We start from the raw sequence: 60,948 nt of genomic DNA on the forward strand, positions 1-60,948 counted from the left end.
GTTCCTGCTACACTCACAGGCAGCCTTCACCCCAGATCTGCACTTCCTCTATCCATACAAGTGACAGCACCCTCTGAATAAGCAGAGGATGTTAGCTGTCATCCACTGAGGATGTGGCAAAAGCCTATGGACAAGCAATAGTTGAAACATTGCTTAATGTTTTGTCTTATTGCTGCTTAAGATGAAAGATGAACCATGAAAAGGCTGGCAATTTTTAACTACAGTAGAATGACCACAGTGAAACCCAAAACAAAAGGAAAATGAAATAGGAACAGCTACTAAAAATGCCATTGCAAAGGCAACCCAAGGAAATATATAAATGTAGAAAAAAGAATGGTCTTTTCATATACTGCATGCTGCCAGTTTTTGAAAGCATCACGAAACAAGCTGTTGAGCAGTGGCACGGATAAAACCAGGCTCCCAAAACGCAGTTCTGCTGAGCTGCCTGGCCCATTAAATCTCACTGCCAGTGCTGCTGCTGCTGGGCCAGAGGCAGGCTGGGGCATGGCCACCCCAGCTGTGCCCACGTGCTGAGGGGTGGCTGGGCCATGTGCTGGGTGGCACATCATCTGCCACCTGACCAAGCTCCTACCAGGTGAGCTCAGCCTCCCTTCCATGGGCAGGGCTGCTGCTGTCTCTTGCTGCTATCTCTTTCTTCTATGCCCAGCTACCAATTATCAGTAAATTTATCAGACCACCACTGTATTTGAGGCATCTTGGCCAAATTTGATCAAGGTTACCTAGGGATACTGGGGAAGAAAACAGGCAGTCAGGCATTGGGATTATACAAGTCTCTTGCCTTTATGAAATGCAGACTGAAATAAATCCAGAGCTCAGAAGAGCAGCAAATGCCTCTGGCTATTACAGAGTGCCAGAGCCTGAGACAAGCGATGTGCTTTGTGCACAGAGGCACCCAGTACTTTTGCCAAACATGGCACTGAACTGGGCATGCAGCACCAGAGGGGTTGTCCAGCCAGCAAAGGGATGGGCATCCCAGCGCAGATCTTCTGATGGGAATCTGCTGCTGCCCTCTTCTGCTGCTCTCAGCCTGGACTGTGCCTATTGCATGTGAGGTGTGAGGGCCTTCAACAGGCCAGATGTGCCAGTGCTGAGAGCAGGGATGTTCAGGTACTTCAGTGATCTTGAGTGTGAAAGTCTTGAGGAATGTGTACTTGGATTTGGAGAGGCAAAAATGCAAAGCCAAATAACTTTGATCATCACAAGGATCTGACTTACTCATGGATATAGACTGGTTTCTTCTAGTTGGCTAGGGTTTTTTTCCAGGTGTTTTCCTCTGTAAGAACAAGTCAGTTTCATCCAGCTGCACCTTTCAGCTCTGCTGCTGATGTTTTTGTGCTCTCTGCCTGTGGTACATGCTGCATGGGCATGAATAAGCAGGTACAGCATACTGGCAGACTCTCAAGGGATCTGTAGCAAACAGTGAGCACCGTGATCCAAAATCATCTTCCATCTCATGCTGGCAAAGAACAAAGCCCAAGGGCACTGATGCCAGCTAGCATGGCTGGGCAGGGAGGGATGGAGGAGTTCCAACTCCTCCATGTCTTTTCTGACATCACTGCCCCGTGGGGTTCATGCTGGGTGTTGTTCAGCAGTCCCTGTGCTCCCCAGTGTTGCAGCCAGCTTCACCTGGCAGCAGCACAGCTTCCATGGAGTGAAAATAAGGTTAACAACAGCCTCTGCTTCCTGCAATAGGGCCACTGCAGCCAGGTTACTGGTCTTCAAAAACAAGTTGTCACTTGTTCAGCTCTTTTGCATAAAAGCAATTCCCTGTCCATCTTCCTAAGAGCTGGCTGGGCAGCCCAGACTTAACAGCTTCAATTTCTTCCCTGGGCCACAGACAAGATGTTGCCAGATTATTACCCAAAAATTTCTCAAATCCAGGAGGAAGTCTTTGCACTGGGAGTCCTGGTGGACAGCAAGCTGTCCGTGAGCCAGCAGTGCCCTTGAGGCCAAGACAACCAAATTTATCCTGGAGTGCATTAGGATAGGGTGCAAGGAAATTGAGGGAGATGATCCTGTCCCTCTGCTCAGCCCTGGTGAGGCCTCACCTGGAGTGCTGTGTCCAGTTCTGAGATTTCTAGTTCAAGAAAGAAAAGGAAATACTGGAGAGGGCCCAGCAGAGGGTAATGGAGGTGATTCACAGAATCACAGGGTTGGTTAAGGTTAGAAGTTGCCTCTGGAGATCATCTAGTCCAATTGATTAGGGGTTTGGAGCACCTCTGTTTTGAGGAAGGGCTGAGGCAGATAGGCCTGTTTATCCTGGAAAAGGAGAGGCTGAAGGGGACCTCATCAATGTCTGTAAGTACCTGAAGGGAGGGTGTCAAGAGGATGGAGCCAAGCTCTTCCTGGTGGCGCCAAGCAATAGGACAAGAGGCAGCAGGAAGAAACTGGTGCACAGCAAGCTCTGTCTGAACATGAGGAGGAATTCCTTGCTGTGAGGGTGACAAAGCACTGGAATAGGCTGCCCAGAGGGCCTGTGGAATCTCCTTCTGGAATGATTCAAAAGCTACCTGGACACAATCCTGAGTAATGTGCTTTGGAGACCCAGCTTGTGCAGAAGGTGGAACTAGATGATCTCCAGTGGTGCCTTCCAACCTTACCCATTCTGTGATTCTGGGAAGAATCCACAGCTACCCTTGGGCTACAGGAATGTGGAACAGAAAAACAGGGCTGGCTTCCCATGGCTCTGTGTTGTATCGTGCTTTTTGTTTTATCAGTAGGTCTATGGTTTGATTTGTGATTTGGTAGTTTTCCTTGGTGCTGGTTTTTTCTTTTGTCTCCACCCTTTTCCCAGAAGTGTCGTCAGCTAGTTTCTAGTTTCTATTTCTCCAAATTTTACCCATTTCCTAAAACTGTTTTTCTTCCTTGGAAGTTTATTGGTTCGTTGCTGGGATTCAATGGAGCTCCAGGGGGAAAAACTGCTGCCCCCCACTCTCAACATCAGCTAGCCAGGGGAAGAGAAGCGGCAGAGCTCTGCACTCTCACTTCCTGAGTAATTCTGTCATTTTGAGAGTGGAAACAATCCTGTATTCTGCTCCAGAAGGATCAACCCCAGGAAGGCATGAGTGTCCCAAAACAGACCACTCCACAGGAAAATTCTGCTGCTAATTAGCTTTGGCTTTTCTGATTTTCTGTATAATTTTACGTTTGCCCCACCTTCATAGATGAAGCCTTCTGCCACTGTAGACAAATGGTGGCTGTTTGGGACTGGAGCACCAAAATGAAAGACTTTCTTTTCTGTATTTTGTTCTCCTGGAAAGGGATTTGCATCCATGCTTTACCCAATGTCCAATTACTTGTACGTGGTACTCATCTCCACTCTTCAGTTTTCCTGCCTATCCCCTTTCCATCTTTGTTCTTATTGCTGGGTCCACGTGAAAGCCAGTATTTTTAATAGCAGGAATGTACCACTAATTCCCACTGCCAGGGAGCAAACAGGAGTCCTGACATGTATTGCTTGGCTTATCAGAAGCAGGGCTGTATGGTGAGAAACTGTAGCAGCAGGAATACACAATCGCTTATGCAACTCCCTTCCCTGAAGGAAAGAGTTTGCTGTTACCCAAAGAGAGCAAGTCCAAGCAGGCTCCCGTGCTCCTTCCACACTGCTGTCCCCAGCTGTGCCGTGAGGGAAGAAAACAGGGGGAAGGAGATGGCCTGGAAATGCTGAGTCCTGGCTGAGACAACAGGCTGCCAGCACATTGTACAGGCAGGGCACAGATTTGGGCCGTGTCCAAGCACCTCTGAGCAACCTGCAGGAAGTACTTGGTGCCAGCTGAGGAGCCGTGGGGAGGAGTGAACCCAGCTGAACCAGCTGCCTGTGGGTAATCCCCTCCCTGCTCTCACTGCCAGGGCTGCTGCTGGTGGAGAGGCACTCTGCAGCTCCCCTTTCCCCTGCTGCACTGCTCACACCACATACACCTGCAGATTGCTTCTCTTCATCCCTTTTTCCCCCTTTGCAAGATGGTCAGAACAAGAGTCCCATTCAAGAGTTTTCTGTTCTCTAAGTTTTTTTTTTTTTTTTTTTTTTTTTTTTTTTTTTTTTTTTTTTTTTTTTTTTTTTGTTTTTTTTTGTTTTTTTTTTTAATTATTGTGTTGTTTCTCACTCAGCCTCCTGACAGATCCCTAGCTATCTGGACCATTTGAAGCCCCTTGGTTGCTGCCCCACTCTCTGCTGGCACAGAAGTTTGTGGCCAGGTTGTGGTTGCTGAACATCAATCACCATCTCTCAAGAGCCTGGCACAGTTTCACGTGTCCCAGTCCTTCTCCTGCAAGCAGCTACCATACAGGTTGTTTGAAGCCACAGCCTGATTTTTAAGCATTTCCTATTGTTATTGTGGAGATTCTGCAGGATTATTTTCTCAGTCACTGAGGAAATCAGCCTGAAAGACAAACTGGGAGCAGGGGTCCCAGCTTGGTCTTATTTGGTGCAGAATGCCCCATGGCTCATCAAGGTGCTGGAACACATGCTGCCTCCATGTGCTGCTCATGAACTAGATTGTGCTTTGAATCTCTGCCTGGGGATGATTCCCAGACTGAAAACCAGTAGGTGTCACACCTTCCTCCTTATGACCTTCACATAGGTGGTGGAGATGAAGTTTGGCTTGGTTGTGGAGCCAGGAGTGAGTATCTTGACTCAATACAGATCTTAGGCTGGGGACACAGGATTTGAAGCAGTCAAGTTAGCAAGTTAGAATCATAGAATAGGTTGTGTTAGAAGGAACCTCTTATAATCATCTTGTCCACCCCTGCTGCCACAGACAGGAACATCTTCAAATATATGAGATTTCCATATGCTGAGCTGGGCTTGACCCTACACAAGGTAACACATTTCAGATTACCAAAGCTACCAAACTGCTGTCCATCAGCTGAGCCATCAATTGTGACTATTGTGCTCTTCATGCTGCCAGTGAAGTGTGCTAGTCTGAAACCCAAAAAAAAGTGGGACTCACTCAAGAGTACTGGGCTGGGTCTGGATCTGTGTTTGTCCCTTATTATGAGGGTCTTGCAATCAAGTGCTCATGTACATCCATGTCTCTCAACATCTTTGAAAAAATGTGTAAGCCAGCCCACAGAGGCTCTCCTGGCTCCCTTCCTACCATTCTTTAGTCCACTATCATAGTAGTGGCACAGAGGCTTTCTCCCTGCTGTGAACAGGGATGGTCACCCTGAGGCTACATTTATATACCATTATCTCAAGTGTCAGGTCAATCAGTTAAAAACAGTTACTTTCTCCATCTCTTCCTCTGTGCTTTTCAGCTATTGCACCAGGGAAATCGGTGTTTCTCAGGAGACCCTTGTTCTCCACTGCTGTTTTGACCAGGAACAGGTAGGTGTAGCCTGCTGCTGCATCCCCCGTGAGCCTGGGGCCTGCCCTGCCCGAGCAGGGGGCAGAGGGCTGACAGGGATTTTCAGGCTGTGCCCTGCCCTCCATGTCCCTGTCAACCACTGGGAGGCTGAAGGAGGTGGCCAGAGGCACTGGTGCCAGGATGCAACTCCCAGGCACTACCGCTGCTGCTATTTATAATTTCCCCTGGCTGTGCCATGTGGATGAGATAATAGGATAGCAGTTCTGCTAGGCAAGCTTGTTTTTACAAGCAAGTATTTGTTTTTACCACTGATGTATCTTGCTTTGTCATGGTTTCCTTACTTTAATAAGAAGCTAATTTTTTAAAAATTAAATGCCTCATGAATTTCTATAAACAAGGAGGGTGAGGCCCATGTTGGAGAAACTTAAAATGTTTTCAGTGAAATCCAGTGTCAGAGAGCAGAGGTGTAGAGGCTGGAACCTGACCATGACTCGCCACTTCATCCCTCTGAAGGACCATATCCAGAGATGGCAGTATTTGCCACTTGATGGCTCCTCCTTCATGCACTGTTGCTGGACTGATCCAGAGGTTACTGGCTCCTTACACTGACTTCTGTGGGAATGTTTGTGTGCTTTTTTTGTCCCTTTGCTGGACCAAGGTTGGAGTGCTTCATGTGCTATATGGCAGAGCCTGCCATATAGTCTACAGTTATTAGTTTCTCTGACAGCAACAAGATTTGAAACATTTCTCTGAAATCCAGTAACAATCCAGAAGGGAATGAGATCCTATCTGCAAGAGCTGGCCTGGAGAGCTGAATGGAAAATTATAGCCCTATAACACCATTTACAAAAGACTGGAGCAAGACCTTTTTGGCTAATTAACACTCCCTACCTTGTCTTTTGAAAAGCAGAGCTATAATTTACACGGAAGCTTGATCCGGAAGCTGGGATCTCAAAAATTGCATATGTCTCTGTAAATATCTGATTCATGCCCAAAATTTGCTGCTGGTTTCTGCTTCACTGTATCTCAGGACTGAATATGGGAGGATGGGCTCTGCTCCCCCTGAAGTTCAAGCTGTGTGGGTCTGGACACCTCTTTTATTTCACCTGTACAACCATTACTCCAGCTTGAATCCAACCTATGTCTATTTGACAGGCTGAATTCAAGCTGATGGTTGCAAGTATGTATCCTGAGAGGACATTTCTCCCAGCAGTGGCAGAATTCTCCCTGCAGACCTGGGCAGCTTGTCACCCCAAAACAACATGGGGTGGAAAGCCACATTTAGGGTGTGTAACAAAAAAGGGAATTTAGGTAAGCTGCCTCTCCTAACTTGTTGCCCTGTGATGTCTTGCATGCAGGTGACCATAGCAATCCAGAGAGGCTTATTTATTTTTTTAAAAAAGCTGATTACTCCTTTCTTGAGCTCTCCTTCAGCCTCCACTTTTTTCACAGTAGATTGTTATCCCCATTCTGTGAGCAATGAATCAATGGCACACAGATCTCGCTGCCTTTACTGCTCCTCTGGCTTCCTTCCTGTTGCTTCACACCCTTTAGAGGTTTTAGAAAGAAGGTAAAAGCAGAACAGGAAAGGTTGCCTTTAAATGCTGATGTCCTTTTGCTGATCTCCAAATGGCCATGTTCTGCAGCCTTCATGGAGAAAGGAAAATGACACCAGGCTTTTAAACTCACTTCATTTTCCTGGCAGCACTGCCCCTCTGCCCAGGGGAAGCTTACATCTCTTGGGTCTCCTGCCATCTCTTGGGTCTCCTGCCACCCTCTTTCTTGTGGCACAGGGTGGGGGGCTGCTCTTCTTTCTGTGTTAAAATGTGCAAAATTATTACTCTTGAGGACAGCTTCTCCTCTAAACCATGCGGTGCCCTGAAGGAATGTCCAAGATTGCTCCCAGTTGTTTAGGAATAACTGAATCAAAAACCTCAGCCTGCTCCCACCAGCCCATGGTCCCTCCCCTGAGACATGTTCCCCAGGCATGTCCCCAAGGCATGTCCCCAGAGCACAGCCCCTGTCTCTGCAGGCTGGCAGAGCTTGCAGGGCACCCCTGGGCCCGGGCTGGGCTGGGGCGAAGGAGAGGCTGGCATTTCCCCTCCTGTGGTGAGAAAAGCTCAGCACAGGGCTCCTGGCTGGCTGCAGCTGCCCTTCAGAGGCCACCGAGTGCGTGTCCCCTGTACCATCACACTGCTGGGGATGAGAGGGAAGGAGGTGTGTGGGAGCAAAGACAGCCTGTCCTCCAGACACTGTGCTGTGGGTGCTGGGAAATCACCGTGTTCATGCTCATAACTCCACCACCGGCTTGTGGCCAGTGACTGTATAACCCCAGAGTCAATTTTTTACTATTCCAGCACATGAGCTCCTTTTCCAGCGAGATGTGGCCCCTGGGAGGCTCCAGCACTGACGAAGCAGCTGTCTTGCTGGATTTCCCCTCCTGCTGCTGATGAAAACCACTGCTTCCTTCCACAAGCCCCTCCAGCCCGCCCTGCCCTGTTCCCTGGGGTAGCTGCATGCCTGCTCATCTCCCCAGTGCTACCTCCAGCCCCTGGTAGAAACACCAAGTCCCCATACCATTTTTGTGCTCCCAGTCTCTTGCATCCCCAGCTGAAGGACAATGGAAAAAGCTGGTCCAGATGGTAAGTGCTAAATGCACTGGGAGAAGTCTCAGTGTGGCGCGAGGGGAAGAGGGCTCAGGGCTCCTGACAGCACTTGGGCATCACACCCTGAGCAGCACGTGGGCACCTTGCTGTTGGTCCTGCTCCAAGCAGAGGTGCTGGAGTGATGGGCAGGCACGTGGCAACTCTCCATCTCTCTTACATGATGATTTTCATATGCTGGGTAACGTACCTGGCTATGTTCAAAGGGATGCTGGTGGCTTTCTGAAAGCAAACACGTGTGCTCCATCAAGAGTAATGCTGCCTCTCTTCTTCCAAATGTGAGGGGAGGGAGGACAAATCAATCAATTAGCACTGATTAACAAGGAAGGAAAGGAAAGCTGGCTCAGGTAACATATCCATGTGCTCTGAGTACCAGAGCACAGAGTGTGCAGGTCAGGGTGTCCCTCAGTCAGGGCCTCAGACACATGGAGTAAGCTGTTCCTGGCTGCTTCTGAGTAGACAGCAAGCACAAAACCATCAGGGCTGGGCAGGGTTGGCCTTGGGCAGGAAGGAATAGGGCCCAGGTGCAGGGGGCCAGGGTCAGTGAAGCACAGTCACCCCACAGGGCGCTGGCTTACAGGGCTGCCTTGGGAACATACCTTATCTCAGCTCTCCCTGGTTCTCAGACATTTACACTTCATCACTTTGCTTCCTCTTTTTCAGCATTCCAGCCTGCACAGTGGCAAAGGCAGTGCTGCAGCAGCTTCAGGTTTGCTTGGCTGTTTTCAGTGTCGTGTGGCAAACAGACCCCAGGGCTGCTTGGCTGCAGTGCAAAACCATGGGGCTGCTCTAACCTCAGGGGCTCAGCCCAGCCCCCAAAAAGCAGAGTTGCCTCTGCAGGTCTGGCCCTGTCTGTTGAGGTGGTGTCAGATTCACTTTGTTACAGACCCAGGGCTGGGACACACTTCTCTTCAGCTCTTCAGCTCTGCTGTGTTTGGTCCAGTTGAAATTGAAGGCATTGCTGGTGGGAAGTGCTGCCTGCTTGGGTGAATGGGACCTGCATGCACACCTGAAGAGGCTCATCAAGGAATATGGGAAAATCCACTGTCTGCCCAGACTGAGGGTCCTTCACACCCCAAGCTCTGACTGCAGCAGCACTCCCTCAGCTCACAGCTTACACCTGAAGCCTTCAAGTCTTTGGCTAAAGTCATATCTTGCAAGGGAAAGGTAAAGACAGACCTTGTGAAAGTGTCTTTGCTGCAGTGGGGGCATCTTAATGTGAGTTCAGCATTTGTTGAATGAGAATAACCTGGTATCTCTTCCGTGCTGCCTTACAAACAGTGCTGAACTGCTAACTTTTTCATAACACAATATTTTGTCACTTAATTATTAGTGGAGGCAAGACTTAAAACTGCTAGGCTTGTAAGCCCTCCTACCTCCAGGGAAGTTGCCAGTACCTGGCACTTAGGCAGAGGCAGCCTGAGACAGCCCCACACAGCTCTTCCTTCCCCAGCATACCAGGGGTAAGGCTGCTCAGGAAAGCTGGAAAGAACAACCCAGGGTATTTGCTGCAGTACTTTAAGCACAAAGACACACCACACTGTGATTATTTTCCATGTGGATGTGAAGACATGAAACATGGTATAATTTATGGTTATGTTAAAACTGCAGTGTGTGAGCTGCTAAGGTGGCCAATGAGCAGGCATTGAAGTTTGAGGAATGCTCAAGGGCAGATTCCTCTTGATCCCCCAATCTATGTGGCATTTGGTGAGGTCTGCATGGAGATGCATTACTCACCCTCTGCTTTCAGTGGGAGAAATTGCTCTGGGCTTCCCCAGGAATGTCATGGGCAGGAGTGGGTGGGGACTGAGAGCAGGTCACAAGAACAGTCCTTGCAGTGCCATATATCTCTCTGTCGGCCTAATGAAAGCCTAATAATTAGGATTGCCATTCTCTTTATTTTTAATTATGAGGTAGCACATTATTGTAGTGGGCAAAAGTAACTCTGTAATTAGCTTGTATGATTACTCAGTTATTAGCCAGTCTCTGATGCTGCAGACACGCAGGAGAGCCCTTGGCAGGCTGTCACAGGGCTGTGTGGGTTGGATGGGACCTCTGGCAAAACTTCCCCATCCTACTACTGAGACCATGCACAAACCTGGCAGGGATGAGGACATCAGGGGCTCCAAGCACGAGGGGATGACCTCCAGCAGTGAGGAACTGCCATCCAAAAGACTTTAGCTCAGCTTCTCTGGGCTGCAGAGCCCTCGCCATCCTGCATCCCCAGTGCCCCAGTGGGGTTTCTTTCACCTGCACAGGTACAGGCTGGGTCTCCCAGCCCCGAGGCCCCACCACGCTGACAGCCCATGCTGGCTGGGAGCAGGCTCCTGCCAGAGGCCATGGCTTAGCACTGCAGTGCACAGCAATAGCAAACTGCTGAGGGCATGGGCTGAGAAACCAATGCATTTATAAAACAAATTACTTAAGACTGAAGGAATGAAGGAGTGCAGAAGACTGCTGTGACCAGCCCTGTGCTTCTCAGCCATCTGACCCCAGCTTGCACTGGTGCCTGGGGCTGCTCCTCCCCAGGTGGTGGCATCACCTCTGCCCAGGCAGGTTGCAGCCTGCTTACCTTGCTTGGACCTGAAGGACTGAGAAGTTTATGTGGTCACTGCAGTGAGAACCAAAGAATCTTTACTGGGCATGGGGGAGGAGAGTGGTGCACTGGTGCAGGGAGCAGCTGGGCACCGCCCGGGCTGCCCGGTGCTTGCAGGCTCACAGCTGTGCTGAAAACACGCTGGATGGGTTAAGTTTTCCTTCTGCTGGGCAGATGCAAACCCTGTTCTCAGCTTAGCAGCCATTGCTGCCTGCATCCCACACTCTGCTGGGCTTGCGGGGGGTTTCTTGTCCCCTCCTCTCACCCCCGCCAGGTCTGGTTCTTTAGCTGAGCCATTCCGGGGGCCGCCTGGTATTTCAGTCTCTGAAGAAATTAGAAACTGATTTATGTAACATCTCGTGTGACTGACTGCAGGGTCTGCACAGAGAGACAACTGAGAACAAGTATGCTATCAGCAGAATTAGAAAGAGGGGCCCAGAAGATACCCCACAGTGAGCTGTGGAATCACCCTGCAAAGCCAGGTGCCACTCTGCTGTGTGGCACCTGTGCCCGTGTGCCATGGCCGTGTGCTGGCTCACAGGAACAGCTCAGCTCTGCAGTGCGTGTTCATGCCAGCAGCCACATTGCCCTGTTCTTCCCAGAGCTGACCTGGACACCTTGAAAAGGAGTTCCTGGTCTCCTCTGTTTCTCCAGACGTCAGGCCCTGTGCCAGCAGTACAGCTCAGTGCTGTGTCTGCCAGGGCCTGCAGTGCCCCGCGGACACAGGAGCTGCGGGTCAGCAGGGCTGGCTGCTCCAGGCTCTTGCTTCTCCTCCTGGCTCCCTGCTGAGACCTTGTTGTCTGTCTCTCACCTCTGGTCGTCAATGCTCGCGGTGGGGCAGGAGGGGTGGTCATCCACACGTGCATGGGAAAGCCTGGGCAGAACAATTCTGGGACATTGGATCCTGCAGCTCTTGCTGACTCTCTTGGGGCTGAGGCTTTCAGCTTGGATGGTGCAGGGGTTATTCTGAGCATGCACATGTCCCTGGGCCACTGGTGGCAGACCTGACATCCCTGTGCAGGAATGGAAACCCCACTGGTTCAGCAGCGGTGGGCGGGAAGGCTGAGCAACATGCCAGCATCCCTCTCAGCAGCTGTGATTCAGTAGCAAAGGAAATAACAAAGAAATGCTTGCAAAATAAAAATGCTTTTGATGTGAATGGAAATGTTTATAATAATCTGGATTTTTTTTCATGTAAATAAGGCTAAGAAAATGTGTTTTGTTAAAGTGACACACAGCGAGCTGTAGTAGGTGTACCCATCTCAGGATAAAAGGAACAGAAGCCACTCACTTGATGAACCTGAAAGCTTTCTTAGAATTACAAAAGGAATAAATGATCTTAATCATATTAACTCCTGGGTGGTCGCCTGAGTCTTTGTGAGCAGTATTCATCACATCCCAGACACTGTAGTTTTAAACTCTCACAAAAGACAGCTTCAGATGATCTCATGGTCTCTTTTCAGCAGTGTAAATTATTGCTAACACCCCAAAGCCTGGGATTTAACTCCAACATAAGCGTGTCCATTTCAGCAAACCTCAGCCTGGGAAGGCAACTGCTGCTCTCCCGCTGCAGGACGCTCTTGGCAGCTCCCAGGGCCTCCGCATCCAGCGGTGTCTCACAGGGGCTCTGGTGGCTGACAGCTGGAGAGAGGAGCAGAGGGGCTGCAGGAGCTGGGACATTCACTTCTGCCATGCAAACAGCCGGACAGCAGAGTGGCCCCTGCTCGTGCCTCCCACGGGCACCGCTCAGGACAGGGGCTCTTGCCCAGGGTCAGCGGCTCAGCACAGCATTGGCCAAGCAGCTGCAATCCTGACATCAGCTGCTGAAGCTGCTGTGTCATCATGTTTATAAAGCATGAAAAGCAATGTCTGGATTGTACCTTTCCCTCCAGCTGTGTGTTTTCAAAGGCAGTTTCTCAGACTGTCTTGATCTCAGGTGAGAGGTGCCACTAAATTTTTGCCATACTGACATTGATTCAGCAGCCGTTGCCAGTCTTCTTGATCGTGAAATGAAAGTTCTTCACCAAAGGACTAATTCAAATGCAAAATGAATTAGGCTTTTTTTATCTTACTGCACATGTACTTCAGGAATTTAGGAATATTAAGAACCCCTAGAGACTACCTTCTTTTCAGTTACCATGGTTCATCTCGACAAGCAGCAACCCCCTCACTTGCAGGCAATGCCAGAGTTTTGGTTTTTGATGAGGGCAGGTGGGAACAATCCTGTGTTGTTTCTGGAAGAGGTGATGGAGTCTGGCCACCTCAGTGTGGTGGGTGAAGTGTTGCAAAGGGCAATGGAAGTCAAATTAATCCCCCACTCTCCCTTTCCCATCCCCTTTCCTGCAACTGAGCTGGTAGGAGATGGCAAACACTGTAAAATTCAGTTTATCACCCAGGATCCTGGCTATGTGTCGTGGAGACACAATCACGTGAAAATGCACCAAGAGGTGCTGTGCTCAACATTTACTATCTAAACTTGGTCTGAATGTACCTGAATGTACAATATAGAGGTTGCTTCCCTACAAACCTTCCAGGGCTTCTGTCTCCAGCTCATGCTGGTTACTGCAGCATGCCCCCAAAATCATAACCCTGCAGCAAATGTTAAGAGATCTCACCAGCATGTTGTTTTCATTAAGCAACAACACAACATGAGGATGAGATAAACTCTCTTATGAAAATCCTTCAATATATATTTTTTATAAACAGAAAGTTCACCTTCCTCTTTCCTTTTGGGAAAAAATGATGAAGCAAAGTGCTTTTTTATTGCCTAACCTAGTTTCTTTTCAGGAATAGAAATAAACTGTAAACATTTTTAGCCTTGATTTATATCTTACACAGAAGTGGAGTGTGTGCAGGACAGGATCCAGCAGCGAGTGACCTCTGGTTCACACAGGAGTGGCTCATGGATGAATCAGTCTGGCTTAGATCATAAATGCTCACACAAATTACAGCTTTGCTCCACGGGATGGAGCAGCCGAGTACTGCATGTGGCTGATGCAAGTTTGCAGGATCAGGCTCTGCATGCAGGGCTGTGATCACAAAGGGGGTCCCTCAGTCCTGGTGCCGATGCTCTGCCTCATGCCCTCACAATCAGGGACCTCACCATAGAAAATACAGCTTGGATTTCAACTGCATCAGTTTCTGATTGTGAAACCACACAAAGAGATGCAGAGGATAGCGCAGTCCTCCGGGGAAAGGAACAGCAGGACTGAAAATCTTACCCTGCCATGTCAACTACAACTTTTGCCATGATGCTTTTGCTCTCCATTTGCAGCACATGCTTTCTGCCCTGTTGAGCTTCCAATACAGTTTCTCTGAAGGACAACAGCAGGGCCTGTGCTGATTTCAGGAACAGCCAGGGCTCCTTTCCTTCATTTTGCAGGGGAGAGGAGGGGTCAGTGTCCTGGCAAGCACCACTCCATGCAGGTAGCACCAACATGCTGCAGACAGCTTTGAATTAATGAGAAAAATGTGTCCAGGTCCCATTTGCAGGCTTCTGAATGCTTTTTCTGCTTGTATACTTACTCTCAGCAGCATTTGGATTTGCATGTATGACAGGTTGAATCAAAGGTTTATTGTCTGCACAGCTCCTCTGTTTATCTAGAGATTGTGATTTTGGCAAGAAACAGCTTCTTGAGGCCCTGGGGTGTCTGTAGGCACAAGGGTCACTGCAGGCACCAACCCTGTCAAGGGGTGGCTCCGCTGCCCTCCTGCTTCAGCCACAGAAGCACAGAAGTGAAAGAAACCTGAAGCATTTTGCAGGAGTTGCTTTCCTACTGCTTGGAAGCGAGGGAATTTGTTATAGAAACAACAGCGTTAAGAATCTCGCTGCTCCTCGGATGGCTGTCTCCAGCCCCGCAGAGGGTGCCCTTCGGGAGCGCCTCGCGCACACCAGCTCCGGAGCACTGCCCAGCTGCTCCCAGCACCGGGACCTGAATCACGGCGAGCCTGGCACCAGGGGGCAAGGCCAGTGGGCAAGGCTGCACACACAAAACGGAGCAGGCACGAGCAAGATGCAGCGGGGCAGCTCCTCTGACTTCAGCCATCAAAAACATGGCTCCACTTGCCCATCACTCCATCTCCCCTGGAGAGGGAAGGGCATCTCCAGGAGATGCCTGTGCCTGTTACATACAGCCCCATGTAGAGGGATCCATTCTTTTCTGGTGGCTTTAGAGAGGGCCACAGGGATTACCATGACCCTGCAGGTTGAAGCTTGCTCCTGGAGACAGGTGGAGGGGACGCTGCTGCTCTGCCCTCTCCATCTGCAGTACCAAGCCCAAAGGTTAGATGCTTTACAGTTCAGCACCATGGCCTCTTCTATGGTTCGATGCTGAGGAATACTGTCCAGGGGTCTTTGAGCTCAAAACTGCTCCATTAGGCTGGATGTGGAGCCTGACATCTTTCTAGCCCATGACCTGCCACACCAGCCACGTGCTGCCACGAGACAGATAATGATGCTGTCCTATAAGCAAGGCAAAAAGAAAGATTTTGGGTGTTCTGGACAGAAAACATATTGCTGCTCTACCAGAAGAGCTAGAATTCTTTATTGAATACAGAAAATGAAATTGCAGTTTGAACTGCCAACAGTGCTCATTTACAGGCACCAAGGCTTTAGTACTTAAGTCTCTGGACATTTCTCCACTGAGGTTACACAGCAGATGGAGCTGCCAGGCAATAATGGACAGAGAAATGAACCTCAGCACTGTGTTCAGCCTCTGGAGGAATTCTGCAGATGCACTGAACAACAGCTGAGAGCACAAACCCCCAGGGTATGTGTTTGCTATGCCCTGTAGAGCCCAGCACATCATTTGCTACCATTATCAACAGCAGAAACATTTCTTGAGAGGTTTTCCTCTTCTCTCAGATAATTCTGCATCTTCTGAGAATTCTGAGAAACAACACACCCTTTTCTCAGTGCTTCTTCCTCAGCCACAAAATAGTCAGACTTATGCACAGCATCCCCAGGCTCTCCTCAGAGAGGCAGCTGAAGGTGGGTGTCAAATCCTTTCAACAGTAGCTCTTAAGTAACTACAAAAATACTTGGTTTTTTATCAACAACATAAGCAACATTTTCTTTTTTTTGAAGTGTAGATTTTATTTCTTGCTGTAACACACCATAAATTGCATTAGGGAGTCTGATAACTTCTTGATTTGTTATTTTGGTGGTTTTTGTGTTTTATTGTCAGATGCATATGGTCTTATAAGAAGGGGTTTCAGTCTATGACACAACTGGAAGCCTTAGCACATGCCACATGATAGAAAAGAAGAAAAGACATAATTAAAGAGGATCTTGTCACAAAGAAAACCAGTATCAGAGTCAATTCTGCAGGACTTGCAAGTAAAAATAAAATGTATCATCAGAGTGTAATAGACATTTCTTGAATCAAGAGAAGGTCATCTGGCTCATCTCCTGGACATTTCATTTCATCATGAAGGATTCTTAACTGATTCTTTAATTTATTCCAGGAACCTTGTTAGGGAGAGTGTGATGTAGCTTGTGCTCCACATGTGACATGGAGTCTGTTCCAAATTCAGCTTACACACCCTCAAAGGTATCTGTGCTTTTGTAAAAGTTTTAGTTGCATCTTGAAGTTCCTTGTTTGAATAATAAATGCTGTAATTGAACATTTCAATTAAAAAGATCTCTTACATGAGCTTAAGTCAAACTTTGCAGCCCTGCAGACAGAATTCCATTCTTCAGCCAGGGAATAGGAGCAGGAGCAAGGCAGCCACATTGAATTTCTCTGCCAATGTCTCAGTGTGACCTTTAAGGACAGGTTTTAAGGGCAGAGAAGAGTTTAGGCTTCCTCATTATGATTCCAAGAAAATGTAATTTCCTATTATCATCCCAGAAAACAGAGAGCAGCAGTGACTGGGTGTGACTGCAGCACAGAGCTGGCCTTCCGTGGGTGAGCTGTGTCCCCTGCAGTCAGCACGGGAGGCCTGCAGGAAATCCATCCAGCTCCTTGGGCTTTGTCTGGATCCCCAGTGGAGGAGGAACTGAATTCCTGGGGGACCAGTCTGGAATACTGCATCAGTGCTGACAGTGATGGCCCTGCCCTTCTGCTTTCCTGACGGCTCAGGACTGGCTCTCCCCTCCCTGGCTGACTTGCCATTCACACTGTGATGTTCATGTCCCAGCCATTAATGACCACAATGCACTAACTGGCTAAGCTGCACAACTGCCTCAGGCATCCACCGTGCCTCCTGCTGGGGGGGAACTTCATGGCTTTGCTGGAATTTGCTCCGTGTTTCAGGGAAGTGAGGCACAGCTGGGGGTGCAGCCGTGGGGCTCTCCTGTGGTCAGCAGCGGGTGCTCAGCACACACATTGCTCCAGGTGAGAAGCAGCACAACTACTTCAGGAGAAGAACCAAGAGAATGAGCTCTTGAACTTCTTTGGGGAAGAAGATTCCTCATCCTTTTGCAACAAAATACCATATATACAGAATTACCAGTGAACAGGCAATTCAGTAATTTGCCACCTTTCATCCATTTGATGAAAGAGAAAAGAAGAAAAATATTGAATTCCAGAGACAGAAAATTCAGATCTTTTTTAGTCTAAAGTTTTTACAGTAAAGTTCCTTTTAAAGTCAACTACTAGGCTAAAACCAGCCCAGCAAGTTCTTTTTCTCTTCCCTTTGTTATCAATCCCAAGGTGTTATAGGATAAAGGAGAAGTGACTCATGAATCAGTGTTGCTCTTCAGAGGTATGGGGCACAGTCTCGGAGGCTGTGAACTCATCTGACTTCATCTGGGGGATGACTGGAAGCCACCCTTCCCATATACATTTTCTGTCACCACCAAATGGCCATCTAGGTGTCAATTTTGGCTTTTCATTTGACTTCCAGGGGTTTCCCTAATTAAGTGCAGTTTGACTAGAAAGCACCCTGGATCCATCATTTATATTTCCAGGGGTTTAGAACATGAGGTACTATAAAAGTGTTTAATAAGGGACTTTGGAGGTTTTTTCCCCTGCTATTGTTATGCTTATCCCACTGTAGGAACACTGCCCACTGCACCCCAACCATTAGAACTGTTTTCTTCCCCCTCTTAAAAATCCATCACCACCTGCTTTCCTAACCCCTCACCTCTCTCCCAATCTGCTGAACACTGCTGAGAAGCCCCAGGGCTTCCTTAGGCAGTTTGTCTGCCAGGGCAGCTGCTCCTGACAGCAGGAGCCAGGGAAGGCAGCTGGGTGGGCAGCAGGCAGGTAGCTCCACATGATGGCTGGAGATTGTCCTTGGCTTGGGCAGGCTGCAATTGGGAATGTCAAGCCCAATTTTAATTTTCCTTTGCAAGCTTATTCAAAACCTTGGGCCTTGTGTATACAGCAGGTTCCAGAGTAGGGAAGAACTGTTCCTGATATGCATTGTACCACTGAAACACTCGCTGAAGCAGAACTCCCCTAGCTGACCAACCCCTCAGGATAATAATTTTGTGCTCCTGCAGTTACGGAAAAGGAGAAACTGTTGAGTCTGTGATGACATGCCCCAGCACCCACCAGGCACTGGCAGGTTTTTTAGCTAAGAAAACTCAAAATCAATTAGGCACTCCTTTAAAACTCTTATGTGTGCAACACTGGGAATCTTCACTCCAATGATGATGTCATTTTACTGGTTCCTCTAGGACCTTAATTGTGACCTGAATTTCTACTGTGGATAGCAGTACAACCAAAACCAGATTTTCATCAACATCTCATCAGTTTTGCCAGTAACATAGGTCTGATATATGATTAACAGGTAAATTTTTAATTTAGAAAAAGGTGGGGAAAAAAAGGCAGAAATCTAACCGTGCTTTTGAAGGTCACATTTAATCAACCTGATCTCATTTTGCTTTAAGTCTAGATCATTTTTCTAGGTTGCTTTCTGTCTAAAAATTCTCATGTGTCAAGTCTATGTGTGAGCAGCTTGTGAAACACCTGCCAGTCCTACAACATGAAAGTCCCACTGCATGTGCTACTCGAATGGTCCCAGCTCTGAGGGCTGGCTTGGAAGTTGGGTTGTGTAATCTCTTATGTGCTTTGAGGTTGAATTTTTGCTGCCTCACTTCCCTATCTCTCTCAGCACGTCTTCTTACTTCCTTTTGTTTTAGTCTTGCCATCAGCATTTTCTTTGCTCACCTCACCAAAGTGCCTGTTTGCATTCTTTGGAAAATAACTATTTATCTTTCAGAATACTTAACACCACAGACTTACTTCCCACAACTTATAAACTGTTTCTATAGCCCAGCTGTGCAACCTGCTGTTTTGCTGGGGCTACAGCACACAATGAATTTCAAGCACTACAAAAATAGACTGAGTAAAGATGGATAGTCTACAAAATTTGCTATGTAAATGTTAGAATTCTTTCATACTACTGATGGTCAGCAGGAAGTAAAATTCATCCTCTTTCCTTGGCAAGTCAAGCTATGCTGGACCTGCTTCATTTTGGAGAAGGAACTTGCTCATTGCTGATGTTTGCTGCCTTAGACCCTCCTGCACTTCTGTTTCCCTGTTACAGGGCAGGCACCTTGCTTCAGTAATTTTCTGCTCTAGTGCAAGAGCCTGTCACCCCTCCATGGTCACTGCTCCTCCACACCAGGCATGGTGAGCCCCTGGAGGTGAATGGTCTGGAGCCACACTGCAATGCCTGACTTCTCTTGGGTGAGAGCTCAGCCGCAAGCACTGAGGAGTTAACCTTCCTCTACCTGGAACGGAATGTGAAGCCGCATAAAGAAAAATGGCCAGGTCTGAAACCACACAAAGATGCTGCGCTCAAGTTCAGTGTTTCCTTTACAAAGCTTACTGGAATCCCCTTTGGCCACCCCAGGAACATCCCTGGGCCAGAAAAATCTCATTCATGAAATGCCACTTGCTGGCAATCCAGAGACAACCTCACTGACCTAGAAGGGTTCTCCAGTTTGTTTGGCAGTAGGAGTGGAATTAGACGTGCTGATGCTAAATGGCTTAGCATTAGCAGCAAAACAGCTTAAATACCCTGTCCCAGAAGGTTAAGCTGCAACGAGCCTCTTAAAAACTCTCAGTGCATTGGGCAAGCGCTTGGCTCTGTAGCACAAGGTTGGGGATCAGTCTTCCTCTCACTTCCTTCTGTGGCTACACAGCAGCAGAAAGCATCAGAGGAAAACATTTCCAAGTGTTACTTTTGAAACATAAAGAAATAAAACAATCAAATTCAGATATTAAAAAAAAAAAAAAAAAAAAACACCCAAAAAAACCCCCCCTAATGGAATTAAATTGGACGTTAATATAAGAATAAGGATATATTCTACCTTGACTTATGCAATTCTTTCCTTTTTAAGGAACCTAAAAAATTCAGCAGTAGGGACTTCGCTTTGCAAATTTACACACTGGCAAGCTGATGTGTCTGTCCTACAGGTCACTTGGGGTCCACACCAGCCTGTCTGGGATGGCCTGCTGGGATGGCAGCTCAGGTGGATGATATTCACATTTTATGTGCCTGGCACACTCATCTACAGCTAATGGCACCACCAGTGGATGCTTCAGTACAGATACCACTTTACTCACCAAAATATGTTGATTCCTGATGAAATGCTCCAACTTTAAAGCACTACAGTACAGTTTATACAAGGGACCAGGATTAAAAGCAAGGAGAAGAAAGACCATAAAGCAAACAAACAGTAAAGAAGTAATTTCTCCCCTCAAACTGATGTTTCCTGCCAGGCAAGAAGAAATGTCTGGTCAACAGAAATAATTTGCCAAGTTGCTTCAGAGAAGCACATCTGTAGGAAGAAAGAAACCACCATAAAACACACTCAACCCTAAGAAAGAACAAGACAAACAGAAGGTAGTCTGTGATTGAAAATACTATTTTTCAATCCCTCTTCAAGACAAGCCTCAGACATGTAATCCAGGGCATGAGATATTTGAAGTTCTGTCCTTGAAACCTTTTCTTTTTACCCTCTTCCTCCCAGTCAGGAGCTACACAAAGTCATGGGTCTGCAATGAATTATAGCATTCCAGATTTGTATCAGGTAGCTGAGTTAGGGGGAACCTGTTTCAGCCTCCTTCAAGGCTACCTTCAGCCACCACAGTCTGGTAACATCTGGAGGCCTTGCCACGAGGGCAAAACAACCATCTGAGCAGTGACCTTAAAATGTTTCTGGAAAAAATTATTTTTCTCAAAAAAAAAAAAAAAAAAAAAAAAAAAAGTCTGCAGAACAACTCTACCAGAAAGTTCTTCAAAGATATCTAAAACTGCCTTGTTTGCTACAGGAACCTTGGGTGTTCCAGAAATGTGGGTTCCTGAGAGGCCAAGCAAAACTGCATGGGGCTGGCAGAGTGAACCCCCAAAGCCTTTAGGAACTTCTACTTTCCATCCATAACTGTTGCTGTATTTTGCTTGGGACCAGAATCTGAAGGTGTCATTTTCTTCCTAGTTCTAAAAAAGCAATTTGGCATGTGGCATGATTGACTTGGCTCTACTCTTTATTTCACTGCTAATAACTGTTAGCCCACTGGAAAACCAGAGGTGCATCCCTCACCTAAACAGTGGAGATAAGGGATGCCCAGTTAGAGCCTCACTCCAGGATCCAGGAGTCCTCCCACTCCAGCCAGTGCTGATGGGATGGCCCATGCCCCTTGTGTCCCTGCTCACCAATATTTAATAGTCTAGATTTATGTAAGAATATAAATTTGTTGTTTCAAGCATACAGTTAAAGATAGAAGTGCTTTGCATCCACTGAAGCTACACCTCAGCCTCACTGAGGAGAGAAGGTAATTTGACTCTCAACTCCCAAGAACTGGTGATAATGTGAAGTGCTGACTCCAGGAAAATCACACCAACTCTGAGACTAAATCAGGAGAGCTGCCTCAGCTTTCCTGCTTTCAGCTGGAAACTGAATTACACAGGACAGAAAGTCTTCAGAACACCTTTTTGTCACTCATCTCTCAAAAGCAGAGTTTGGAGACAGCAGAGCACAATGTAAAGAACATTGAATTGAGCTTAATTATCTGTATTCATATTGAAGTTGTGTCTTATCATGAATAGTTATGTATTTTTCAAAGATTAAGTAGTTGTTATGGCACTTTGCACTTGGTAGGTTTAAAAAAAGGTTTGTTGTTGTTGCTATTTCAAATCCAGCTACAAGAGGACAAAAAAAAAAAAAAAAAAAAAAAAAGGAGAACAATCCTTAGGACAAATGATTTTGTTACAGAAGAGTAAGCAAATAAACAACCTTTACTGCAGAATTCATAACCCCAAGAGTTGAAAAGCATGCTTGGGTCTCACTCATCCCAACTAGCAGCTCCTACTGCTACATCTAACAGGCAATGCCAGGTTTTCAAAGGGTTGGGTAGGCAAAACATTATTTTCTGTGAAATCCATGGAATTAATGCAAAGTGTCTGAATACAGTGTTGTAAAGGTAACCGTGATTGTTTACAACAGTTCTCCTCACCTGAGTTTTGAGGCACCTTAAAACCATACCAGTAGCAAACACATTCCCCTGGTTAAAGAGTATTTTGAGTAATCATTTTCAGAAAGGCTGAAATTCCCTTCTTTCAACAAATTTTAACTGTACTTTGGAAGAAAATAAAACTACTTACCATTAAAAAAAAATCCCAAGAGTCTTGGGAAAAGTGGTTACATCTTGACTTTCAATAAATTTTCTTGCTCCAAGGGCTGTCTGTCCTTCCTTCCTGCCAGGACCTGGCTGAGCTGTGATTTAGTGGCAATGAGGAGTCCCACCCCCAGTGCTGCCTGCGCACAGCTGCCTCAGCAGAAGGTGCAGCCAGCTGAGTCACCTGCCTTCCCACAAGTGCTGCCTGGGCTGTCAGGGCTGTTTCTGCAGCGCACTGAACTTGCACCTTTAAAGCTTCTGCATGGCCATGCTGTCATCCTGGGAGGTTTCCCCATCAGTGGGGCTGCCAGAGAGCCTTGGCTGCCCCACGTGCAATGGGGGGTTCCATGCAGACACCCCCAATCCCTCCTGGGTTCATGGGTTCAAGCTGTGCTGCCCAGCCCTCGTCTGTCCCTGTGCAGAGCGAGCCCAGAGGAGGGTGTGCAGTGTGTGGTGCCAGTCCTGCACTCAACACTCACAGCATGTCAGGCCCACAGAAGCATTTTCTGCTCAGCAAAGCAGGAGGCAGCACTGCCACACTTCAGGGGCTTCACAGTCAGAACAAAGACTGAAAACACATGAAAACATGTTTGTAGTAAGAGAAGGCTGATCACCCAATACAGGACATTTTCCATCATCACATACTGTAGATCACTTGAGTGGAAGAATGGGGGAAATGAAGACTTCATGTGAACCTTCTGTGGTATTTAAAAGATCAGCATAACTGCTGAGATCAGAGAAAGCTTTCTTAAACAAAACCCACTGCATCATTCAGTGACCTATGTAAAGATACCTTCATATTTTGTGTTCGAAGTCACAAGACTAAAATATTCCTTATGCTGTATTCCACTGGCATGATTATATGTGCTTCTTCATTTTCATGAATACCTTGATTTCTCCAGGCACATGGAATTGCTTCACAGAACCCTATTACTCAAAACTTTCTTACAGTTGGATAAAGGCTAAAAAAAAAAAGCATTTTTCTAGGCACATTGTTGCATCCAGTTTAAGTGTTTACCATGCAAGCTGAAAGCCACATCCTTTCAGTAAGGGAAGCAGGCAACGTCTTCATTAAAGCATCTCTGAGACAGAACTCACATATGCTACAGAGCTGTGCTCCTTTCTAAAAGTGGATCAGACATCCCCACTGGAATTTTTTTAGTCATGGTCTGTCAACTTTTCCCTTGCTTCCAGACTGGAATGTAGCCCTTTGTTTTGTAAATGTATTTGATTACTGCTTTTTCCTTTTGACAAGTGCTTTCATGTATTAAAGAAGTCATTGTTACTTTTTCCCTGGTGACTGAGAGATGCACCAAGCTCTCCTCAGAAAGCCTTGTTAACCTCTGCCCTCCATACACTTCCCTTTCTCCTCTTCTTAATCGGATTCTAATTTTTATTATGTACTGTAACAGATTATCACCTTCCAATTCTTGGAATGGTGACTATGTCCCTAACTACTTTTATAAAGGTGTAAAATTATCCTAACCACCTTTTCTACCCATCTTGATCCTTAAATACCAGAATAAAGGGCTCAGATGCTTCTGGAAATGGAACATCATGATCCAAATGCAGTGATGTAATTTAAAAAAAAACCAGGAATACCTAATTTGTAAAAGTAAGATCTGTAACTTGCTAAAGCCAATTCCATGTGCAAACGGGTAAGGCCGCTGAGTTCATGTTCAGTGAGGTGGTTCAACTGTTTCCTCCAGGTATGAAGATTAACCTGGTAACTTTTCACCACAGTAAAGACTATGTAAACCCAGAAAATACTTACGCTGTGCTTACAGGCGCAGCTCAGTCAAGAAAAAGCCACTTAAGCTTCCCTCATGTTGACTACGTAAGTATAACATTAATATTTGAATACAATTCCATTACTTTCCAAGATCCTCAGTACTTGACAGGGATATGACACTTTGAAAATCAGTCTCAATTTCCCTGTAACTATTTCAGTTTCACACCAAGTATCCACAAATGCTGTAGTTAGTCTGAATACCATGGATGCACACCTCCCTGAGGATGGGGAATACAAGAGCATCATTGCTTCATCACTCTGGGCTTTTCCACAAGCTGAGCTGTAGTGTCTGAGACCTCTGGACAATATGGAGGCTCCTGCTCAGTTCTCCTTTAAAGGCCCAACAGTAGTGAGCAAGGGTTTTCCATATAAATAAAACTATTCCAAAAGGTCAGCTCTTAAAGAAGTTTCTAATGCCTTTTGCTTTAAGTCTGGGGACCATCTATGTTAAGGTACCTCCAGAGTTCCAGTCACAAACAGTCAAAAAGCTCAGGCACCTAAAAGTTCTAAACTAATTAACTAGAGCAATCTTAAAATCAGATATGGGGTATTCAATCTCAACTTCCCTACAATGAACTAAATACCTAAATGTGTATTAAAATTTTCTGTAACAGAAATATACTTTATATTGAATTTCTGTCTAGTACTGCCATTCCTCTTAAAAGGTGTAGGAAGACAGATGACATGAAATCTACACCAAAGGTAGTTGAAAAGTCCATTCATAAAACTTTTATTCCACTTACATCAACTTAATACACATGTTCTGAACAGTTATGCTTGGATTGTTCATGAAAATTTCATAAGACATTAAACAAAGCTAGCCATCATCTCAAGTTATTTCCCTGTTAACTATTTTTACAGCACATGCATGTTAGGCAAGTATCAAAAAAAAATCACAAAAGCAAAAAACCTAAAAAAGTTAAATACATGGGTTTTTGTTTTACTGCTGTGCTCGATATACAGTGTCATTATGAATATCAAGCAATTCATTTTTTACTGCATCTTTACTTGTACATTTGTTCTTAGGTTGCTTAAACCATTTAAATACAAATAAAATGTGTAGCAAAAATAATGAAAGCAACAGCAGGTAACTTTACAAATAATGGAATGTGAACCGTTTCTCTGTCCTTCTCTAGAGAAAGCTGACTGGGTTATCGAACTGTCTTAAGGAACACTTCAGCTGCAATCAAAGATGTACACTTGATTGGAATATTCCACAGATGTCACATGTTCCCCTGACATGCAATATCTATGGGACATCAGTTTATTCACAGCCATGTGTGCTCCACCTTGGATATTCAGACTAACTACACCTGTGGCTGCAACATTGATTATCCCTTTTTTCCATCGTGACAGACCAATATGCAAGCAGTCACCTTTGCCTGACATAGAAAGCTGTTTTAACACTGGCCTTGTGGGAAGCCACAATGTACCAAAAGTACTATGCCAAACATGTAAAACTTGTATAAAAATTTCACAACCCTATATTGGCCACCTCAGATGAAAACAGATAAATTCCCCAAATGTTAACTGGCTCTATTCCCCTAATATTAAACAAAACCACATGGGAAATATAGAAATCCAAATAGAAGTAACATAAACCTGTCAAATCGTAAACAAAAACTATTTGTGGGACAGCATGGATGACAAATGGTCTACTGTTTAAATTTCAGAATGAGGCAGATAGAAGTTGGAAGGCTGGTTAATTCTCCCCTCCTTCTCCTGCTTCGGCTTCATCTCCCTGGGTATCCGATGTCCACAACTGTTGAGGAAAGAAAACAGAGTAACAGGTACATTATTATACATTTATTACTAACAATTAGTAAGTAATTTTTAGAAAGAAGGTCTATGTCTTCATAATAGGAACTTCTAACAGGTCCTACTAAGCACTGTGGAGAAGGAAAAGGCACATAGCAACATGAATCTATTTCTTGGCTATGGCAAGATGGAAATTCAGTTCTAGGCGACCCAACCCTACACTGCATTTAATGAGCAACTTTATGAACAGTCAAAACTCAAGTACCTTACTCACAGGGCTCACTAAAATACGACTAACAAGCAGGCAAGAATCAGACCTACTGAGCAGGTAAGTGAGAATCGGGAACTAACAGCAATTTCTTTCTCCTCCATCAAGTTTTACATGCCTTTCTGAAGGAAAAGCTTCAGTAAAATTATATCTCCACATCCAATGCTACAGCAAATGTTACCTTTTCTTCAGAACAGGCATCTGAAGGTTCTCTCTGTTTTTTTAAACCCCAAAATACTTCATCAAAATCTCTACCCCTTGGCTATGTTCAGTTAATTGTGCTCCCCTTTAGCAACTTTCAGAACACTGAGCTGCCAACTTGGTGAGCAGGGCAAACATGGAAGAAAATCAGGCTAAGCATGCACTATGCATAAAATGTTATTTTCAGCTCCATAGAATCATACTAAGGAACCATATATCAAGATTAAGTACCAGCTAAGGAAACTGAGCATCAGTTCCAGAGCAACAGTCAGTGCCAAGAAATTATTTTGTTAACCAAATATCTCCATGCTGGCTGCTTCCAAACTATCTCCAGCCTAATATGATTTGTCATCTCTCACTTTATGGAGTTAGAGAAGTATTAACCAAATCATTCATGCTCTATAATATAAGGTGGTAAAACATAAAACCAACTAATTCTCTCCACTGACAGTGTTACAGCACTGAAGTCTTACAGAATGCCTTTATTTTTAAAATCCATAATCAGAAACATTTCATGCTTTCAGGAGCAGAAGGTAACAATGACATCTCTACAAGACCAGTAGCCTTGTCCTTGCTCTGAACATAATGCATGGTATCTGCACTTAATCTTCCTTGCTGAAGGCATTAAGCAACAAGTTATTTTACTGAAGATAACAGCACACCAATAGTCTGTTTCTAGACCTGCACCGCAATCTTTAGTACGTTATTGTATTACTACATTCGTCCCAAATTCAGTGCTATTCTTGTAAGGAAAATTAGTAAGAACAATTCTGTCATTTTATCAGAATTCAGAGGTTTCTATCCTAAATCATGACCCCTAGAATACAGTCACAAGAGTAATTTAGGATGGAAAAGACCTTCAAGATCACCAAGTCCAACCATTAACACTGCCAAGTCCACCACGTCCCCAAATACTACATCTACACAAATTAAATTCTTTCAGGGATGGTGACTCAACACTTCCCTGGGCCACCTTCCTTGACAACCCTTTTAGTGATGAAAATTTTCCTCATGTCCAATCTAAAATATGCATTCATTAAGACAAAAGGGCCTGAGTGCTATGAAAGGAGCATTACCAATTTTACCAATTGAGACAATGAGATCAGTTTAACCAATCTACTTGGGGTGGGAGGGAAAAGCTTAGGAAGAAGGACTGCCTTTTATTTAATAAAACAAAATTTCATAGCAGAGCAAAGAAATTATTTAGCAATTCCAGTAAAACAGATTTTGATGATATGTTAAACAGCCCTCTGAACACTTCTCTGCCTTCAGTCCCCACAGAGAATGAACAGACTTCTTCAGCCATACAAGACTCGAGGTAAAACAACCAACAACTGAGGAAAGTGCTACTGCACAGAACTGATCAACATGCTAAATCACTGTCTAAAGCCCACCTACTTCAGACTTCACCACTTGCATAACTAGCAAAACAGACCTTTTTTACACTTATGAAATTCACTGTAGTCTTTGTCAGTCACATACATATCAGAAGTTATTTTCTACCTCAAGAAGTTGTGGATAAACATGGAATCAATGCAATCATACAGATCACACTAAGCATTTATGGCAAGATGCATCACTCATTCAAGAATATGGAATCTTGCATCTGTTTACAGCTTTCTCCCTTGCAATGGAAAGCTCACATCAATTATGAGGCCTACTACCCTAATTCACACGCTATAGTAGCTCAGCCTGACTTTTGTTCTTGTGTGAAACAATTTGCTTTCCAGCTGCTACGACAAGCTTTACATTATTTTTACTGGAAGTCAGCAATTAAAGTCAGCTTCTCTCCTCTGTTTCAAAACTACTCATTCAGAGGGCAGCTCTTGAGCAATCCTACTCAAGGGGACACTACACAGACACTGAGAGCAATGCCAACCCTCTATCTGTCTCCAATACAGAGGTTGAGAAATCACTTCCATTTGTTTTGTAAGCAACAAATGGAACAATAACAAGTAGTTTTTGCAGCAGTGTTGAGTTGCCATTCCCATGGAAAAGGCTCCAAAAGACAAAATAAATGTTAGATGCAAAAGCAGAAAGTATGGCAACTCCAATTTTTCACAACTGCACAATTGTACTTGTAGTTATTTTTAAAGTAGTACAGCTATTTTGCAAAGCTCTCTGATATAAGAAGCAGAAAGTGTTAACAAGGGACTGCATGTGGCAATAAGAAGTGTTTCTTATTTTTTCATTTCTTGCTTACAGCTCTTCCCCCCACAGACCAAGGAGTGAACTAAGCCATCTAATTACACTATTGCATGTTTGCTCACATTTAAGTTTCATTTGCTTTAGATGTTTATCTTTGTCAGTTTTAAAGTTCAAAGTATGATAAAAAGATCCCACACACAAGATGAAGATTTTGATTATTCTGACAACTTACACCACAGCTGTGAGTCCAAGGAGGAAAAAAAAAGTAATTAAGACAGTTATGTTACAACTGCCATGGAAATAGCCTGGCTAGCATCAATTTCCATTTCAGCTTTACCAAAATTAAAGCCAAACAAAAAACCTCTAAACCACAAGTCCTTAAATGGACTTGCTAGCTGCTAGCTTTGTTTCCAGTTTTCATGCAGAATCTCTTCCTTGCAGATACATTAATGCAGAATAAGCTATATGAAATTTGACATAATCTTTAAAGAGGCAAATGCAACAGTATTCTCAAATGCTGCTTAACATTGGGTAGTAGGTTTGATAGTCACAGTTCAGAGTCATCATTTAAACATGCTAGATTCCTTGAATAAAATAACCGGAAAAATGTGGCTAATTTGTCATTTGTCAGAAAATCATGTTAATTAGCATGCAAACAAACAACCCAAAAAAACTAGGCAGGAAAAATATTTAGCTCAGAAGGATGATGTACTATAGACTTGTTTCTGAGTGACAGACACAGCTCCATGGCCAGGAACAAAAAGGACACCTTGACCTGCCAGAAGACCAATCCTGTAATCTATTTGCAAACTTTGATGATACTCACTGTCAAGTTGTCTCTCAGTAACTGCATTATTAGCGTGCTGTCTTTGTATGACTCTTCACTTAATGTATCAAGTTCAGCAATTGCTTCATCAAAAGCCTAGTGTTATAAAAACAAACAACTCCATTAGCCATGTGACAAAAGGTTATGCAAATAATTTAAACGGAATTTCCCTCTCTTTGACTTACCGTTTTCGCAAGGGAACAGGCTTTCTCCGGGGAATTGAGAATCTCGTAATAGAACACAGAGAAGTTCAGAGCCAGGCCTAATCTGATGGGATGTGTTGGTTGCATCTCCTTTTTACTGATTTCAAAAGCTTCTTGATATGCCTGTTGTGATTGCTCCACTATCCCTTTGGGGAAAAAACAAACACAAACAAAACCCACAAAAAGTAAGTCATTCACACACTGTATGCAGACATACAATCAGGACTGTGTGAACGCCTGTGAATGAGCACTTTACTTAACAAGTCACTGTTTAATGAAGATTTTATTAAATTGCATTTTCAAATTATTAAAAAGGAGGGAAGTTGTTACTGACCAAATCACATCTTTGAATCTCTTCCCAACACCCTGTGACTACTTGTATTTACAAATGTTTGCAGCAGTTCTGTAGCACTGAAGATAAAACCCACCATCTACTTGATACAGTACCACAATTTCAATGTCTTTAAACACTGCAGTGCATTAGAGAGCCACATTTTAGTCACAGGAAACATTGATGACCTTTGCCTGTCATGATGAATCCTTACAGTAACAGTCATCTGTGAGTCTCCATTCAAACTGCTCGGCAAAGATATTGTGGCATATCTCAAATCAAATTAAATATATATTTTTAAAGGCTTCCAACATAGTTCTATTTCCAGTGCAGATACGGAAAGCATTTTTTACCTAACTTAGAAGTTCTAGTACCTATAAACTTTGAAGGGAGAAAAATTAATACTTTGTCTCCTTTATTTTAGAGATTGTCACTCTTAATTGGTTCAGTTGTACAAGTTATTAACACTTGGCAAAAACCAGTAACTACAATGTGTATATGAGATTGAAGAGCTTAACAGCTTCCCTTCTCACAGAAGGCACCTGAACTTAGAGCAGGTTCTGCCTGCACAAGTCAGAGATCACGGCCAACACAGCCCACAAGCTGCAGGGGCCAGGGAGGCACTGCATGCTGAGCACAAAGGGGCGCTTGTTCCTCAGCTCTCCACCAGCAGCTGAGAAAAAGGTGGGCAGAAAGTCATCCAATTCAGATGCAAAAAGGATTCCAACCCTAACATTTCTGGATCAAACCAGAAACGCGTCCAGCATGATGTCTGCAAGAGTGCAGTCACATGTGTTCAAAAACAAAGAAAGGAATTTTAAGGTAAAGACTCAAAAATACAGCAGGATTTAAGTAAGGAGTTTTCAGACTCCAAGTCTGAAAACAACTGAATACCAATACTCAGGATGTCTATGCAATCACCATTTGTTCACCTTTAGATAGTCAAAAAATTAAAGCATCATATTGTTCTCTTCCACATGGAAGAGCGAGGACACACACTGCACAGTTCAACAGTGCTCTCTCTGCACTCATCACTAATAACTGAATGCTTCAGACCTGACAGCTGCCTTAATGTCTTGAAAATGACCAGAAGTTAGTACATCACAGTTGAGAAGAACTAGGTTTACTGCAAGTTAAATTTAGAAATAGTGAGAAATGTTTAGCTCCTCTCATAATGGAAAAGCCTTAGAAAATGGTGCTGTTTATGAAAGGCAAAACAAGCAGAATGAAAAACAAGTAACTTCAGGGAATGAAGCTGAGAGTTTATTTTCTAGTGTTTTTTCTTTAACATAATTTCAAAGTGTATTTTTTTCTCCCTATCTGAGAAAACAGTTGCCTTTTGAGCAACAATTCAGAGCACTTAGTGCATACTTTGATGTATTCTGGTAATTTTTACATCAGTCATGCAGTATAAAAAAGTTTTTAACCTTGGATTCTTTAGGAAGTGCAGCTCCAAAGTTAAAAGGATAAAACAGAGTGAGGTACCTGCTTGACATTCCTGTCTGCTAGACTGCCATAAGGAAGCCCTATCCGATAAAATAAACAATGTCCTTTATGAAGATAAAAATCTAATTCCTAGAGTTGGGAGCTTTATATTGTAGCTGTATTTACTGCAAATGGCTGGAAGAATAGTGTCCAACTCAACAGCCATTCTTTCCTACACAGCTTTTATCAACTGCTTTTCTTCAAGGTCACAGACAACATACAGGAAAAACATGTGACATGAAACACTGGAGGAAGGGGATGAATTGAAAAAATGGAAACCCACCAAAAACTACTCAGCCAGGAGACTGAGTTAAATAAAAAAAAGCTTTAAAAGCACTTTAAACAAAGATTTTCACAGTCTAATTTTTAGAGCCTGTTACTTAATCCTCAACAGAAAAAGAAACTTTGGGACTCAAAATATTGTACCTTCTATGCATGCGACCAGAGATCACTAAAATTACCAAAGGAAAACACGGTAACTCTCTATAACAGATCTAAAGTACAGGTAGCACATACAATTCTGCAGCCACCAAGACTGGCTCAGTTTGCATGCAGTAAACATCAGAAATCAAATCCAGCCTTATGAGTCTTAGGATCTTTGTGTAACTCTCTGTTATCCAGCATGCTGGGAAAACTGGGCTTCACTGTGTGATGTGGATGGAACACATGCCAGTAAAGCAGACACATCTATCCCCTTGAAATTATTCCATGTCTGTTTCACATCTATGCCAAGCTCAATCTAGTCTCTGAGGTCCCACAGCCATGGTTCTGTGCCACACTGGGGGTTTAGCCAGGGGCTGCAGGTGCTGCCGAGGGCAGAGCGGGCTCGCGCAGCTCAGCGCCCCACACCCCTGCGGGGTGCCGCATCCCCAATCCCTGCAGGCTCAGGGCAGCCCAAGGAGTCTGACACACCAGGCTGGCTCTGTGCTGGTGTGCTGCTCCTCAGGGCACACTGCCAGCAGCCCTGAAGTGGCTCCAGGAAACAGCCTGGCACTGTTTGCAGCGAGCTGGATCTTGCTAATGCATTGCTCTGAACTGAAGGGGACTCTGCACGGAGGCGGAAATGCTGTTAGGGTGGCTCCCACCACAGCACGTAAGGAACTCAAAATGCTGAGTATCTAATATTAACTTTACAAACTAAAATTAGGTGAGGGCAACTTACCTGCAATTGTGACAAGCTGCTTACATGCAAATATAAGAAATTTGAGGAAATTGAAGACATTTGGACATTAAACTAGCATGGTTACAGAAGAAACTTTCCTAACAGAAATTTTATTAAACCTTTTCTCCTCCAGGTTGTTGTTTCTAGTATCTTTGCTCACTGAACCTATGTGAAGTGTGCAAACTTCACATGTGAAGTGAACTGCACACTTCTTATATTCTGTAGAAATGCAGGAGGAATTGCAAGAATAAGTCTAAGGGGTAAAACCCCTAAGATTCAGCCAGACAGAAATGCATAAACCAGTATCTCCGTGGTAAACTAGACACATGTGTGAGGAAATTGGAGACAATTTCAAGATTTTGAGACTCACTGTCTGTTTTGTGCCTCCATGAGCATTTATGTGGACATTTCTGTAACTCATTTGAAAGCCAACAATCTATGATTTTCCTTCAGAAAACAGGAAGCCTATTACTAAAGAAATTTACATGCAAATCAGAATTACTCTATAATTAGTGTTGTGTCACTACCCCACCAAAAGCAATCTAACTGGACAATATTTATCCACAAGCTGACATACAATACCTTTCTTGTCATCTCCAGCAGCAACCTCAGCCAAGTAACGGTAGTAGTCTCCTTTCATTTTCAAATAGAAAACTTTGCTTTCTGCTTGCGAAGCATTAGGGATCAAGAACTTTTCCAACAGAGACTAAAAGGGAAACAAAGAACACAGTGTTTTGAACATATGCTGAACCAACAATTCAATTATATTTCAATTTATTTCAAAGTCAAGACAGCTTCACTTCTTGCTTATTTTCTTCACATCCTACATAACACAGTCAGCTAGAGAACGTGTTCTGGATTCCAATTCTAGATATAAAAGGAATGCTGCATTGTGTGCCTTGATGGGGAGAAGGAGGCTGTGTCAATTTAACAGATGAGTTTTATATGACTGAATGATGGCTTTCTATACATCACTATACAGAACTCTGGCAGAAATAAGGTAGTCCAAAGACTTTGGGCAGAGGGTATACCATGAAAGAAAGCTTGCATCCACAAAATACAGTAAAAGGATTTGATATCATCAGTCACCAAATCAGATACCTAATTATTTTACATACACAATAAATAAGGCAATAAATAAGCTTCCTTAGCCCAGCTCCCATTAACTTTAATGCTCTAGTGGCATTCCCAGCAAAAAACCACAAGGTGAACCTGTATTCTTGCATTTCTAGACAGCTAACAATCTGACATTCAGCTCTGTAGCACCTCTACCTGACTTTATGTGCTGTCCTAACAGGTATTTCCTTTATCTTCCAAAGCAAAGGTAGCTCTCTGGAGTCACTCCACCGCATCCTCCCCATGGGCTGACATTTAAGATCAGGTTTTTCTAGATTATTCTAACTGCTTGTTAACATAGCAAGTTAACATAGCTGAGGCAGTCATGTAATTTAGCAAGAATTCTATTATGATGAAAAAAAAAAAAGGAAAAAAAATCACTAGCTCCAACACATTCAATCAAATTAAGGTACAAGCTTGTCAAACTTTGTGATACTGAGTGCTTGAAGTCAGACTCTAAAAAGAAAAGCCAGTTATTTAAAAGTCAAAAAAGGTACAGCATGCCTGAATAGTCAGAATTCAATCAGAAGCTTGGTGAAGGCTATGCAGAAAATAATTTTTTAGAAGAGGTTTTAGTACAGATTTTTGGCCATATTTTTCCCATATAAATTAATTACTGACATTGCAGTTTTGCTTCACTTTTTTGGCTTTTACTTCCAAGGATACCAAAAAAACACAAAAACGAATTTAGTTCCAACTTACAGAAATGATTGCTGCTTTACAGCACTTTCCTCTCAAGGCCACCCAGCAGGTTAATGTAAATTAATGTCTTACAGGACATACTCCTGGGACAGGCTACAACTACTGCACTGTGACATGGACACCTGTGGTACCTGCTCTGCCTAGCAGGCCAACTATTAAGCTACACAAAACTGCAATTCACAGAAAGAGCAAGAAGAGCAAGTCTGGTCTTGGTTTTCGTTTTGGTTGCTTTTTTCTTTAAGCAAAGTACTGCTAATTCATTTATATGAATAATGAATATTTATTGGTAGACTCAAACTTGCATGAAATTCCTCAAAATGAAGTGACCCATCACAGCATCTCTTTCATTTCTATTGCAGCAGACAGATAATAAAAAAATCAGGCTGATAGACACGGAAGTCAGACAAGGTTCAGCCATGCCTATGTTACAATGAGATAAAAACCTGGAAGAGGACTTTCTTTAGTGGCTTCAACATAGTGGATTTATTTGTTTATCTTTAATATTAGCCTTTCCAGTACTGTGGGGCTTGGTATATAACTTCATTTTATAACCACACAGGGAGACACTGAAAAATCCTGCATGTCCTCACTTCCCATCCAAATGACAGCAGAGACAATTCTCTGGCAACAGAAGGAACTCAACAGTATTTTTCTGGAGACAGTCAAAAGGGCTGCTGAACTGCCTCATGCCAAAGGCACCGTTCTGAGGGCATCCTACCACACCAGGAGAAGGGTCCAGAGCCAGCTCTGTCCCAGTGAGGTTGGGATGTAGCAGGAGGCCAGCAAGATTACTGGTCACACACCTCAGTTCTCTGTGACTCCTTACACACCCTGTCCTCACCACTAGAGAGCTTCAAGGCTTGCAGCTACAACATTTTCCTGAGTGCCAAGGACCTCCAGTGTCAACTGAAGGTTGCCAGCTACTGAGAACAAGGCTCCTTATCAGTTTTTCTCTGTGAGACTTCAATTAAGCCAGGTGTGTCAGTTTGCACTGATGCTTCTGGCAGTGTGGGGAGTTGCCCTTCTTCTGCATCCCCCGTTCATTGGCCAGACCAAAACAGATTTAGTGATTCCAGACACAGAAATTGTTCTTCATCCCTACAGTAGGTCATTTGATTAAAACATACAGCTCTACTCATTCACACAGCAGCAACCAAGCTCCAAGATTGAAACTTTACTTAGATCACAAATGAAGTGAAGTTGTTTGCAAACTGAATGGGTGAATTGCACCAGGAGACAGATAGGAGGAAAGACTACTAATTATCTTTTTAAACAGACCAGCACCAGCAGGGCAAAAGGAGTTTGAACACTGTAAATCTTGTACTGCAAGAAGTTCGAAAGCCATGTTGAATTTCAAAGACTCATGAACTGAGAAAATCCCTTTGAACAGCTATTCACAGAATACAGCCAATGCAGAGACTCCAACTCAAACTGCACTAGGAGCTTACTCATATTTGGATGAAAGAGTCTATTCTATACAAACAACACGTAGGACTGGTGTGCCACGTATCTCTGAAAGAATTTTATTTATGCCAAATACTTCATAAACAGCAACAATAAAATCTGCAAGATGAATATTTAAAGGTAGCATGTGAAATGATTGAAAGGAGATTCCTACCCTATTATTTATTTATACTTATAAATTCAGTTTCTTCTGTTTGTATTAGTCCATTTATTTCACTATCTATTTTCTTTTACTGGCAGAAGTAGTCACAGACCACTCCTTTAAAGTTATCCTAGAGAGTGACTGTGAAAGCATAACCTGCCTGGACATGGTATGGCTACAGAAAGCGAGACAGGTAAGACCAGTGAAACTACTAACCTTTTAAAGTTCAATTACAGAAGACAGCAGAATCAAAAGCACAACAAATCTAACAATTTGTTATCTGCCAACACATCAGTTTATGGGGAATACTGTTTATCTTGTGCATTTCTCTAACAGCTTTAATTGCAAAGCATTCTGGAGGATATAATTTTTTCCACAAGGAAGAATACATCTTGATATTTAAGTTCTATTGATAGGTTGTTTGTGCATAGCTTAAATAGTACCAGCAATGTCCACCTTCTCTCTCCTTTACCAGTTGATAGGGCAGTGTTTATAGTACAGAGCTGATCACCACACAAGTGGGAGCAGCTAGTCCAAGACTGGATCAGTTAGGTGATGTGTATTTACTAAGCTGATGTGATCTGCATCATGCAATGCATACAGCACCATGACAACTACAGTCCATACAGCCCATGTCTATTATTACATTTTATGTAGTTAAGGTCTCATGCTTGTTCATTATGTTCCTGCTACCATGTGAAACTCCCAACCAGCTTGGATATATCCTAACACATGGGCAGTTAATTACAGCATCTTCATCAGCATCTGGTAGGAACCGTTTTCTGAACAAAACTGAACAGTCAGTCCCTGCCTCTGAAACCCCTCAAGGACACAGCAGTAATTGTCAGAGCTTTTAATTTGACAGCAAGAATCTAACTGCTGTGAAATCATACCATTGCAGTCAACTAGGCAGATGCAGCAGCATTTTAGAGCACTTTTCAGCCCAAACCTGTAACACCTTGCACAAGTGCTTCTAGCACTTTCTGCAAATCTTTTCAGAAAGATTTAATGGGAATTACTTTTTTTAAAAAAGGATGTACTAAATCTGAATATCAACTCTTACTAATATGCTGGCTGTTCAAAGATCAGACTTCAACACTTCACACCTGCAATTCTGGTTATGACTAAGCCAACAGTTTTCTGCCTCTCTGGACTGGCCAATACACATGCTCAAACACAGGAGATGTCAGCTGTGCTCACACACACCATTGGTAGGATTTGGTACATTCCCTCACTCTAAGCAAGTACTAGAGAAAAGTCTTTGTCTCCAAAGACATATCAGAAGTTGTCTGCACACAACTTGAATTATCCTAATGGTGAACTTCAATCCTGGCTTATTTTAAAACACTAAACTGGAGAGAGATTGACTTCCTTCATTCTTACACATATTCTACTGCCTGAACAGCAGACAGTCAACAGGTGTCAACATGAAGCACATCACATTTTGAGCTACTTTGATGAAAGGCTTTTCATCAAGGCTCCCGTAGTTTTGCAAGATCAAGTCAGAAAGGTTAAGAGTTATCAGACTTAGGAATGTGAAAAAAGCCTAATGAGTAGTTACCAATAAACCCCAACAGCCAACCTTCTCCTAAAATTCTGCCTGCTTCTTACTGCAAGTGGACATGCTTCAGTTGTCCAGCTGTGGCGAGGCTGCACTTGAAGACAGGAATCCAACACAAAGACTTGAAGAGTCCTTTCCTGACACTTGAAGCCTAAAACCACTCTTGTTTTAAAAGCATTTGCATCTTTGGCAAATGACGTCTGTGGGCCAGAAATCTATTTCCAAATCCATCATAAGAGCATTAAATTAATTTTATTTTAATGCTCAGTTTTGCCTTGTTGCTTCTAGTTCAGTGCTTACTTCCCTTTATCAAAGGCTTGGTCTCAGTACATGTTATTGCCTAGAAACTTTAGATAATTATTAATGCACTAGAGATGATTGCATCAACAGCTCGATTTTCTATTTATATATTTCCCTCCACACAAGCAGGAAAGTAAGAACAGTCATCAGATTCTAGGAAAATGTAGTAGCAATTAGTGGATAATACACAGTTAAAGTACTGGGAACAAGAAGCCTTACTTTTAAATATGGAAAAATTAATTATTAAGATATCTAATTGAATAAAAACATTAGAACTATAGGAGAAATAAAAAGATATTATTCTTGCACAAAAGAACCAAGGTGCAGAATGCGAAAACTCGAAAGAAAATATACTGATAAACTTTAGGTACTTTAAATACTATCAGTTCTTCTCTGAAATAGCCTGGCTTTTTGTTTAATAAATAAGCAGCCTTTTTGTTTTCATGCAGTATCTAAAGACACCTAACAATAGTTATGATATTTTTTCTAATTTTGAGAATAAGTTACACAAGAGTACTAGCTGAACTTAACTCACTTGCCACCCACCCATGGTATATGACATAGGGATGAAGATGACATGGAAGAACTCTTGTTTTTTAAATTCATGAGAGAAACGCTATCTTTTTTAAGCTCAGCTTGACACTAATTTAATATTTAATGACAACAGCCTGGTATTTTCACTATGTAAGTAGCATCCTTCTCCAAGATGTTGTAACGACACAAGAGGAATCATACTGGCTGACAGGACTCCTCTGTCTGCTAACCTCACTGCAACACTGCCCAAAAGAGGATGCCACTAGAAAAACCACATGAACAAAGCAAGGAAGTCTCATGCTTCTCTTAACCTCCATCAATGCCCCGGGACTTCCTGAGCCAGATGTGGTTTCTCTGGAGGTAATAACCTTTAAAAGGCTTCTTGTCCACATTCCACACATTGTTCAAACTCCCGTTACAACAAAACAACCTTAATACCCACAATGCACCAGAGAAGAAGCTGCAGATACCTGTGTACCTGTATATGAGGGTTAGTTTTGTCTTTAAACTACTTTTTAGTTTCATTTAAAAAGAAAGAAAAGACTCCTATCAATTCCCATTAGAAGCTAGCAAATGATTTTCCATTACTTTTCCACATGAGGATTAAGAAAGCTACGAGCTATAAAACACATGCAATCAGCTGCACTGCACAGACCGGCACACACACTACAGAGGGTTTAATTAAACCATTTGTGGCCAGTCATTTTATTTACACACATCCACCTAAACTGTTGGAGAAAGAGACAAGTACTTGCATTTTTAAGAGGTATATTTTTAGACAATCCCTTCCCAAACCCTGTTTTGACCCAGGCTTACTATGCTGCTCCTGATTACAGCTCTGCCCAGAGTTTGGGATTAAGGGCTCTGCTGCCTCGTGGGTGACCTCCATCCCTCTTGTGAAAACCAAAAGGACTGTTCTCAGCCTTCTACTCCAGCCAAAAGTGAAGCTACAGTTTAAAGTCACCTATAGAATTCTCTCTACTAGTTTGCTCATGAGAACAGGAATACAAGAAAAGCTGTCAATATTAGTGGCTGCTGAGGCGCTGGAGATGTCTGCTGAAACATCTGCTGAAGAAGGAACCCAGCCTGCTGCCTCTTCTCAATACCAGTTATTCCTTCTTCCCATCAAATTGGCTGCCCACAGAAAAAGCAGCAGAAGTTTGAGAAAAGTGACAAGGCTGGCTGGAAGCAATAAAGCGAGAAGCAGGACCCTCAGCAGGGGAGGAATTGGGACAATGGATCTTAAAGGGGAAGGGAAGAATTTGACCGTGGAGTAATTTGCAGTGTTTATGCAACAGGGTGAGATGTGAAATTGCTAAGAGCAGAAGAAAGGTACACTTGATTAGCAGTTTTGCTGTAGTCAATCTGGTGAAGATCTAGAAAGGAAACGAGCAGAGGAAATGAAGTCTGAATAGCAAGATGGTAACTGAAAAAAAGATCTAAAAGGACTAATGGACAGAAGAAAATCCCATATAACAGAAACAATGGCAAGCAATTTTAGTTTATACATAAAAGTACTATTAAACCAGTCTAAATGTGCTCCCTTAGAAAAGAGAACAAAAGCAGCATCACTGTGGGCAGGTGAAGGAAACATAGAAGAAGCAGAACACCCTGAAAAATCATCTTCACGCTGAGACGTATGCTGGGGGAGAGACACAAGTCACTTAGAAGTAGGTGTAAGCACAAAAACGCATACAGGGTACTTGGCATGGACACACCACTGGTTAGCAAAACAAGAAACAGACAGCACCTGAGGCAATGAGGAACAGCATCTCAGTTCACACTGTGACAGCCATACACATAGCGCCCTTTGCAGATCTGCCTTCCTCAACTTAGACTACCATGTCCTTTACTAGTTAGTTCCTTCTACTGTTTTGCTTTCCAATTAGTATTTATGGCAAGGGAGGCAAGTGTGGCTCATATCAGGATACACTCTTGAGATAATTCATAAGCCTCCTCAGGTGTTTCCTGCCAATCACTATTGCTTTCTAACAAAGCATGCACCGAACAAACATGATAGTGAGGGAACCAAATTCTGAAGCACAGGCATAAATACCTCCCCAATTTAGTAACCCAATCTGAGGAAACCCATGTGAAAGGCAGCAGCTGTAAAGACACTTAATAGAAAAACATCAGGATTAAAGTCTTAATATTTCTGAGGCATCACTACAGATCTTAATAAAATTTCCACCGAGGATCAAAAGTCAATATGTAATTTTTACCTGGGCCTTTTTTTCTCAGCATCACCTCTTTAAACTGCTTCTTGAATACTGGGACTTGCATCAAAATCAAATTGTGCCACATGCATCAATCATTAGTCTTTTCACAACGTCCTCTGTGAAACTTGAGATAATAAAAAACTGAAACGAACTGAGCTGGGTGAGAATTTCTGTCCAGGATGTAGGTCTCAGCTACAGCTATTGCAGCTGTACTCCAAACCAGAACATGTCTTAAGATTCTACAGTTTTGGTCTCTAAACAAATACTAATAAAACTCCCCATAAATATGATGCAACACTTTTTATCCTTGCTCAGAAATAGAAGCAGGAGCTTCTATCTTTTAGCAGCTTGCACTCTGAGCAGATTTCAAACCTCCTGAAGCAGAATATGGATTGACTAGGGGCTCACTACAGCACACAGTGTTAATAAAAACATCTTATTGGGAGAAATGCCACTTTAGCAACGTAAACCTAATCTGCACTAGGAGAAAAAGACCAGCTGAAAGATCAGATTACTTTTGTTGAATCTTTTGTAACAATCACAAACGGTAATATCCAGAAAAAAACCCCACCGCCAACAAAAACCAACTGACAACTTTTCTCAGCCTCATGTGAGCTGCCTTAGAGAATCACAGAATCAAGGAGGTTGGAAAAGACCTCTGAGATCAATGAGTCCAACATACTATAACTGATAAAAAAATTTAAGAATTTACTGTTGGTCTCAACAGAACATGACTTCTTACTACTTCCCTTTGAAGAGGCATTGCCAATCTTCTGTCAGATTTCAAGAAAAATAATCCACTGCACAAGAGTTAAGATTCAGTAAAACAAAAAATGAGTTTAAGAAATAATTACAATCTTAATTCTCTTCAATGAACTTTAATAGCACAAACTTTCTCAAGCTATTAAAAAATGGTAGTCAACTACTGCCTGAATGGACAACCAGCTTCAGAGGCAGGAGCTGCTGTCTGCCCACAGCAAAATACAAGTAAAGCATTTGAGAACCTGTTTCAGAAACGCACTTCTGTCACGTGCACGGTAACGAGACAGAAGTTTCCAGATAAAACCAGAGATAGTGCAGAATTTGTTCGTACAGATGTGTAGAGATAACGCACTAACTCTGCTCATATTCTAAATTTTATGTTTCTATCACTTACAGCTTCCACAGTCACAAGAAGCTGATACATTAGCAACGCAATGTTTCTGCTTAGATTTCCAAGCAACCAAACACGAAACAAATACATTTAGCAGCTCCAGAAAACTGCAGGTACATGCAATGAAGTTCTTCCTTCAACAGCACAAAGAAGATGAAGAGTTATCTGTCACAGGTGACTAAACTATCAACTTTATTTTGCTGTTTAGAACTGAGTATCAGCAGCAGGTACGTAAAGTACTTGAACAATGAAGGCTGCTGTCAAATAAAGCAAGTAGTTACTTCGATGCTTTTGAACAGTATAAGCACTCTGTACCTTTTTACTGTAAATCAAACAAACTATTAAACATTAATGCCAAATGAAATTAGTACAGTGAGCTAGTGGTTATAATAAAGGTTTCTCCTACTTGCAATAAATGCAAGAGGATGCAGATACATGTACATATGTGTATATATATGTGCAAGCAGAGTTAATGTAAGAAGTAGCTGCATTTATGCAGAGCACCTTAGCTGATTTTATGACAAATGGGAGCATTAAACATACGTGTCAACATTATGGATGCCCTTTTTGCTACGATTAGAACAGATTAAAAACAACACAAGTAATCTCATATTTAAACTGATCCATGAATTATGATTTAATTATCAAAGATTCAACAGTTTTGCAACAGTCTAGTCGCTTACAGAAGTAAAGGAAATTACTCTAGCTTAGGTACTGCTTTCACTGCAGGCAAACCAAAAAAAAACCCAACAAAAACCAAACCAACAACCCAAACCAAAATAAAAAACCAACAGCCAAAAAAAACCCCAAAGCTGAAAGGGTGTAGCTACAATCAGGGAAGTGAGTGAAATAATGAGGTTCATAGAAATTGCCTCTGCTTCCTACCTTCAATACCTATGAGCAATGATACCAACCAAACCCTTACTGAAAAAGCCAGACTTGGAGAGTTAAACAAAAGCTTAAATTATAACCACCCTTGTAAGTTAGCAAAACCTGACTACATTTTGCTCTGCAATATATAAAAGTTCATTCACAGGAGCATTTGTGAACCAGAGTACTCACATACCTTCACTTACGTCACTAATACATTATCAATTACTATCTTTTAGTGCAAATTTTAACAACTTGAGATGACATCTTGACTTCTATGTCCAGGTTTGAGCTCCACAACACAAGAAAAACACAGATATATGAAGAGACTATGGGGCTGGAGCACATGAGGTACAAGGCAGGGCTGAAAGAAATGGGTTTCTTCAGCCCAGAGAAGACCAGCAGATCTTACTGCTGTGTACAGCTGCCTGGAGACGATGGAACCAGACTCTTCCTTGAGGTCTACAGTGACATCACAGGAGGCAGCAGACAAGTTGGAACTTGAGAAGCTCTGATTACACGCTAGTATTCTTTCCTTAGCAACATGAACAAATATTAAGACAGGCTGTGGAATCGCCACACTTAATAAAAATTAGACTGACAAGGCCTTGAGCAAAGGGATCGAACTAGATCTGTTCTGAGCAGTTGAACACAATGACCTCTCTTCTAACCTCAATTCTTCTGGGCGCCTAACTCCCAGATTTCAACAAATTAATCACCCGCTTCTGCAACTGACATTTTTGCAAACAGAAGGTTCTACAAATGTCTCCCCTTTTTTTCTGAAAAAAAGACACAGATCTCAAAAACAAAGTGCAACAAAAAATAAAAAATTAAGCAAGCCTGAAGGAATCACAGAACTGAAGGTAGTGATTTTCAGTCAGAACACCGAATTTTCTGTTAGTAGAAGATATCATCATAGCAAGAAGGTTGTATGGTACCGTCAGTCTACAGGTTAGCTGTGCACTTTAACCATCAGGAGGACACACTGAGCATACAGTGGCTGAGTTTTAAAAAGACAATTCACACATGTGCATGTCAAAAACCGTATGGCTTCCTGTAGGAGAGAAGACCAAATTTCCTAACCCTGTCATTAAGAATTATAGAATTATTAAACATTTTATAGAACTTAACATACGTTAACTTATTAGATGTTTGCAGGCAACTAGGAAATAGTTCCACAGTAATTTGAGAATGATTGCAATAGGCATTAATTCTGTGGTATGCTCTTTAAAAAGCCATTTAGATGCATTCGGAATGGAATTACACTCCCTTCCCCCAGTGAACTGCAGCCCCATGACAGGTTACTAAGCATTCTACTCTCCCTCTCAAACAATACACATAAAAAAGAAATGTAAACCTAAAGTCACCAATCTGAGATATAAGTGAACCTTCTGCTCTCACAATTACCACTTCTAAAAAATGAAGCATCCATAACAAGTGCAAAGAAATCTCAAGTATGTACACAAGGAGTACATTTTTATGCTTCTGAGGGTGAAATTTGGAAGAAATAATGTAGTGAAGAAAGCAAACAATTCTTCTTACTGGAAGGTCCTAAACAACACCATTAACCTGCTGCTTTTCTGGCAGGAAAGGAGTGGGGGAAAAGCGCTGAGTAGCACCAATGTGTAACAGTAACTCCAGAAAGCTGAAGGGCAGCCAAGGTTTGCAGAAGTTCTCCAGACCTTAACAACTGAAAGAGCAAAGAAATGGTGAAAGGGTGCTTGGGCACTACCAGAGGAGACTTACTTAGGGCATTTCTGCCGTGGAACTTGGAGGGGGAAGCAACATCACCCACAAGACGGGCATCGGGCAACGACGTGGGAAGTGTCACATGCTGTGCACTTGGAGGACATGCAGGGACTGCTGCAGTATGTGCCAGCCCAGAGAAGAGTGCAACTGTCTGGAATTATATCCATACTAATGTGAAGATAGCCAGTCATGTTTTCAATTATTAGTTTACATTTAGCTCATGTAAGAGACTTCCGAAAGCTACCAGAGCTCCTGAGAACTTTTAACTACAAGCAGTGCAGGGTGTTAGCTATTCAAAGACATCTCCACTCTCCTCTGTACTACAGAATCCTTGTTAGCTGAAAAATTCAGCTTACTGCAGATTTAATTTGAATCACTTCAGTTACAACTCACTTCTCTGCTAACAGCAGTTTAAAGAAAATCCACACCTGTTATATTAATAACGATTTTTATTATGGAAATGACAAATGAAAGATGACTATATATCATTATACTGGTACTTTAGACAGACCGTCCTTTCTACTATAAAAACTGAAACAGAATGTGAAGCACACACTTAGCTAACATGAGGAGAAGTATTTAACTAAAAGCCTAATTTCCTGTATCAACTGGAAATTTTCTATAATACTCAAAGCACTTTTCAGATGCTCAAGTATGGCAATGTACTTCCCTACACAGAGCATCACACACTATATTATTATTGAAGAATTTGGAAATACAGCCTTCTTTGCCACAGTGCAAGGAACTTGTACTACACTCAATGTAGCACAATTATTTGATGTTTACCAGCACTACCAGACCAACTCCAAACAAGAGCTGGTTATATTACACTTTAATATATTTAAATGCATATCTGACAGAACTGGTGCTGGAACAAGATATTTAAGGTGTCTTTTTGTACAGTAGCACTCTGAGGCTGCAGGAAACAAGAGGATGATTTCAACTCTTTTGCAGAGTTGTACAGGTGCTCCATGGCAGGTTGAACAAAAAAGATTCAGGAAGCGGCAAGGATGCAGAGGCTGTCTTTTCCTGTTGCAAGGTCAGCGTAAAGGAGAAAAATAAATATTTGGACCTGACATATAACTCTTAAAACTTTTATCATTGGGCCCAATAGGAATGAAGCAAGAAAGAAGTTCATCTTTAATTGCTCCTATTCTCTCTGTAAATTAGTAGAAGAGATGGAAACAAAGCCCAGGCAGAGTTTAGTATACTTGGTATCTACAGGATTAGAGGAGCTATTTCTTCCAGTACACTATTATTTCATTCCAATAAATGAGGGAAGAGAGCAGGAAGCTGCAGAGCAGCCAGCTTTGGCCACACTCTTCTAGTCACAAACACATTCTCTAACAGTTGCTTTCCTCCCTTCAACCCTGAAGTTAGGATGGCAGTCGTACTCAGCTGTGATGTAACACCCCTGGGCATTAAACATTACTTAAGACACTAGCAGACAACTGAAGACACAACAACAGCTCAGAGCCACAGCCTCAATAAAAGATACAAGAGTTGCAGAGCTGCTTTTGTACTCTAATTCATAAGGCTCACGATCAAAAGCTTTGAAAGTTTAACATTTCAGGTCTTATTAATTAACGGCATACTTCACACCAATTAAGATGGGGGTAAGCCTCACTTTTCACTTCTATAAACAGTTATAGATTAGCTTATGCTGCATAAAAAATACAGAGATCTTCTGCAAAAAAAAAAACCAAAAAAACCAAAAACTAAACCAAACCCTAGTAAAACATTTGAATGTAGCATTGTACAGACTCTCTGTGTTCATGTTAAACAACTGAATCTTACCACAGTTCTTTTTTTTTCTCTGTTAAAGCAATACAGTCAGCCACATTTCTAGGTATAAATGAACATGCACAGGATACTTCAAGAAAGAAAACAAGAGTATAGTTTTAAATATAAATCTACATCTTCAGTGTAATTGGCAACATCAAAGGTAGCACATGTCATTAGAAAGTACTTTTAAAACCTATCCTTTGAATACAAATGTTTAAATTTTTTTCTTTTTAAATGCAAGTCTAAAAAAGTAGTTTTATTACTGCTAATCACTGCTTAAGGCATTATTTCTTATGGACAATAATTTTTCTTTAATGTATTAAGAAAAATTGGACTGGCAATGTTAAAAATTAGTCAGTCATTAGCTTCTTAAAAATAATAGCATGTTAAAGAACAGTAACTTCTTTGAATTACATATGTCTCATTAACACAAAGAAATTCAAGTCCACTTTGAGATTCAGAAGATTTAACAAGACTCTCCACCCATATTCCTCCCCTCCCAGGCACTCTAGCTGCTGCAGCAAACTCAAAAGCTGGGTTTTGTTTTTAGCACGCACAATAAAAGCTAGTTCCACCTTAACCTGGTTTCCATTATCAGACAAAAAATTAATTGCAAACACTAAATTCTTCTAAGGTTTCTAAGCCCAGATTTAATTAAAATAATTTCTTATAAACCAAAATGTAGCTTACAAAAGAATTTCAGACCCTGAACTGAAAGCATCCACCTCCACCCCAATTTTCCCATTAGTAAAATAATTAAAAAAAGAAATAACAACCAATTAGAAAGCCAGATTTGGATCCTCATTTCCTTGGCTTGAATAGATGAGCCACCACTTTACAACACAAGTACTAGTAAATCAGTTCTTTCCTATGACTAAGTTCAGCATTTCATTTTCAGAGCAGAAGTTAATGAGTTATCCTTACACGAGATAATAAAACATACAAAATTGGGTGTGTTACAATAACCACAGCGGCCAGCCTGAACTGGAAGCCAAGACTCAGTTATCCATGCTGACTCTTACAAAGCCTTGGAGAACCAGTCTTCTAGAAGCTATCACCACCCATATCATTTAGTTATCTCACACATCAAGCAAAATTTATGCTTCTCATTGATCTTAACATTCATATGGTATCAGACCTTCAGGCACTTAGGTATTTAACACTTCCCTCATGTCACATGTCATTCTGTCACCTGCAGGTGATCCTTTGTCACATATGGGATGACAGCCAGCAGCATTCACAGTGCAGTGGACAACTCTATTGCTGACACAACCTCTACCTCACAAGTGGTGTAGGATTGAACTGCTGCTCCTTGTGTTGCTCACTGAAGCACCACAGGCATGTGCAGATGAAAAAACCTGACAATCTGGAATAAGCACTCGGAAGAGGTTTGGATTTCATAAACCAGCCTCCCAGTGAAAATGCAGTGTGGCTTGCTGTACACGTGCACATTTTAACACAACTACAAGTCTCAGAAAATGCCTAACTTGAACACCTTTCGAGTTTGCTACAAAAAAAATTAAGTGGGTATCACAGCATTTCTACTGCCTCTTCCTGCAAGCAATTTTCTGCACGGCTGAGTCATAACTAACATTACATCATCTTACCCAGGGAGGGGCACAATTTCCGTAGAGTAAGAACTACCTCTTACAACCACAGCAGCATATAAAAATTGCAGAAATCAAAGACATCTAGGATATAAATACTGCATTAAGGGGGAAGGGGCACTGGGGGAGGAGAAACCCCCAAATTAAACCTGTATACATTTCAGTCTCAGGGAAATATGTTAACCTTTCATAACTACAACTTTATGTACAGTAATGTTTCTACATGCCTCCAAGTTTATTAGCATTCACAACCATAATTTGTATATAAATAATCAGCACATTAGAGGGAAAGAAAAATTCAGACATTTTTTTAAACCTTATTGTCAGAAATAGCATAGGAGACCACAGCTTTACTGACAGACTAGAAATAGTCCCAGAGGGCCCAGCACCAATTACTCTGCAACTCTAAGTAAAAATGGATCAACAGTTTCATTATTTCTCACCAGCACATCATTGCAGATGTCTCTTAGCTCGGTCTCAATTTTCTCTCTGTATTCTCGAGCCATCTGCTGTTTTTTCTCAGCGCCTTCCGTCTTTTGTTCAATACTTGAGACGACTCTCCAAGATGACCTACGGGCTCCTACAACATTTTTATAGGCAACAGAGAGAAGATTCCTCTCTTCGTTGGACAACTCGGCTCCTTGCTCAGTCACAGATTTCATGCAACTTGCCATGTCATCATATCTTTCAGCCTGCTCAGCCAGTTTGGCCTTCTGCACCAGCTCATTTTTATCCATGCTGATATTTCTAAAGAGGAAAAATAGTGAGGCATTATTCAGACACTGATCAAGGACAAAGGTGTTTTAACTTCATAGGCAGAGCAACGTGTATTCTCTAGTTTGGAACTGTAAGAGGCACAACTGAAATCCAGCACACAGGGCATACTAGCAGCACTGGCTGCTCAAACACATGGACACATGGAGTAGAGAGTTAAAGCACTGATTCCGCATGAAAAACTGTAAACTTTTAGAAGCATGTTATTTTAATAAACACAAACAAAAGCATCCAAAGGTGAACCGAAACCAAATAATTTCTATCTTATGCACAAAAATGATCCTAATTCTTGCCAGCATTCTTTCATAAGACTACATTATCAGTATAGCAAAATTGACAAAGAAAATATCCAGTAGTAAGCTTTCCACAGGAGATGACCAAATAAAGGCTGGACAAAGAATACCAAGCAGCATTCTGAGCCTTAAAAGAATCAGTTACATGCAAAGGTACTTCACACAAACATCTGCAAATCAAATCCCACACAGGATGTTAAAAAGTCATAGTGCAACAAACATCTAAATTGTGAGTTGTACACCTTCCCACAATGCTAACTCCCTTTCCCAAAATGGGAATCCCCATTATGGGACGGTCTGTGTCAGGTATTGCTGGTGTGCCTGGGAGGCTGTGCTTTCACAGACAAAAGAAAATTTTACTACTTAAAAATATGACCTCAACATCAGTATTTCAGATAGCACAACCTGGCAGAAATGCTTCATAATCTGTCCTATCAGCACTTTAAAAAATTAAAAAAAAAAAAAATCAAACTCTGCTAAGCAGAGGTATTGAGAAATTTCTTTTAGCACAGGAAGAAAAAGTACTCCTATTCTTCTGTGCATCCAAACTTGATCATTTGGAGGAACTGGTAATGTGCTCTGGGGATACATTATGCTTTAAAGTTTAACAAGATTATTAAAGCATGAACCAGTTTTGGTCATGAGTGCTTCATCTATTTCTGTGTGTTCCACACAGCCCAACCAAGCATTTTCATTTTTAACCACTTTTGCCATTTTATGCGACAGGAGAAACAAAGGCAGGGCTATATTCCGTGTTTGGGAATAAATTAAGCACATTTTAACATTCCAGGTGACTGCAAGTTTTAATGGCTCCTGGCCCCAACAGGGAGGCACAAACCCGGCGTCTGTTTGCGAACGCCCGTTGAAGAACTTGCGCGCGGCGGGGTTAAGGAGCCATTTTAAAGCAAGCGTTTGGCGGCGGTTATCTACCACTGGGCCTGACCGGGGCAAATGTGGTCACAACGCCGGCCCCGCCGCCATTCCCCGGGGCACCATAGGCTGCCGCGGCAGCATCCCCGGGCGGGCGGGCCGCCCGCCGCCCCCGCGGGCTGGGCGCTGCCGCGGCTCTGGCACGGCGAGCGCGGTGACAGCAGAAAATGGAGCGGCCCGGGGGCGGGCGGAGCGGAGGGCGGGGCGGCGGCCGCCCCGACTCTTCCGCGCCCGGCCAGGGCTCCCGCAGGGCGACCACACCCGGCAGCGCCCGCCGCCCGCGCCCCGGCCCCCGCCCGGTGGGGGCGGCGCTCCCCTCCCTGCGGGCACGGGGTCGCCCTCACCTGCCGCCCCCTCCGCCGCTGCTTCCTTCTTTTTCCCCGGCGGAGAAAGGCCCCCGCTCCGCGCAGCGGCCCCCGCGTCCCGTTCCCTCCCCGCAGAGCCGCGCCGAGGGGAGCAAGGCGCTGTACCCGGCCGCCTCGCTCAGTGCTCCCGAGCTGCCGCGTGCCGGGGGAGCCGTCGCGGGCGGCGGCCCCGTTACCTGTGCGCGACGGGCGAGCGGGCGGGCGCGGGTGCGTCGGTGCGGGCGGGCGGCCGGCGCGGACTGTGCGGCTCTGGCGCTCGCGGCGCTGCAGCCTCGCTCCCTCCCTCCCTCTCCCGGCGCCGCGCACGGGGCGTCTCCGCCAATCACCGCGCCGCTCCGAGCGGGCCGCGCGCCGCCCGTGACGTCAAGCGGCGCCATGGCAACCGGGCGCGAGGGCGCGCGCGAACGTTCCCCCCCTCGCTCCCAGCTCCCACCCCCCCCCGCGGTCACGCCCAGAGCCGGTAGCGGCCCCGCCCGCGCGCGCGCGGCTGCACCCCCCGCCCCCACCCCCGAGGCGAGTGAGGCGGCCCGGGGGCGCCGCGGGTTCGGGGCCGCGTCCCGCCCCCCCAGCACCGGCCCCGGCCCGACGGGGACACCCCGCACCCGCCCGTGGGCGGCGGAGCGGTGCCCGCGCCTGCGGCACGGAGCGGGGGCGGCAGCACCGCCTCCTCGTGCGGCCGTGGGGTGTGCGCGGATGTCACCGCCGCCCCCCGCGCAGCCCGGGCGGGCTCTCCGGGCTTTGTGCCGGCTCTCCAGGCTTTGTACCGCCCAGAGCGCCCAGTCTCGCCAGTAAGCCCCGCCGAGCCCCGTGCGTGGCTGGGTGGCGGAGCCCCCAGGGTGTTGGGGGGACCGGGACTGTCCCGGCACACGCGGTGCTGCGGGAGGGCTCCGCAGGGAGCCGCGCCCCGGAGCCTCATCCTGCACCGGGAGCGCCACACGTGCGGGGGGTTAAAAACGAGAGGTGCGGAAGTGGATGAGAGGCCGGGGATGGCGGCAGGGCCCTGGGACACCCCCCGGGGCTGGCGGGTGGGCGCTCAGCGGCTCGGCAGGCGCAGGACGGCCCCTCTGGAAGCCTCTCCCTTGGAAAGGCAAGCGGGCATTTCGGACAGCACCACCCAAACGTTGATGAGAACATGCTGACAGGAGTAGGAGGAGTATTAATAAACATTGCTGTTGTTGGAAATGCTTTTTCATTTTCTGAAAAGAACGCACCCTCTTTCCTAAAGGTCTTGGAAGTCGGCATTCACTTGTCCCCTTTCTGAACAGCATACCCCAGCCTGAATCCTTGTCTCAAGTATGCAGTGTCCTGACCTCTCCTGCTTTCTCCTGGGCTCTGGGATCGGCACTGCCTCACAGGATTAGAAATAAAATGGAGAATAATAAGATGGAGAAAGCACCTCGATATATTTTTTGAAAAGGGTCAGGTAGGCTAAAGGTTCTCTTCTAGATTCATGTTGTATTTGGCACTGCCGTGGGCCAGGAGCATCTCCAGAGTGGGAGGGGGATTCCCTCCCGGGGGCCTGCTGCAGGCTGCCGTGCCTGCGGGACACCCCGGCAGCTCTCCGCCCGGGGCAGAGCTCACGGGAGCCCTCGGGCTGCCCTCCCGTGCCCGGGGCAGAGCTCACGGGAGCCCTCGGGCTGCGCTCCCGTGCCCGGGGCTGTGTCCCGGCTGTGCGGCCCGAACGGGCGGCAGCGGCTCCCGGAGCGGCTCCCGCCGCATCCCCGGGGCTCGCTCGGCTCCCTGCTCGGAACAACCCCCGCAGGAGGAGCCCTGGCGCAGGACCGGCCTGTATTTATGTCTACAGCCATAAAAATCTGTTGGTGGGGCAGAGTGAGGGAGTAGCGTAGGAAGGGTGAGGTGCTTGCTTCTGGAAGCAGGAGGAAGTTGTGGCTGTATCTGTGCTCTAGAGCGGCCCGGAGCAGGTTGGTTCGGTACCAGAGAGAACAGCATCTCCAGGTTCTCCCGCAGATGCGCTGCCTCCTGCTCTTGCCTGCACGCCTCGCTCTGTCTTTTCCAGGCAGTTCCAGGACAGCTTCCCAGAGTGCCCTTGCTCCCTGCAGGGACAAAGTGGCTGTGGACCTGAGAGTGAGATACAGTGATCAGAACGGGGTCACTTTCATCTTCAAAACACTGATCCTGTATTTTGACTGAATATCAGAAAGGTGCTGTTTTAAGATCCTCATGTCAAAGTTGGCTATTTAAGAACCAGGCCTTTTTTCATTATATCATATAACGAGTGGTTAGCTCTTCCGTGGTGGCGTTTTACCTGCAGTGTTTGTTTTCATGGCCTAAGATGGTGGGGTTTATCATAAGGTGCTCCACGTAAGTTTTGCCCATCAATCTCTGTCATCTTAGACATTAACAGTGAGAAATTTTAAAAGTTATTTCTCATCAGTTCTAGTTCCTTCAATTAACTCCAAGGTTTAATGAATTTCACTCATGTTCCTATGGAATATTGCTGGAAAGCTTGTGAAAAGAGCTAAAAAAAGGCAAAAATAGGCAATATTGTGCAGAGTGAAGCTCACCAGAATTTACTAGCTGTGTCAGGTGAGAACATCACTGTTGCTTAATTTAAATGTGAAGGATATAACTCTCCTCTTTGGTTTCCAAATGATACATCATTGGAGTATACAGGTACGGGGAGGGGGGTGCTGTGGGGGGGGTTTGAAACAAACATTGTAAGGCTCACGTTCATAATGTATTCCAATACACGATGCTTCATCTTATATGTTTTTATTTTTTACCATTATTTTCCACTTTAGGAAGCAATAGGAGGAGAGCTTTAGAGCTGTACTTGAACACAGATGGTACGATGGCACAGCATTTGCTGCATCTTGTTTTAAGTTATGTTACAGAGTTCATTTTTAACATAAGCTAAAAACCCTTATTTTGTAGAAAAGTCTCATTGAAATGGCAACCACCCAAATATAGAGCATACGTTTTCTGAGGTACTTGAATATTTTCTGTTAACATGATGAAAAATTAACTGATGCAAGAAAAATTACAATCCTTAAAAGTGCATAAAGAACCCAGACTGGAGCCTGCATTAGAATGAAGCACAAGTGTGTATTGCATTTTGATATTTCCAGGAAATATGGGGGAATCCCATGTGAAGTAGGCTGCAATACTGTAGGCAGCGTTAATAGTTTTGTGGAAGGAAAACATCAGCCTTTCCATTCTGTCCTTTCCATTAGTTTTGGTTTTGGAGTGAACGGAACATCTCCAGCAACAACCCTCATTGCCACAAACCATAGTTGTGTTTGCTAACAGCCCCGTGCGTCAATGGACGCTGCACTCTTTCCCCTTTAAGTGGGCTATTTCTGCCAAACACCATTTCCACTCCTCTGGATTTCATGAACGCTGCCGTTTGGAACAGATCCAAGGAATTAGCTGTTACTCACCTTTGCATATGCTGTCTCTTAAACAGATACTCGCATGCTGTCTTTTATTCTTACATTTCCTGCACTTTTCCCCCATTGTGGAATGTTTTATTTTGTCTTGTTTATTGCAGTTTTGACCGGGGAACTTGGTCTCTTAAAAACCTGGGCTTTAAGCAGCTTTCCTGTTCTTCAGATGCATTTTCTCTGCTGCTCTCCTCACAGCTTTTTGTTCGATGACTTGCACTTTCACTATCTCAGACTGTCAGGCAGCAGCCAGCAGCAAAAACTCATTTGTAGAGTTTGAAACATTTGCATATGAAAGTGCATGTATGCGTGTTTATTTACACTCATTCTTACTTTACTTTCTTACATGAGAAGAAGAAATCCAGGGATGGGGAGGGGAAAAAATAACTCCAAATATATTTTATTTCCCCTCTAAAACAGCTTTTAGTTCTTCTTCTTTCCCATCCTTTCTCCACAAGTGCTTAGTTATTCTTTCTTGTGCTTAAGCATAATTAATTAAAAGTAGATGAGTACAAGGTTGGGTTATCCCCATACTAGGAGAGGATGGCAGGATTTTTGGGGGTCACCCTCACATAGACCAGGAGCAACAACCCAGGAAATGCATAAGAATAGCTCTTAGAAGTCAGTAAATGCTGGCAGGACTGGAAGGCTCCGTGGTGGTGACTCTTGGTGCTAACAGGCTGCTGCTAGAATATGGAGATGTTCTGAGTTACTGTTGGCTGGTGTTTGTGTTGTTTTGGGGTTTTTTTTTTTTTCCCTGGGAACAGGAAAATGAGCAAAGGCAGCCTAGAAAGGGCATTTCCCCAGAGACCAGGAGATGATTCTGCAGATTTACGGCCTGCAGAGGGAAGAAAAGAAGAGCTGGCAGCTCTGTTGTGTGCTCTCCTACTGTTAAGAGCTACATTTCCAAAAGCTGCTTGCTTAAAATCCTGACTGTTGTTATTTTGTTATATACCTTTCTGGGCTGATTCTCAGGCTACATGATCATATGCATATGGGTGTATTTTTATGCAGCCTTTGTGTGCTTCTGTAGGGTTTTGAATTTCTTTCTCCCACTTAGCAAAAGTAAGATCCTTCAATTATTACAGCCTTTCTGGAATAAAACATTTATTGACATTTTTAGGTATATACTTTATTTATTTTCTTGGCCACTGCCTGTGATTTGCAAGCCAAACTTCAAGCTTTGCAGAAGGGAATAAGATCTTTTGTTCACCTCCTTTGTAGTCTGATTGTGCTTTTGGATCAATGGATACTCTTCGTCCTCAGGACACTCTTGTAGGTTGACCCACCTGAAAGACTTAAGTGAAGGATGCATGCCTTTGGAGTATTCTTTTCTTTTTTGTTCCCTCCCCCATCCCCAGTGTTCTAAAATGAGTCAGATTCTGACTCTCTGTCTGGTGCCAGTGATAAAACATGAATTGTGGATAAGGCTACTATTTTCCATCACTGAGTGGAAAGTAGTTGGAGCTGCTGGATCTCCCAAGGCCTTTCTCTCTGCCTCATCAAACATTCTGTGGTCTCCTCATCTGTTTGTAGTCCAGTTTTTTTATAGAAATTGCAAATCTAGCCAAAGAATCAACAGACCAGTGAGTCCTGAATAAGTAATAACGTTACCTTGGATTCAAATCCTTAAATGATTTTGTATATGGATGGATTTAGGTGTATATGTATTAGAGAGTTAGTGCATGGTTGGAAGTGTCCCTGAGGGTCATTCCTCCAATTCACCTGTCAGTACAATGTGAAGATACTTTCCAGCAAAATTATTTTAAAATGTTTGCAAACATCTTGTCAATAGTGACAAGTATCCAAGGAGGACAGCACACCCAAAAAATAAATGGCATAGAAATGCCATTGATGAATTGTAGGTTACCAATTCCCTGATTCTGAAAAAAATTAATGTAAAATGGCAACTGCCTTCACAGAACCTGTCACCAAGTCACGAAGATAAATCAGCGCTGCTCTTTGCTTCCTACTGACCTTTCTGAGAAAGGAAGCTAGATGCTAGTCTTCCTTGTTTAGAAAAAGCTCCTGAAACTTATGAAAGACTGAGTTTGCAGAGAGGTCACTAAGAGCTGGATTTACTCTAAAGAAGTTTATTTCTGACCCTCAGTGTTTGAGATGGGGGAAAACATCAGGAATTGGCTGCAACATCTTCCAATAATCCAATAGCTGAAATGAGGTTTGAGAAGTCTGGGTGGTGAGGCTGTCACATACATATATGCAAGTTTGTATCTATGCAGAGGTCCTGAATGTCATTTATTTCCTTTCATTGTAGCATTCAAGTACGTTAGGGACATTGTAAAAGTGTGCAAATTCTTGAGCTGTTGAGAGCTCATTTTGAAAAAGGCATCATGCCATTGCATTGGGTGTATCTGTTTTCTCAGGGAAAATCCAGTTTGTTTCTGTACTTGCCCTGATCTTACAATTATTAAAATTAGATATGAACTCAAAAGTTGCACGTAATAACAAAGTTCATCACTCATGAGTAAGGTTGATTAATCAGATTGTTTTGAGATGCAGCTAGGGAGCAAGTGTTTTAGGGATGCTGCTGCAATCATCAGAATTTTAAAGAAGCCAAATGAAATATCCCCACTGTCAGCAACAAGAAGGAGATTTAACATGAATGTTTGAAAATACTTGCCTAGATAGAGGCCTGCAAGTATAATATACATGGTTTATATATTATGATTTTATTATATTCTCATTCCTATCTGATTGCCTAATGCTGAGGTATTTGTGTGTGTTCCAAAGATACAGAGTGCATCACATCTATTTTCTTCACCATTTCTCCTTCCAGGAAGCAAGAGGGATGGTGCCAAGGTGATGATGGTGCACGAAGGTGGTTGGGCACCTGCTCCTTTGGGAGCACTGACTGAACCTGAGTCCTCTGGGGCTGCAAGTATCAATTTGAGTGAACTTAGCATGACATTGATAAATTAACTGTGCATCAGACTTATCCCAATCCTTCACACAGGGCTGAGTTACTGAATCCAGAGGAATCCTGTTCATTTATAGATTAATACAGTTCTTTACTTTTTGCAAACAACGGCCATTGGGATCTGGGAACTCAGAAGTCTTTAGCTTGCATTCATTTCCACTATGTGTAACTGCACTTGAGTGAGCAGGGTAACACTTAAAAAGTGTAGCCAGAAGAGACAGGATGTCTTGAAGCAAACTTGAGACTAACATCATCCTATTATACCTACTTTGATTTATTTTTGGACTTATTTTTTATGTATTTGTTCTTACTAGCTAATGTTATTTTAATGTTGATTGTCAGGAGAAAGGCTTCATAATATCTTGGTTCAAATCAGTTGTGCCACTTAATTTCAGAGCTTCTCGTCTTGCATGCATTTATCCTGAGTTTGTCTCTTATTTTTTAAAGATAAATTATTTATTTTCATAGCATTCTTTAGAATTAGAACATAGTTGTTGTGGTTGAAGGGATGAGAAAAAAAAATGCTAAGGTGCAAGTCTCATAGGGTATGTTCTGAGGATTCCTGGAGGACCTAAAAATGAAGCAGCATAGCTCCTCTAGGATGCACACCAACTTCTAAACTCTCACTCTAAGCATTTGCCATTAAAAGGATCAATTGGTAACATATTGATCCTATATGTCTATAAGGTAATGCAAGGAATTATTAATACAGAGAATTATTTATCAGATAATAATTCAAAGTTAAAAATAAAATGAAGCAGCACTTCAGAGATAGTTTCATGAGGTGGTCCTTTTTAATTTCTAGAGTCAAAAAAATCTCATTAATTACTTATTGGTATCTGAACTGTTTGACAGAGCTGTGGATGGAGGTAAATTTACTAATATATTTTACTTTATATAGATTTTATATTATATTTTCTATATTATATATTTATATTATCTTTATATATTATATTTATATTATATATTTATATTTTACTTTATAGAGATTTCCACAAGCTCTTGGCAAAATTATCTCAACAGGCTACTAAAGAAATTCAAATGTAGTTTTACAAGGAAAACTTAGGCCCCTAAATACATACTAAAGTAACTTTATTCAAGTTATAGGCATTAATAGCACTTCTAATCTTGAAGCTTTGCTTAATGCAGTAGGAATTTACATTTTCTACTGGTAAAATCACTCAGTTCCCTTGTTTTCGCTGCCGAGCATGTGCAAAACCATCTTGACAGCTCCAAGCTGCTAAGCCCCAAAGAAATACATAAAATAAGCATTTTCTTGCAAGTTTCCTCACAACTGCCTGTCAGCTTCAGTTTTGCATCCCAGCAACCAATTTCAACTCACTTTATTTTATACTGACTACATTTATCAGAATTTATTTTATATTCTTGGTAGGATATTGAAGGAAGATCTCAGGGCCACATATTGCTGCCGAAGTGTTAGACAACATTTAGCATGAACAGGGTCAGAAATTAAAACCTGGTGTTTTTTAGCCTGGTTACCTTTGAAGTTAGCTTTGTGAGATTGTGTTGTTTATCTCTCTGTACATTCAGCAATTCCCCTGAAAAACTTTGGGACTGGGTTTCAAGCAAATTTGAAAGATGAGCTGAAATCTCAAGATAAATAAGGTCTGTGAAAAAGTGCAGCTGTACAGAGGACAAAGTGTGTAATGAAATGCCTGTGCTGAGGCAGAGGCAGGTGGGTGCAGCCCTTCCACAGCACTGGGAGCCCCCAGCCCGATGGAGTGGGCTCAAAGATTTTTGATTGAGCATAACATGTGCCCTGTAGACAGTGGGCCTTGGAAGAGAACCTGAGGTTGTAATGGCAGAAGAGATTTTAGGAGACAAGGAACTTAAGTCTATGAAAGCAATCAATCAAACCCCACCTTGATTGTTAAAGTTCTTACAGAACAACTCGATTCTCCTGCCCTGCCTCTTCTTCCTCCTTTTGGCCCTGAACACCTTTTTTCCTCCCAGGATCTCTGGAGTCTGCTACTATCTTTGTATTCCCTTTGCTCTCCTGGCTCAGCATCAATTTCTGTAACTTAACCGCTCTAAGAATCCTGTCTGATTTAGAAATGAGGTCTCAAATATACCCTGGTGTGAGCCAGTTAATGGCTGGCTGTTTCTTCCTCCAAGAAGTTCAACCAGGCTGTTAGGATGTGCTCCTGTCAATAGCTGGAACAAAACTAATTGGTACTTACCCTTTTCCATCCTGACTGGAGAATATCCTGCTTTGATATTTATACTCCTGAAACACTTGTGGATTCTTATCATGCCCCCTTGTCAGCTACCTGACATTTTGAAGACCCAGCTGTTGTGTGTGGGAGCTAATGAATCTAGTTTAAGAGAGGCTAACTAGAATGAAGCAAATTATTACTTTTTAAATCTATACGCACATTTCAAATGGTACATTGCAATGGTTTTATAACATTCTTATATGGGGTTTTACAACTGTCCCACAGGTGTGTGTTACTCTAAAAAACATGTGAGAGTTGCATATTTTACAAATCAGCTTAGCTGGAGAAACAAAGAAAAATGCCCTCCCTCCCTTGTCTTTTCTGTCAGATTCTTCCACAAGATGGATAACTTGTCTAGCCTGGAAACATTTGTAGTTCTTCTCTGGTCAATTATCTAAACAGGACACAATTGAGCTGATGTCAAAAGAAAGGCTACAACTTGTACAGTACTGGGCTGTGATAAAAGCTGCTCTTCTACACAACTTCCAGCTTGTGAGACCTGACTGGTTTTGCATAATAGATAAGCCCCAGGAAGTATAAAATTAGTGGGAGTACTTGCAATGAGGCCAAGTTACAGTTTTACAGTCGCTTAGAGGTCAGCAGCAAATTGACATCTACACTCAGTCCTGCAGGGAAGGACTCTGTAGGGACAGAGCTCTCAGGTAAATGTCCACATCATTTCCCTCTGGCCATATGGAAAAACCTGAGGCTGAAAAGGGGCTGAGATCTTATTTGCAAGCTAGTGTCAGAGTTACCAAGCCAATCTTTCTTGTCATTTATCTGGGGCAGACTTTGAAACCTAAGCCCCAAAGAAAGATTTTTGAAGAAGAAAATCCAGGCCTAAGATCTCACAGGGCAGGCACTCTTTTTTTTTTTCTCCCAACTTTTGGGTTCTCTTTTTTGTATTACTTAACTTGAAAAGGATGTTCAATGAGAAAAAGGTTAAACTCCTGAACAAGACTACCAAGTTTATAGATGACATTATCTCTCAAATAGTTAATGTCTCACTTCTCAGTTAAACTATTTTGGTTTTTTTTTCAAACTTGGCAGACTCCTAGGTTGGCTAATTAAGAGTACAACTAGGCTGTAACCAGATGATCTCTATGATACGATAAGCAGCATGTGAGCAGCAATAATAGCAGTAGACTAACTTCAGAATGCTGCAAGTTGCTCTGAGCTCCACCAACAGATTTGTTGATCAGCTCCAGATTTTACAATGTCATTTTTCTTCCTTTACAGAAAAACTGTTACCAGAGCTGGTTACAGCTCACGCCTGCAAATGCAAGAAGTTGTATGGAGACAACAGTGCACAGGAAGACTTGCTAGGCTGTGGATTAAGCCAATTATTCAGAGAAGATGGTGTGCACAAGGAAAGCTCAGAACTCAAAAGCAGAGGTTGGGTGCCTTTCTAAGGAGAATAGGTGGAGGGACAAGATTTGGGGAAAAAAATCTGCTGAAGAAAATGTTCCACTTACTGTGAAAACAGAAAAGGAGGGTAATAAAAGAATGAAGCCTATCTAGTTTCAAATTTGGCTGAAGAAAAAGAAGTAGCAAAAATCACTACTACAGATGAGATCCAAAGATAATCTCATGGGATGTAGAAAGATCTGTACTGTATCCTGCAGCTATCAGAAAGCACATGGGGTAGAGGTTTCTTTAAGAAGCAGTTTACAAGACGAAGCGGAGATTTGGAGGTGTCCAGCTAGAGCTATGGTTGATGTCCAGGCAGGAAGTTCTCAAAATGTCCTGAATTCCAGGCTTATATCTGTCTGTCAGTGCAGTCTCTGCTACAGCTGCTCACCACTGATGAAGAAACTCTGACTCTCTGAACTTTTTGTTTTCTCCATCTCCTACTGGTAGCTGGTGATGAGGAAAGCACAGTCAGGAGTCCTCTTTCTGATGAAGCTTTTGGGTTCTCAGTGCATGAGCACTTGGTCTGTGACACCAAAGCTACTCCTCAGCATCTGGACACAAATCAGGGAAGATTTTTCCTGCAGGTTTTTGGGTATCAAGCCAGGCTGACATACCTTCACCTCAGTTGTAAATGAATCCTCTCCTGGCACTTGTACAGTGTGCCATTCCCAGGAAGATTTGGGAGTTTGTTGGCATGTCCTGCCCCTGGCTCACACATTCTCTGGCATCACTCTGACATTCCTACAACAATTTATATCCCCAGCAGATCACTTCCCCAAGTAAATATGGCATAGCTGCTCAGAGGGTGGTCGAGGACTGCTCAATACATTCGTTTGGATATATGCAGAACTAAAGTGCTCTTTTCCTGTGCCTTGGTGCTTTGCCACCAACCAAAAATTCCCGCTCTCCCTCCTGCTGTGATCTTCCTCCCACAGACCAGCCATACTGGTGATTTTGTCTTGGTCCTCCCTTCCCCAGCAAGCTTCTTGCTCTGACAAATTCTTCCTTAGCTACAGTAGCTCCTGCCAGGTTCCTCCCAGTCTGTGGTCATGGCTA

The 60,948-nt window shown here is 43.4% G+C and overlaps 1 protein-coding gene across 2 annotated transcripts; it reads right to left on the bottom strand.

Moving 5' to 3' along the window:
- Positions 1–24,668: 24,668 nt before the first annotated feature.
- On the bottom strand, positions 24,669–50,264 carry YWHAZ (tyrosine 3-monooxygenase/tryptophan 5-monooxygenase activation protein zeta). Of its 2 annotated transcripts, none has more exons than XM_041470599.1 (6): positions 49,880–50,264; positions 47,982–48,285; positions 32,919–33,042; positions 29,341–29,504; positions 29,156–29,251; positions 24,669–25,716 (listed from the first exon to the last, which is right to left on the bottom strand). In XM_041470599.1, exons 2-6 carry the CDS (start codon positions 48,273–48,275, stop codon positions 25,657–25,659), a joined length of 738 nt encoding a protein of 245 aa, XP_041326533.1. In that variant the 5' UTR covers positions 48,276–48,285; positions 49,880–50,264; the 3' UTR covers positions 24,669–25,656. The 2 variants fall into 2 exon arrangements, with proteins under 2 accessions (XP_041326533.1, XP_041326534.1); XM_041470600.1 differs by having other exon boundaries at positions 50,077–50,212.
- Positions 50,265–60,948: the final 10,684 nt, after the last annotated feature.

This window comes from Pyrgilauda ruficollis, unplaced genomic scaffold (assembly GCF_017590135.1).
Source record: "Pyrgilauda ruficollis isolate IOZ18807 unplaced genomic scaffold, ASM1759013v1 scaffold25, whole genome shotgun sequence".
Classification (NCBI taxonomy): domain Eukaryota; kingdom Metazoa; phylum Chordata; class Aves; order Passeriformes; family Passeridae; genus Pyrgilauda; species Pyrgilauda ruficollis.

Coding starts and splice junctions, on each gene's coding strand:
- YWHAZ (XM_041470599.1), bottom strand. CDS start 48,275: ATGGATAAAAATGAGCTGGTGCAGAAGGCCAAACTGGCTGAGCAGGCT. Junction 33,043..47,981: donor ACATCTGCAATGATGTGCTG/GTGAGAAATAAT, acceptor TTTCCCTTTTAG/TCTCTGTTGGAAAAGTTCTT. Junction 25,717..29,155: donor TACTGAGAGACAACTTGACA/GTGAGTATCATC, acceptor TTTCCTCAACAG/TTGTGGACATCGGATACCCA.